The 72,089-nt window shown below is 41.1% G+C and overlaps 1 protein-coding gene across 1 annotated transcript; it reads right to left on the reverse strand.

Annotated features, from left to right (window-relative positions):
- Window positions 1-5,598: 5,598 nt before the first annotated feature.
- Window positions 5,599-35,322, reverse strand: LOC121002598 (phenolphthiocerol/phthiocerol polyketide synthase subunit C-like). The gene is made up of 6 exons (XM_040434042.1): window positions 35,259-35,322; window positions 25,537-25,690; window positions 17,855-18,015; window positions 16,759-16,962; window positions 14,921-15,102; window positions 5,599-11,097 (listed from the first exon to the last, which is right to left on the reverse strand). Exons 1-6 carry the CDS (start codon window positions 35,308-35,310, stop codon window positions 5,599-5,601), a joined length of 6,252 nt encoding a protein of 2,083 aa, XP_040289976.1. The 5' UTR covers window positions 35,311-35,322.
- Window positions 35,323-72,089: the final 36,767 nt, after the last annotated feature.

Raw genomic sequence — 72,089 nt, forward strand, 5'->3', positions numbered from 1 at the left:
ACTACAAAAAACTAAATACACCTCTGTACTGAGGCGAAAATCGGAAATATCACAGTCTCAGACCACACTCCGATTTTTTGCAACCTACGTTCTCCATCAGAACCAAGTAAACTTACAATTTGGAGACTGAATGAGTCCATACTCAGCAACGATGACCACAGGAAACACTGCTCATCTCTCCTAGATGAATATTTCATCACCAACAACACACCAGACATTTCTCCTCAAACCCTATGGGACGCCCATAAAGTGTTCATTAGGAGTCATTTTATTAGCAAATGCTCCTTTTTAAAGAAACAATCAGACAAACACCTTTCCTCCTTACTAGACAAAATCCACACTCTAGAATCCCTTCATAAAAGATCCCTAGCTACCCAACACTTGTCTAATCTGACAGCCCTTAGAACAGAACTCAAAAACCTTTTAAATGCAAAATAAGCAAAATATTATTTATCCTCCCAACAAAAATTCTTTGCCCATGGCAATAAAGCATCAAAATTCATGATGCAACGCATAAGGCGTAGAAAACTAGCAAGACATGTAACTTCCATTAAATCCCCTCAAGGTCATCAACTCTTTTTATCTGAGGCTATTGCCGAGCAGTTTAGACTCTTCTACGAAGCCCTGTACAACTTATCACAAAAGAAAAGAGATAGGGAGAACTTAGACAGAGACCCTGCTATTAATGCATTCCTAGACTCTTTAAATCTCCCTACCTTATCCAGAACCCAACAAGATGCTTTGGCTAAACCTTTTTCACTCACAGAACTCAAATACGCTCTCAATTCAACCCCCAAAGACATGTTCCCTAGCCCAGATGGCTTCCCAACTATATATTATTCCTCTTTCCAAGACTCCCTGCTCCCTCACTTTCTCTCTGTATGTAACCTTGCATTAAATAATCAGACCTTGTCATCTGATATAACCAACACACTATTTACAATAATCCCAAAAGATGGAAAAGATCTAACATCATGCGCAAACTACCGCCACATATCCTTATTAAATATAAACTTAAAAATTCTTGCTAAAATGCTCCCCATTAGACTTCAATCTTTGCTCCCCAATCTGATCTACTCTGACCAGGTAGGATTTCTGAAAGGTCGTGAAGGAAAAGATAATACCACCAAGATCCTAGATGCCCTCTTTTTTGCCTCATACAAAAAATACCTCTGGTATTACTTGGCACTAATGCTGAAAAAGCATTTGACCGTATAGATTGGTCCTTTATTAAGCATACCCTGCATAGGTTTCACTTTCCTCTTTCATATATTCAAGCAGTGTTTGCGATGTATGCGAACTCTTCCGCCTCTGTGTTAGTGAACAATCTCATTTCAGATCGATTTTCTATCAAAAGCATTTGACCGTATAGATTGGTCCTTTATTAAGCATACCCTGCATAGGTTTCACTTTCTTCTTTCATATATTCAAGCAGTGTTTGCGATGTACGCAAACTCTTCCGCCTCTGTGTTAGTGAACAATCTCATTTCAGATCCATTTTCTATCAAAAATGGAACACGTCAGGGTTGCCCCCTTTCCCCCTTAATATTTGTCCTTGTAATGAAATCTTTATTACAATCCTTGAGGCAAGAGGAGGGCATTACCGGACTTAAAATAGGGTCACAGGAACACAAGTTAGCAGCCTTTGCTGATGACCTTCTGATTCTTATCACCAACTCTACCAAATCTATGCCCATAATAATCTCCCTCCTACAAAAATTTGGTTCCCTTTCCAACTTCAAAATAAATCCACAAAAATCCCAGATTCTGCATTTAGCCCTCACCACCAACCTTATATCAGATCTCCAACGAGATTCCCCTTTTAATTGGCCATCTCGACATTTAACCTACCTGGGTAACAAATTAACCTCTCATCTACCGGATTTATTCCAACTCAATTACACTCCCCTCTTGGCAGCCATCGTTGCTCAGTTGGACTCCCTGGATCTTCCTTACCTTTCTTGGTTTGGTAGAAAGAACTTGGTGATGTCCCTAGTGATCCCCAGACTCACTTATCTTCTACAAGTCCTTCCAATCGCCATACCGAGATCTTTCTTTAGATCTTTAAACTCCCACATCCGCCAATTTATTTGGCAGAAAAAGAAACCTAGACTATCTTTCTCAACTTTAACTAAGCCCAGACATCTAGGTGGCATAGGCCTTCCGGATCCTGAATTATATATGAAAGCTATCCACTTAAGTAGGGTAGTAGATTGGTTAAGACCCTCTACCCACAAACAGTGGCTTTCAATGGAAACTGCCTTTCTTCCTACTACCTTGAGGGCCCTTTTGTTGGCGGACAGACCACCCCCCACTATCTCTTCTATCCCAAACCCTATTATTCGTACTACCTTAAAAGTGTGGGGGTGGTTCTCCTCCAATCATCGAGCCTTGACCCTACCCTCACCCCTCCTTCAAGTCAGGGACATCATATCCCTCGCCCCTAAGGAAATAAGAGATTCCTGCCCCCCAGGAGTCAAATCTTCTCCTCTCTTAATGACTGAATTACTGGATGCTGATGGGTGTGTTGTTCCAGAACTCTCATTGAGAGATTATCTTAATATCCTGAGCCCACATGCTCTATTTCTTAATTTTCTTCAAAAAGAGATTGCTTTTTGGGCTAAAACATTGTTTATTGGGTCTCCCCAACAGTGGTTTGAGAACCTTATATCTAATACTAAATACCCCCCCAAACTGATTTCCACCATGTATAAAAAACTAAACCTCTCCTCTGTGGATGCCAAACCAGCAATAATAGAATTATGGGAGAAAGACCTGAAAAGACAATTCTCTCAACAAGAAACTATTAAGCTTTTTACCATTCCTCATAAACTTTCACGCTGTGTCCGAGTGCAGGAAAACGGTTATAAAGTGCTGTTCAGATGGTATAGAACTCCAGACAAATTAGCACTTTTTTACCCCAACATTTCGGATCAGTGCTGGAGATGTGGAAAAAGTAGAGGCTCATTCTTCCATATATGGTGGAGTTGCCCTCTGATACTCTCCTGGTGGAAAGACATTTTTCGCATAAGCAATGATGTTTGTAGATCCAAGTTCCCCTGTACTCCTGAGATTGCTCTCTTATCCTTTGGCATCCGCGGAGAAGATTCCCATAAAATCTCCCTCTTCTCCTTCATGATATCTGCTGCTCAAATTCTGATACCCACTATGTTGCGCACACCCAAGATCCCTACTATAGACCCATGGATCAATAAAGTTCAATTCTATAGATTAGAGGAGCTTTCCCACTGGGAACTTAAAACTAGAAGCACCTTCATCTACATCTGGTGTCTCTGGAAAACTTACAGACAATTTAATTAACAATGTGTACACATGATTCACATTTTTGGGTTCTTATTCTATTCTTGCCAAACTTTTACTTGTTTTAATGTACAAGTTATCCATGCAATGTGTCAGTGATATGCCTGCTTCACGTTTATCCTTCTAACAATTTAACTGTAAAGATTTGCCTCTTTGGATAAGGTGTAATACCAACAAATATGGCATTGCTTTATTTTACTAAAACAATAAAAAATAAATATGACAAAAAAAAATAAAAAAAATAACTTAAATGTCCATGTTGCTGACAAATTTGAAATTGTGGCTGGGATCACTTGTATATAAAAGAAAACTGTGATATCAAATAGAAGAAAACATTCTGCATATTGCTTACATATCCAGGTTTTTCCCCTGGAACCATAGAAACAAATGTGTTCACGATGGAAAATTAGTATATCTAATATATAATCTAGCCTTAGAATCAACAGAAATTAAATAGAACAGTTTATAAGACAACTATATACAGTTGATCAAAAACAATAAATTATTTTTCATAGATAATTTATAAATTAACATTGGCTAAACATAAAAACCTGTGCTTTACTTAAAAATAATAAACTGTAAAATATACTTTCTCTGCTAATTTTGTTCTGGTTGCCTGGCACTAGTTTTGTGAGCCCCCCACTGTTACTATCGCTATACTGTGTCACATGAGCAGACAGCTGCAGCAAGAAAAATAACAACACTAGGGACAAAACATCACAGCAGCTGTGCCAGGAATCGGAATAAGGGCTCTTTCACACTTGCGTTCTTTTCTTCCGGCATAGAGTTCCGTCGTCGGGGCTCTATGCCGGAAGAATCCTGATCAGTTTTATCCTAATGCATTCTGAATGGAGAGAAATCCGTTCAGGATGCATCAGGATGTCTTCAGTTCCGGAACGGGACGTTTTTTGGCCGGAGAAAATACCGCAGCATGCTGCGCTTTTTGCTCCGGCCAAAAATCCTGAAGACTTGCCGCAAGGCCGGATCCGGGATTAATGCCCATTGAAAGGCATTGATCCGGATCCGGCCTTAAGCTAAACGTCGTTTCGGCGCATTGCCGGACCCGACATTTAGCTTTTTCAGAATGGTTATCATGGCTGCCGGGACGCTAAAGTCCTGGCAGCCATGGTAAAGTGTAGCGGGGAGTGGGGGAGCAGCATACTTACCGTCCGTGCGGCTCCCCGGGCGCTCCAGAGTGACGTCAGGGCGCCCCAAGCGCATGGATCACGTGATCACATGGACACGTCATCCATGCGCATGGGGCGCTCTGACGTCATTCTGGAGCGCCCCGGGAGCAGCACGGACTGTAAGTATACCGCTCCCCACTACTACTATGGCAACCAGGACTTTAATAGCGTCCTGGGTGCCATAGTAACACTGAACGCATTTTGAAGACGGCTCCGTCTTCAAATGCTTTCAGTACACTTGCGTTTTTCCGGATCCGGCGGGCACCTCCAGCAACAGAAGTGCACGCCGGATCCCAACAACGCAAGTGTGAAAGAGGCCTAGGGGTACTTTCACACTAGTGTTATTCTTTTCCGGCATAGAGTTCCGTCCTAGAGGCTCTATACCGGAAAAGAACTGATCAGGCATATCCCCATGCATTCTGAATGGAGAGTAATCCGTTCAGGATGCATCAGGATATCTTCAGTTCAGTCGTTTTGACTGATCAGGTAAAAGATAAAACCGTAGCATGTAATGGTTTTATCTCCGGCGAAAAAAAACGGAAGACTTGCCTGAATGCCGGATCCGGCATTTTTCCCCATAGGAATGTATTAGTGCCGGATCCGTCATTCAAAATGCCGGATCCGTCCTTCCGGCCTGCGCATGCGCAGACCGGTAAAAATGTGAAAAAGGGTACAAGATGGATCCGTCTGTCCGCATGACAAGCGGAGAGACGGATCCGTTCTTGCAATGCATTTGTGAGAAGGATCCGCATCTGGATCCGTCTCAGAAATGCTTTCAGTCACAGCCAGATCGGCGGATCCGGCGGGCAGTTCTGACGACGGAACTGCCCGCCGGATCACACTGCCGCAAGTGTGAAAGTAGCCTTAGGAAAACAAGTATATTGAGCAGTGTGATTTTCAAATTTGAGGTCATATGTACAGATTTTAGCTTATAACTTAAGGATATAAAATGAATTTACATTATAATATAATTTATTTCTAAAATCACAATGTAATGCTATATCACAATAAATGTGGACGAAGTGCTGAAATGCTGTTAAGCAAAAAACATTCCAGTAGTTTTGCTCATTGTTGGCAAATTGTATCCATCTTAAAAAATAGTTTCCTCTGTTATTTCGCTAGCAATCTCTTTTTTTATTACTAGTGGTTTCTTTAACAACTTATACCGGCAGGTTTCTTTAACCTCTGATACCAGCATTGAGATTGTTGTGTTGGGATCCAGTAGTTTGATCAGGGGTATACTTATGTTTTTGTCTTTAAGGATACGACTTTGTAATGTCATAGCCAACATTGAGTCAATCCCCAGAGAACTGAGAAGAGTACTTATAGTGATGTCACTTGGGCTGACTCCTGTGAGTTCAGTAACTACTAACAAAATGTAATCTTCACATGTTTCCTTGTTAATATTGGAAGATTGGTTTCCTTTGGATGCTTGCTCCCAACTACTCATCTCTTCCATTAGCACACTGTAGAACTTTTTTTTCAGTGCTGGGATTTGCACCAACTGGTGGTCATACATGGTTTTAAAGTTAAATTTGACAATTGCTTGAATTGAATTATTTATTTGAAGACATTTCTTCAGATCCTCATGAATTTCCACAGTATTCAAGAGAAGTATTCCTTTTGCTTCTAAGATTCTATGCACTTGAGACTGATTGAGTAACACTCCAAGATCAAGGCCACCCCAACTGATCGCTTGTCCACAAAGGCCCATATTCCTTCTGTATTGGCAGAACATTTCCAGAAAGGAGTTGGCAGCAGCATAATTTGCTTGTCCTGAATTTCCAACAAATGAAGCAATAGATGAATAGCAAACAAAATAGTCAAGTTTCATGTTTAATGTGGCAAGGTGAAGATTTACAACTCCATCAACTTTTGGGCCAAAAACTTTCTCAAACAGGGACAAGCTTAGATTCTGCAGAATCCTATCATGAAAAACAACAGCACTGTGGAAAACACCTCTCACCGGGATATTTGGAAGTATTGTTTTAATAAAATAAATAGCTTTTTTTACTTCTGAGTAACTGGAAATGTCACATTGTATACTGACTATATTGCAACTTTCTTTCTGATTCTGAACTTCAGCTAACTGTTGTTCCATTTCTGAGGTTGGTTTTCTTCTGGACAGTATCACTATGTGGGCCCCACCATTATTCCCAATAAATTTCACTGTTTCAAATCCAAGACCAGTTAGACCACCTGTGACAATGTAAACAGCTTTATCTTTGAAGAGCATTGGATTGGGTGCTGACATTGGAATCATTAAGACAGTACTATTGTCTAGCTCAATTACAGGTAAGGACTGGGTACTAAAGTAGCTGGTTTCTCCACTATAACAGCCAGATTCTCTCCATGATGGTTGTATCAGATGTTTTGGAATGATAATGGTGTTTTCTGAAGTAACGGAATAAAGCCACTTATGCAGCTTTTTTGCATGCTGTTGTAAATATGCCTTCTGGAAAATAGAAGAAATGTCAAGCAAGTGGACATGAAAGTCTTCATTGCTGTAAGGAATTACATTTTGACAGTTTTTACAATTTTTTTTATCAGATACAAAAACCACATCTTTGAGGAGTGGTAGTGCATTAAGAACTTCTCTAGAGACATCCCCTACTGTAGGAAGAATAACCATTGAAGTGCACTGCTTATCAACCACACTACTCCCAGCATATATTTCAGTTTCCCACCCACCTTGTTTTGCTGTCTTGGACAAAACTCTGCATAAGACTGAATTTACATCAGGCGTTAGAATAGCAAGTTTAGCCTTATTCTTTGCACGTGGTAGTTGATTGTGTAGAATTTCCCAGGCTAAGACAAAGAATGAGATGCAAGGAGCACTTTTTATCAGTGGAGCTTTTTTTACCACGTAGCAAATATTTTCTGGAAGAGTGACGTTAGAGGTTGCAGTTATTGGATAGCAAGCAGCGACTCGATCGCCAACCTGGATTTTTTTAACGCCTTTGCCAACGGCAGTCACAATACCAGCAAAATCCAAAGCAACAAGCTGATGCTTATCACTAGTCAAAGAGTTCCAGTACAAAGCATTCCCATATTTCCAGCTTGAAAGGCTAATAGGAAAATAATCATTTGTGTGGATGCAAATTTCATCAACACTAATCTCTAAATCTTTGCTTTTAAGCTCAGATAATTTGTGATTGGACTGTTCAGCAGAAATGTTAGTTACAGTATAAGGCTCTGAAATGTAAAGGGTGAAATTATCAGATTTCTGTAAAGAATCGATCTGCCTTGTTTTCATTTCAGTCTCAGTGAAAATTATTTCATTGTCATAAATAGAACCTTCATTAATCCAGATCTCTGGATGGTCCTCTGGATTATAATTACGAAGAACCTGGGCTAGTGCCTTAACATCTTGGGGACTTGTGGAGCTAATGTCAATCAGCTGAAATGTTATGTCAGGAATTTCAAAGAGAGAAGCTCTTGTCATTCCGACAAATGCAAATCCAGGGTTAATATTATCTACTGTACTGTCTACTGTTCTGAATGTCACTGTCCGGATAGAAGGCTTAGGGGATTTTTTACTCACTGCTAAAATCATCTGTCGATAAACTTCACAGCATTTTGCTAGATATTGTGTAAGGTTGTTTGGAATGTCTTCAGATACCCTTTGGATTCCCCACATAAACACAACATCAGTGCAGTCACTATTGAGAAGCTTGTGTGCTTGAAAATCTGAATCCCAGCTGTTGAACAAAATGTAGCTAAGTTCATTCGGCATATACTTTGATAATGTTTCACCTATTCCAAGAGGGTCAGAAAAAATCAACATTTTTGGCTCACTTTGTAGTGTCTGACTGGAATGTGAACATTGTGTCCATTTAACCTGGTAAAAAGTTTTCTGTTTGTTCTCTGTTTGTTTTAGAAATGACAACTTAGCACTTTTTATTTCTACTAAAATCAAACCAGTGTTATCTGAAAAGCATCCACATAACTCAATGTACTTTTCTGTTGTTTTTATTGTTTTCATGTAGATGATCATTTCTTCTTGAAGAGGCTGTAGAATCGATAAGTTTCCTATGGATGATGGGAAGATTGCTGAGTCTATTGCCCTTGTTCCCACACAGACTCCCATTTGAAGAAAGCAGTCTAAAATGACTGGATGGATGTGGTACTCATACATTGTTTCTCTGACTTCTTCACTCACTTTCAGTCTGGCAATCCCTTCTTTGAGATCATTTCCATAATGAACATCACCCAGCTGTTTGTAAGCCTGCCCGTATTCAAATCCAAGTTTAGAGAGCTGCTCATAAATATTTTCAATTTTGAAAATAGAGGAACATCTACTGAATATCTGTTCAACCGAGATTCTTTTGACTGTGTTTGCTATAGAGTTGTGTCTTTGGATTTTTCCACTAGCCAAAACATGTGATGTTAGAACATCAAAATCGGTTACTTTACCTTCTTGGTGTAGTTTGATTTTCAGGTCAACAGAGTCTTGAAGAACACAAGGGTTGGAAAATGTCACACTGATTTCTAAAGAACTTAAATGGGGTTTAGGTTTGAAGCTGATAGCTGCAGCAGCCAATCCAAGTTCTACATAGAATGCACCTGGAATGAGGACAGATCCCCAGTTTGTATGTTCATAGACATAGGGTGTAATGGTTTTAGATACTCTGCATTGGAAGTCGGTGAAATCTTCACTCAAGCTACAAATTAATGGGTGATTGGGACTGGATGATGTATGGTTCCCCTGCCTAATTTTTTCATATTTATTATCTTGCTTGATGAGATCAAATTGGTATCTTGGAATTGTTGATGGAGAAGATTTATATGCTTCAAATATATTACACCAGTCAGGATTGTATCCGTGTGTAAAAAGTTCAATCAGCATGGAAAAGATGGTCTCATACTCTTTATTGGGCTGTAAAGCAGGTAATACTGTTGTGTTGGGGCCTAAAGTTTCAATTATGTTCCTTTGTAGTGCTCTCCGAGGACCTATTTCAATAAAAAGAGTGTTTTCTCTATGTCTTGCTAAAGCTTCTAAAGCTTGTTGAAAGGCAACTGGCTCACGGATATTATTAACCCAGTAATCACCAGTGGTGAAATCTCCTATGGATGCAGGCTTTCCTGTCACTGTTGATATAATATCAGCATCAATATTTTGTCCCTGTAAATCCCTCAAAATCTCTTTTATCTCATTTAATATAGGATCCATCATGTGGCTGTGGTATGCAGCAGGGACATCAAGTACATGGAGAAAAATATTCTTTGAACTGTAATCTTTGGACAGTTTTTTATTGAGTTGGTCTATTGTCTCACCATCTCCAGAAACTGTACATGAGGTAGGACTGTTATAAGCAGCAATGCAAATTTTCCCCTTGTAGGATGCAACCAAGTTTGATATTTCAGTGACTGTTATATTTCCAACTACCAACATTTTCCCTCCAACAGCTTTGCATTGCAATGTGCTCCTGTAATAAATGACTTTGACAGCGTCTTCTAGCGAAAGAAGTCCAGAACAATGTGCTGCTGCAACCTCTCCAACTGAATGTCCTAGAATGCAGTTTGGCCTAACCCCCCAATGTTTCAGAAGAGCTACTAATGACACCTGAATTGTAAAGAGCAGCAATTGTGCCACATCTGGCTTCGAGAAGTCATCAAACTCTTTCTGTAACAACTGCAGCACAGAAATAGAGGTGTAAGATTGAATCAACCTATCAATTGCCATACATTTCGTCCTGAACACTGGCTCATGTTCAAGTAACATCTTACACATCCCTTTATAAAGGACTCCATTACCACAGAATACAAACACAATATGAGGGCTGGGGGTAGCTATAGGGGGATATCTGCTCAATGTTTGTAACTGTTGGTGTAACTGAGATAATGAAGAGACCAGAAATCCTATTCTGTGTTTATAATTTAGATGACTTCTCCTGCAAGCTGCTGTGTAGACCAGGTTCTCCAGCGTTAGGGATGTTGTGTTTCCTAATGCTATTTTTGTGTCCTCAATGCAGAATTGAAGGGATTTGCTTGAGGCTGCAGATAATATAAATATTTCAGCAGATCGTTTCGAGTCCTTTTTGGGATAATCTTGCTTATGTTGTTTGAGAACAACATGAACATTAGTTCCTCCAAACCCAAAACAATTTATTCCTGCCATTCTTCCAAATTTGATGTCCTCTTGCCATTTTTCAGGACTGGTTGGAATTTCTAGTTTTGATTCGTTGATCATTTTGATGCCATTTTCTTTAGAATAATGTAGAGATGGAGGGATTATTTCATGATGCATCATGAGAAGAACCTTTATCAAGCCAGCAACTCCAGCAGCAGATTCAGTGTGACCAATATTTCCTTTAACAGATCCAATCTTCAGGGGCTTCATTCCATTACGTTTTTTCCCAATTATATTTCCTAAGCTGGCAGCTTCTGTTGGGTCACCAATTGGTGTTCCAGTACCATGAGCCTCAATGTATTGAACAGAACATGGATCTATCTTGCTATAGATGGTTTGCAATAAATGTTCCTGCTGATTTTGAGATGGCCTTGTAATAGGTGATACGAAACGTCCATCTTGGTTTACTGCACTTGCACTTATAAGTCCCCAGACTTTACAGTATTCTTCTTTAGCCTGTGAAATGTTAGATAAAAGAGATAAATGTTAAACCACATATTCACAGCCAAATGGAAATGGGGACGAGGATAATAGCATGTACACCAAATCTTCAGTGATGGAAAGCAAATGTCACACCAAAGAATTAGTTTTATTTAAGAATTAAGGGAAAGAAAACATAGAAACATAGAATGTGTCGGCAGATAAGAACCATTTGGCCCATCTAGTCTGCCCAATATACTGAATACTATGAATAGCCCATGGCCCTATCTTATATGAGGGATGACCTTATGCCTATCCCATGCATGCTTAAACTCCTTCACTGTATTTGCAGCTACCACTTCTGCAGGAAGGCTATTCCATGCATCCACTACTCTCTCAGTAAAGTAATACTTCCTGATATTACTTTTAAACCTTTGCCCCTCTAATTTAAAACTATGTCCTCTTGTAGCAGTTTTTCTTCTTTTAAATATTCTCTCCTCTTTTACCTTGTTGATTCCCTTTATGTATTTAAAAGTTTCTATCATATCCCCTCTGTCTCGTCTTTCTTCCGAGCTATACATGTTAAGGTCCTTTAATCTTTCCTGGTAAGTTTTATCCTGCAATCCATGTACTAGTTTAGTAGCTCTTCTCTGAACTCTCTCCAAAGTATCAATATCCTTCAGGAGATATGGTCTCCAGTACTGCGCACAATACTCCAAATGAGGTCTCACTAGTGCTCTGTAGAGCGGCATGAGCACCTCCCTCTTTCTACTGGAAAGCAGTCATACTAAAACATTATTTAAAGTGTAGCTACACTTTCAGGTAATTTTTCAGAATAAACTGCCATGTTGGCATAAATGACGAATGACACTATTTCTGACTTGCATCTGACATTTTAGCATTTTTTTCTCTGCAACCTGCTTGTGATTTTTAGTTTTTGCGCAGAGACTAGCTTGTTTAATCTCTGCCCAGGCACATGACATGGAGAAACTAGATAATCTGCCTTCTTTCTTTCTGTAGCACAACCTCAGATTCTGCAGCAATGATGGAGGACATTATGTAGCAGAACTAGCAATAAAAACATGAATCCAGCAGTTAAGACAGTAAATCACTTACAAACCAGCAACAATCTTTGTTTCTGACTGCATCAGTCCCTCCCTTCTACTCCTCCTTCCCCCTGCTTTCTCCATAGATGTTTACGTTATTTGAACCTCCAGTGATCAGGCAGCCTATTTTTTATTGAGGATAGATCTGAACAGTTGAACAGTAAATTTACAGTGCCTTGCAAAAGTATTCACCACCTTCCCTTGACTTTTTTTGTATTTTGGTGCCTCACAACCTGGAATTGACATGGATTGTTTGAGGATTTGCATCATTTAATTTACAGAACATGCCCACAACTTTGAAGATGTTTTTTTTTTTTTTTTTATTATGAAGCAAACAGCAAATAGGACAAAATAACAGAAAAAGTCAATGTGCATAAGTATTCACCCTCCTAAAGTCAATACTTTTGCGGCAATCACAGCTCCAAGTCGCTTTGGATAAGTCTCTATGAGCTTGCCACATCTTACCACTGGGATTTTTACCCATTCCTCCTTGCAAAACTGCTCCCTTCAAGTTGGATGTTTTGCACTTGCGAACAGCAATCTTTAAGTTTGACCACAGATTTTCTATTGGATTGAGATATGGGCTTTGACTAGGCCATTCCAACATAATTACATGTTTCCCATTAAACCACTCAAGTGTTGCTTTAGCAGTGTGTTTGGGGTCATTGTCCTGCTGGAAGGTGAACCTCAGTCCTAGCCTCATCATCCATCTTTCCCTCAACTCTGACCAGTTTCCCAGTCCCATCCCCCCAGCATGATGCTGCCACCTTGTTTCACTGTGGGGATGGTGTTCTTTGGATGATGTGATGTGTTGGGTTTGCTCCAGACATAGCGTTTTCTTTGGCTGAAAAGTTCAATTTTAGTCTCATCAGACCAGAGCACCTTCCTCCATACATTTTGGGAGTCTCCCACATGCCTTTTTGCAAACTCAAAACGTGCCTTTTTGTTTTTAGCTGAAAGTAACATAGTAACATAGTAACATAGTACATAAGGCCGAAAAAAGACATTTGTCCATCCAGTTCGGCCTGTTATCCTGCAAGTTGATCCAGAGGAAGGCAAAAAACCCTGTGAGGTAGAAGCCAATTTTCTCCACTTTAGGGGAATTAAAAATTCCTTCCCGACTCCAATCAGGCAATCAGAATAACTCCCTGGATCAACGACCTCTCTCTAGTAGCTATAGCCTGTAATATTATTAAGCTCCAGAAATACGTCCAGGCCCCTCTTGAATTCCTTTATTGTACTCACCATCACCACCTCCTCAGGCAGAGAGTTCCATAGTCTCACTGCTCTTACCGTAAAGAATCCTCTTCTATGTTTGTGTACAAACCTTCTTTCCTCCAGACGCAGAGGATGTCCCCCCGTCACAGTCACAGTCCTGGGGATAAATAGCTGATGGGATAGATCTCTGTACTGACCCCTGATATATTTATACATATTAATTAGATCTCCCCTCAGTCGTCTTTTTTCTAAAGTGAATAACCCTAATTTTGATAATCTTTCAGGGTACTGTAGTTGCCCCATTCCAGTTATTACTTTAGTTGCCCTCCTCTGAACCCTCTCCAGCTCTGCTATGTCTGCCTTGTTTACAGGAGCCCAGAACTGTACACAGTACTCCATGTGTGGTCTGACTAGTGATTTGTAAAGTGGTAGGACTATGTTCATATCACGGGAATCTATGCCCCTTCTGATGCAACCCATTATCTTGTTGGCCTTGGCAGCAGCTGCCTGACACTGTTTTTTGGCTTTCTTCTGGCCACTCTGCCATAAATCCAAACTCTATGGAGCGAACGGCTTATTGTCGTTCTATGTACAGATACTCCAGTCTCTGCTGTGGAACTCTGCAGCTCCTCCAGGGTTACCTTAGGTCTCTGTGCTGCCTCTCTGATTAATGCCCTCCTTGCCCGGTCCGTGAGTTTTGGTGGGCGACTGTCTCTTGACAGTTTTGCTGTTGTGCCATGTACTTTCAATTTGGTTATGCTAGATTTGATGGTGCTCCTGGGGATCATCAAAGATTTGGATATTTTTTTATAACCTAACCATGACTTGTACCTCTCAACAGCATTGTCCCTTAATTGTTTGGAGAGTTCCTTGGTCTTCATGGCAGTGTTTGGTTAGTGATGCCTCTTGCTTAGGTGTTGCAGCCTCTGGGGCCTTTCAAAAAAGGTGGGTATATGTAATGACAGATCATGTGACACTTAGATCGCACACAGGTGACATCATTTCACTAATTATGTGACTTCTGAAGGTAATTGGTTGCACCAGAGCTTTTTATGGGCTTCCTAACAAAGGGGGTGAAATACATACGCACATGCCAATTTCCTGTTTTCTATTTATAAACAATAGTTTTATTATCTACTTTTCTCCTTTCACTTCACCGACTTAGGCTATTGTGTTCTGATCCATCACATAAAATTCAAATTAACAAAACATTGAATTTAAGGCTGTAATGTAACAAAAAACAAAAAAAGTCAAAGGGGGTGAATACTTTTACAAGGCACTGTAGAGAGGAGGGAAGCAGGATAGGAGCTTGATAAAAAAAAACTAACCCACAGAAACATCTTTCTCTGATATATTACAAAGTTTTTAATATTTGCATGTACTATTCATCTATGAAAAAATTAAATGAAAATTACTCTTTAAAGTGACCATTAGATGAAACATAAGCAAGAGGCAAGTGGTAGAGTTCAATAAAAGTGTGATATGAGACTTGCTGAAGACGTGTAGAAAATATTGAGTCAGCCAACATTTCATACCTTTTTTAAAGGTTTTAGAAGAATAATGCCACATCCTTCTCCTCTTCCGTATCCATCTGCTCTATTAGAGAAAGGTTTACTGGTACCATCTGGGGATAGCATTTTTGCCTTACAAAGAGCAATAAAGATGCGAGGTTCGATTATACAGCTGACACCACCACATATCGCCATCTCGCAATCACCTTGTACAGAAATAAATAGATTTATTAATTAAATCCTGTTGAAAAAGAAATTTACATATGTACTGTACAATACTGTTTTTTATTTGTCACAGTTAGGGTTTCTGATATTTAAAGTAAATGAACACTGACTTTAGGTGAGGCTAGTCAACACAAAAACCACCTCAGCAGCATATAGAGAAAAAGGGAAGTATAAATCAGAAAAATCCAGAGCACCCTCCCATAAATCTAAAATATACCTTTTAATAATCTATTAAAACATTAGCTCAGATCAAGCTCAGATCCCATGGATCAAGACAACATGTATACAAATTGAAATGCCTAATATCTCAGATGAAGATAAAATTCTCCAGAGTTACTCACGGTTTGCTAAAATAGCATGCGTTGCCCTGGAATTCCTACCAGTGATATCATCATCAAGTCCTTCCTCACCATGTACATCATGGGGCTACTTATATATTTTTTTTCCAGGGCCACTTTAAGCTCCCAATCCTCCCCTGCTCTATAAGGTATTTAAGCAATTTCCTGGTGTTCATCAACATATTTTGGGGGTCCCAGAAAACCTCTTTTAGCAGCCCTGATAGGCTTGACGAGATTAAACATAGTTCATAGTGTTCTCAATTTTGAGATACTGTGGCTGATTTAATATTCATGTTTAAAATGCTAACTAAAGATACAATTTATCACAGTGGTTAAGGCTGGATGAAAAACTTGGTGCATGGCTAGACACTTTTGTCTGACTGTATAACAACTATTGGTTACATCATAATCCACACCCGTTGTGAGTTGGAAAGTCTTAGTTGGGGTTATTTCCTCTTCTACTGGAGGTGAAAACTTAGTCAGCACTCTACCCTCTAAAGCAGGGGTGCACAACCTGCGGCCCGGGGGCCACATGCGGCACTTGATACCATTCTGTGCGGCCCCCAACCATCTGGTAACAGACATGTATGCCTATGTCTTGTGGCTGCTTACATGTAATTTTCATGTATTTCTCCCATTAGATGGGAGTCCTGGAAGTGTAACTAGACATTAATGGTATATAATGTGTGTTCAATATACCATAAGTACAAAATTTCAGTTGTTAATACACCTTTAAATTTTGATTTCGGCCCTAGTCATTGGTTCAGTCTGGCAATGTGGCCCCCAACCAGGAAACGTTGTGCACCCCTGAAACCAGCTTTGTCCAAAGGACGTAGCTGTGTAGTTCAGACTACTGCTACTCCGAAACAGCTGATTGGCTTGGGTGTGGGGTGTTGGACCCTTGGTGATCTGATATTGATGGCCTATGCTGAGGATAGGCCATCAATAGTAAAGGAGTGGACAACCTCTTTAGGCTGTTTACCCTCATAGAGAGACTGTCGAATTATAGTAACCTCCAAACTCTGTAAACACCAAGCTTTGAACCCATCTGTAACTGTAACCACCCACTGATGGGCCCATTGGTGACTGTGACCACTATGCACTGTGTCTCATGTTGGAGTAAGGTTAAATCTTGTTTACTGCTGTTACTCTACAGAATGCCTATAGCTCAACATTCAGTGGCTTTTCATATGTCAGAACATTATATTGAAAAGAAGCTGCAAGGCTAGGGTGATCTATACTTATCTCATAAAAGGCAAAGAAAGACATATCTGTCTATTTGACTTTAATTGTTTTTACCTTGTCTGATGGCGTGACAAGCATAGTGTAAAGCAACCAAGGATGAAGAGCAGGCAGTGTCAATTGAAAGGGAAGGCCCCGTCAGGTTAAAACAGTAGGATATCCTGTTGGCAGCTATGCTTGTTGCTGTCCCAGTGCCATTAAAATGATTGATGTTTTCTGGATAATTATTATGAATATTGTCGGCATCTCTGTTCATGAGACCTTTAAAAGAGGAATAATAATAATATATTGATCAGAACATTCATAAAGAAGACAGTAAAAAGTTACATGCCCTGAATTTACCAACTATAATCTTAGCAAGTATTAGTTATATAGGAGTGTGCAGATGATTTGGCATTTGCATTTTCCCAAGGGCCATTTGGTGATGATATTCATCTGGGGAGGAGATATGGCCACATCCCGTAAAAAAAGGTAGATGTGATAGAAGAATGAAGAGTAGCGCATATATTGTAAATATAGGCTTTGTGTAAATTCAGGCTTTGTGCATATATAGATAATACATGCAGGCAGGGCTTGAAGGGGTTAGGTCATTAATAGCTGATCGAAGTCTCAGTGCATGTTATTAAGAAGTTGGGCAGATGGCAGTCGGCTTCTTATGCACGATATATACCAAATGCGCAGTGTGAAATGCTTTTAGGAATCTGGTATTATTTTGTTAATAAATAACACTATTGCCCTGGGCTATGTTTGTTATTTTTGGCCCCTTTAGCCTACCCTCCGTACAGCAGTCTCAGCATACCCCTACCGCTTGGCATAGTAGGTAGGTAGGCGTACTTATCTTGAGCCGACCCGAATACAAGTTATAGGCAAATGGCTATTTGCCGCATTTGTGTGAGGGGAGGCGGGGCTATACTGCTTATAAGCCGCAGCCTCCTCCTCACCTTACCGGCGGCTCGTTTCTGCCACACCCTCCCAAGTCCCCTTTTATTCTAACTACTCAATGGGGTGGGCCCCTTTAGCCTACCCTCCGTACAGCAGTCTCGGCATACCCCTACTGCTTAGCATAGTAGGTAGGTAGGTAGGCGTACTTATCTTGAGCCGACCGGAATACAAATACATATTATAAGACAATTTGTCATATTTATTTTCTTACCTATAAACACACCAGTTTTACTTCCATTAACACTTTCAGTGGCATATCCTGCATCTTCCAAAGCTTTATATGTGCATTCAAGCAGTAATTTTTGTTGTGGATCCATATTGGCAGTCTCCGAATTATTCATTTCAAATACTTTATTGTCAAATTCATTAATCCTTAATTAATAAAATAAAAACGTTTTTTTTTTTTTTAGCTGAGAATTATCTTATAATTTGGAGATGTGCATGCATTGGACCAGCCTCAGTAATGCAACTTAAATGCTCTCCAAAAGACCTCCTTTTTGGGTAGAGCAGCCTCCTATATAGACCAGATTTCCTGTGACAGAATTTCAGTTCCCAATGTGTTAGGCATTCTGTGCATACTGTTAAACCCCTAAGGCCTCATGCACACAAGTGAATGTATTTTGTGGTCCCCAAAGCACATAATTTGTGTGCTTTCCACATCCGTCTGTCCGTTCTGGAGAAAGATAGAACATGTCCTATACTTGGTCACAAAATGCGTACTGAAGTCAATGGGATCTGAGTTTTGCGGACCACAAAATGGTCATGTGCATGAGTCCATAGGATTGGGTACATTTTTGTTTCTGCATTTTTCTTTTTCCCTCCCCAACTTCCAAGAGCCACAACATTTTTTGCGTTCCTTTCACATAGCCAAATATGGGCTTATATTTAGCAGGACAAGTTATATAATAGCAACTTTTTATTTACCAAATCTTGTAAAGGAAAACAGGAAAAATTCTTTGTGGGGTGAAATAAAACAAAAAGCAAAAAAACAATGCCACCATGGTTGTTGGGTTTTGTTTTACCAGCATTCACTGTGTGCTAAAAAGTGACACAATAGCCTTATTTTGCTGTCCAGTACAATTACGGTTATACCAAATTCATGTACTGTACTTTTTTATTATGTTTTACCACTTTTAAAAAATAAAAAATCTTTAAAATCATCACTATTATCTGACACCCATAACTTTGCCATCTACAAAGCTTTGTGAGGGCTTGTTTTTTGCAGGCGAACTGTATCTTTTGTACCATTTTGGCAAACATATGACGTTTTTATGACTTTTTATCTTTTTATTAATTTTTTGGGGGGGCGGGAGGTGACCAACATTTTGCGCATCTTGCATTTATACATTCTTTCTGTTACCATGTAGGAAAGATATTTTTATATTTTAATAGTTCAGACATTTTGGATGTAGCGATACCTATTCTGTTTATGTTTTATTGTTTATTTATTTTATATGTAAAATTGAGAAAGGTGGGTTTGAATTATTATTTTTTTTTATATTTTTACTGTATTTTTTTTAGACTTGTGCATGTGATCTTCGGTTTGCTTGTACCAAAGACTGCAATAGAATACTATTGCAGTCTATGGGATTTTTACAGGAAACCTCGCTGCAGAAAGAATATATATATATATATATTTTTTTCTTCTTCTTTTCCTCTCTCCTCGGATTAAAAGGGAAGAATCCGAGGAGAGAGGAAAAGAAGAAGAAAAAAAATATATATATATTCTTTCTGCAGCGCAGTCTCTTTTTTGTTTGAACCTTGGCTAAGTGACAAAAACCCACGTCACTATTTGCGGCTTGCAGTGCAGAGGAATTACCATAAGATAACCAGAGACATTTCTCCTTTGTATTTTTACAGGAAACCTGTCAAGCCCTGTCAGACACATCTTTGTAGGCAGCCAACTATGGCTGGCCTGGGAGTCTTCATAAGACCCCAGGCTTCCATGGCAACAAATCAGAGTCCAGCAATTTTACTGTGGGGGCTCTAATTGGACAAAGGGAGCCGATCTGTATTGACAGTGTCATCTGAAGGATTAACTGACCAGGTACAGAGTTATCTCTGATCCTAGTCATTGGGGCCAAGTGTCTGCTGTATTATACAGCCGGCTACTGCCACATAAGGAGCAGACTCAGCTTGTGCTCCTTCTCCAGACATCCCTTGCACACAAATGCCTTATATGTACAGTATGTGTGTTAAGGGGTTAAGATGACCACTCACCCACCTAGAAGACTACTTTTCAATGTTTGCACTGTAGTTCTGGCCAGAGTTTTTGAAATTAACATCATATTCCTGTGTGCCCGTTTCTATGGTGTTACTAACTGTCTGAGTATGAAAGCTACTCTTCTTAAGAATGAGTTCACTACACCACGCCACACTAAGGGCCAGTTCACACAACTAATTTTGAAAAACACGCTTAAAAAAATCAGCGTGGAATCCATGTGCCGTTTTTTCAATTGGAAAAAAGGTGTGTTTTTGTGTGTTTTTATGCATTTTTGATATTTTTTAATGCATCTTTTTTTATAACCAATGGGTTCAATACAAAGCTGCATTTTTAGCTTGAGGTTTTTGAAGCAGGTCTGCACCAAAAAACATGCAATGCAATGGAAAATGCACACAAAACGCATGGACTTACATGGAGCTGTTTATTTCTGCTTCCCATTCATTTCAATAGGAGATTCAGCGCTGATTCTGCTCCAAGATAGGGCAAGTGCTGCTTCCCATTTAAATGCATGGGAGGCTGTTTTGAAGCACATTTTGAGGCAAAAACACTCCAAAATCAGCAGCAAAAAACTCTGTAAACTGGCCCAAAGAGTAGTGTCACACAAAGCTTTTTGTGGCAGTTTTTTGAACCACAGTCAAAAGTGGGTAGGAAGAGAATGAGGAATATAAAGGATGGATTACTTTCAGCTGGATCCACTTCTACTGTTGGTATAAAACTGGCACAAAAAGCTGTGCATAACACTACCCTAAGGGCTCATGCAGATGGCTGCAAACAGTGGGTCAGCAATATACGGGCCCCAGCCATTTGTGCACCACATCATGGATGCGGACCCATTCACTTCAATGGGTCCGCAATCCGGAAGGTGCAGTGCGCAACGGAGGCACGGAACCCAACGGAAGCACTACGGAGTGCTTCCTTGGGGTTTCTCTCCGTGTCTCCGCACTGCAAAAAAATAGAACTTGTTCAGTTTTTTTTGCAGTGCGGACGGATCACGGACCCATTCAAGTTGAATGGGTCTGCATCCGTCTGTGGAAACCGCACAGATGTTGCCAATGCATTGTGGACTGCAAATTGCAGTTCCCAAAGCATGGAATGGCCGGGCAACAGCCGTGTGCATGAGCCCTAAAGGTGATGTCCACTTTAGTTCCCTGAGAATAAACTGATCACAGGGTGCTGCTATAAACCTAGAGATTGACTATAATCTGTGGGGGAGCCCAGCATAGCTATTCCCCTGCCAAAACAGTGGACATGAAGCATTACACTGATCTCAATGAAGTCAAAATATAGTCCATATAACACAAGAATATGTTGGGTCCTCCAGGATGAGACCTGTTTGTATCCACTCTCAACTCTAGATAATATGGATAATAGTTGAGAGATTTAAATGGAGAAACATCCTCTGCTAACTCTTGAATTTCCTAATAGTGTACGTGAAAATACACTGCGTGCAGAATTATTAGGCAAATGAGTATTTTGACCACATCATCCTCTTTATGCATGTTGTCTTACTCCAAGCTGTATAGGCTCGAAAGCCTACTACCAATTAAGCATATTAGGTGATGTGCATCTCTGTAATGAGAAGGGGTGTGGTCTAATGACATCAACACCCTATATTAGGTGTGCATAATTATTAGGCAACTTCCTTTCCTTTGGCAAAATGGGTCAAAAGAAGGACTTGACAGGCTCAGAAAAGTCAAAAATAGTGAGATATCTTGCAAAGGGATGCAGCACTCTTAAAATTGCAAAGCTTCTGAAGCGTGATCATCGAACAATCAAGCGTTTCATTCAAAATACTCAACAGGGTCGCAAGAAGCGTGTGGAAAAACCAAGGCGCAAAATAACTGCCCATGAACTGAGAAAAGTCAAGCGTGCAGCTGCCAAGATGCCACTTGCCACCAGTTTGGCCATATTTCAGAGCTGCAACATCACTGGAGTGCCCAAAAGCACAAGGTGTGCAATACTCAGAGACATGGCCAAGGTAAGAAAGGCTGAAAGACGACCACCACTGAACAAGACACACAAGCTGAAACGTCAAGACTGGGCCAAGAAATATCTCAAGACTGATTTTTCTAAGGTTTTATGGACTGATGAAATGAGAGTGAGTCTTGATGGGCCAGATGGATGGGCCCGTGGCTGTATTGGTAAAGGGCAGAGAGCTCCAGTCCGACTCAGACGCCAGCAAGGTGGAGGTGGAGTACTGGTTTGGGCTGGTATCATCAAAGATGAGCTTGTGGGGCCTTTTCGGGTTGAGGATGGAGTCAAGCTCAACTCCCAGTCCTACTGCCAGTTTCTGAAAGACACCTTCTTCAAGCAGTGGTACAGGAAGAAGTCTGCATCCTTCAAGAAAAACATGATTTTCATGCAGGACAATGCTCCATCACACGCGTCCAAGTACTCCACAGCGTGGCTGTCAAGAAAGGGTATAAAAGAAGAAAATCTAATGACATGGCCTCCTTGTTCACCTGATCTGAACCCCTCTGAGAACCTGTGGTCCATCATCAAGTGTGAGATTTACAAGGAGGGAAAACAGTACACCTCTCTGAACAGTGTCTGGGAGGCTGTGGTTGCTGCTGCACGCAATGTTGATGGTGAACAGATCAAAACACTGACAGAATCCATGGATGGCAGGCTTTTGAGTGTCCTTGCAAAGAAAGATGGCTATATTGGTCACTGATTTGTTTTTGTTTTGTTTTTGAATGTCAGAAATGTATATTTGTGAATGTTGAGATGTTATATTGGTTTCACTGGTAAAAATAAATAATTGAAATGGGTATATATTTGTTTTTTGTTAAGTTGCCTAATAATTATGCACAGTAATAGTCACCTGCACACACAGATATCCCCCTAAAATAGCTAAAACTAAAAACAAACTAAAAACTACTTCCAAAAATATTCAGCTTTGATATTAATGAGTTTTTTGGGTTCATTGAGAACATGGTTGTTGTTCAATAATAAAATTAATCCTCAAAAATACAACTTGCCTAATAATTCTGCACTCCCTGTAGTAGGAGGCTGGATTTTCAGCTCAGGCATTTATGGATATATGGGCATTCAAAGCTTGGTGTCAAGGTAGAAAACATGTTTAAGATTTTGACATTTTCCCACAATCTCGCAGGAGATTCAAGAGGAGTTCTTATCACCCATAACTGAAGAGATCAGGAAGGTGATGTTCACAGTCCCCTCCGTTAAAACCCCTGGTTTGGACGGCCTACCCATTGCATATTTCAAACAGTCTTTCCCTTATTTGGACCCCCACCTTGCCCTTTATTTTAATAGCCCTTTTAGCGGGTTAAATGATCCCACCACAGGCTTTAGAAGCCCATATCAGCATCATTCCGAAAGGGGGGAAAAGCCCGTCCCTATGCTCCAGTTACAGGCCCATTTCTTTACTGAACTCTGATGTGAAACTATTTGCCAAGGTCTTAGCCACCCTGATAGCGAACAGCAGTGATGGTCAGTTCGCAGTGTTCGCCAGCGAACACATGCGGGCTGCCATCTTTAGTAAGGTAGACTCACCCGTCCGGCGATGCACAGGTAAGCCCTTACCTGTTCCTGTGCCGCGAGCTGGTCTGAAATCAAATGCGGTCACCGGGAGCAGGCAGTTCCAAGAACAGCCGCCGGGGGCCTTCATTGGGCTGTTCTCGGAACTGCCTGCTCCCGGTGACCGCATTTGATTTCAGACCAGCTCGCGGCACAGGAACAGGTAAGGGCTTACCTGTGCATCGCTGGACGGGTGAGTACCTTACAGATGCTGTTCCTTCCCTTTTGAATGCTGCAGTGTCCCCAAACAGTTTACAACCATGTATGGGGTATTGCTGTACAATTTGCATAACAAATTGTAGGGTGCATTTTCTCCTTTTACGCCTTGTGAAAATGAAAAATGTGGGGCTAATGCAGCATTTTATTGGAAATAAAATATAATTTTTAATTTTCACAGCCATTTTTAATTTTCACAGTGTTTCTAAATTCTATGAAACGCTTGTTGGGTCAAAACACTCACTGCATCCCTTGATCAATTCCTTAAGGGGTGGAGCCTTCAAAATGGGTTTATTTTTTGGAGGTTTCCTTCTAGGGGTACCTCAGGGTCTTTTCAAATGTGACATGCACCCGAAAACTGGTGCTCTTTTCTTTCTGAGCCCTGCCATGTGTCCATGAAGAGATATGTAACCACATATGGGGTGTTTCTGCAAACCGCAGAATTGGGGTAATATATATTGAGGGGTTTTGCTGTTAAACCAGGAAAAATTGATTAAAGTGGAAAATCTGCAAAAAAAAAATGAAATTTTTTAATTTCACCTCCATTTTGCTTTAATTCCTGTGGAACACCTAAAGGGTTAAGAAAGGTTTCATAAATCACTTTTGAATAATTTGAGGGGTATAGTTTATAAAATGGGACCATTTATAGATTGTTTCTATTATGTAAGCTCCTTAAAGTGATTTCAGAACTGTATTGGTCCTTTAAAAAAGATGGGGTTTTTTTTGCATCCAAAATTCTAAGCCTTCTAACGTCTTAAAAAAATAAAATGACATTTACAAAATGATGCCAACCTAAAAGAGACGTGGTAGAAATGAATAACTATTTTGCAATAAATCACGATTTGTCTTCAAAGCAGAGAGATTCAAATCTAGAAAATTGCTAATTTAAAAAAAAAAAAATTCTATACATAAAGGTAAAACATATGGACTCATATTCACCACTAATATGAAGTACAATGTGTCACAAGAAAACACTCTCAGAATCGCTTAGATAAGTAAAAGTGTTCCAGAGTTATTACCTGATAAAGTGACATATGTCAGATAAAAGAAATGAGGCTTTGGCATTTTGTCCAAACTGACTTTTGCTGGAAGGGGTTAAAATAAAATATTTATCCCATGCAGCCAATAACAAAATAACAATAATAAAAAGTGATTGAAAAGTCATACACATCCTGAAATGGTATCATTGCAACGTAAAGGATCACCCTGCAAATAATGAGCCCTTCGTAGCTCCGTAGCCATAAAAATAAAAAAAGGTTATGGGGCTCAGAATATGGCAATGCAAAGAAAAAAATTGTTTTTTCAAAAGTTTTTATATAAGTATTAAAGCACAAGAAACAGTATTCAAATGTGGTTTCGCTGTAATCATACTGAACTGGAGAATGAAGGGCACAGGGAATACCGTGAAAACAAAACCCATAAAACTGTGGTGATATTGTGTTTTAAATGACTTATTAATTAATGGAATAAAAAATTCCACCCAATTGTATTTAAATTGTATGCAGCAGTAAATTAGCCATTAGAAAGAACGACTTGTCCCGCAAAAAAACAAGCCCTTATATGGCTATGTGAACGGAAAAATAAAAAAGTTATGGCTCTTGGAAGGCAGGAAATAGATGAAAAAATTTAAAATGGCCCGGTCCTGAATGGGTTAAGCTATGTGCACCATGTGTTGTGACGACATACAACATTTTGGCAGTTACATTTGTGAGAAAAGTGGTTGTGGTCATCAAAAAAGATATAGTTTAGGCCACATTTATTATTTGGACTAGGAGGAAATGGCTCAAATAGCTTTTTGATGCAAATCTACACTTGCTGACAACAAGCATAAAATCTATGTTTAAATATATTTTATAGTTGCTGTTTTAATGATTATTTTTCCTTATATAATAGAAAGAAACATAGTTACTTACCCATCCACAAAAGCTGCCTGACTAGTGTACATTTTGCCTGGTTTGGTTTGATCAGAATCGTACCATTTTTTCAGGTCAAATCTTTCTTCTGGTATTTCTCTTGTACAATTTTTTCCATCAAAAATAACTTTCCAAAAATGTTCAATTCCCTCACCTGTTGAATGATAATTTTGTATACATTACATCAAAACAAAATAGAACAAATACAATTCCTATAGTTATAGTTATATTTCTCTAAAGTAATTTTGTCAATAACACCCCCTCATTAGCAAGATAACAAAATAAAACAAGACAAAAAAAGATGAATGTGCAATAATCTAAAAAAGAATATAAAGCGTAGACATAGGGTGATACCCAACAGAGAATATGGGTGGTTGAAGACTATTGCTGCTCACCTGAATGCATAATATAATGTGTATACAGTATGACAAGGAGGGCCTGCCAGCCGGACTTTGCCATTACCGTTAATTTAGAAACCAGACGGAATCCAAATGTGAAGAGAACATTAAATACAGAACAAACAAAAACACTTCTGTTCTTCCCCAATAAAAGATTATTGTATAATCAGCAGTAACATACATATAATAAAATGTAATGTGTCCACAAGTGACACATTTCGGGGCAGCACCCCTTCCTCAAAAACACGAGAAGAATGTTGGCAACATATATCTGAGGAAGGGGAAGTGCCTCAAAACACGCCATATGTGGCCATAGTACATTTTATTTTACTACTGAATAAATAAGGATCTTTACTGGGAAAGAACTGGAACAGATATCTTTTTGTTTCTTCTGTATTAAATATATGAAAATTCTGCATTCTTTCAACTTTCAACCAAAGTCTAATTGTATATTCTTTAATACCTGATGTCTTTTTACAGTTGGCGGTTCAGGTTCCGAGTCTACCTTTACAAGACTATGATAATACATTATAAGGATAAATAAAGTTCTAAAATAATAATCCCTTAATGGAGTTTTAAAAAATATATTAAAACACTGCTCCAAAAAAATTATTTTGTATTAAAAATTTAATTTTGCACACATTATGCAAAAAATCTATAGAGATTAGATGAACAAGATATTCAGTATGAAACAGGAACAGAATGAAAATAAAGAATAAAGCATTATGGAAAATGTAAAAAATACCTGCTCATTAACCGCCTCCGGACCGCCTAACGCAGGATTGCGGTCCAGAGGCGGTCGACTCAGGCACACTCACGCGCCGGCGCGTCATCTCGCAAGAGGCGAGATTTCCTGTGAATGCGTGCACGCAGGCGCGCGCGTTCACAGGAACTACAGGTAATCAAGTGGGTCTGCAGCCTGCCAGCGGCGATCATTCGCTGACAGGCTGTAGATCCGATTTTTTTTAACCCCGTAAAGGTATATTAGACGCTGTTTTGATAACAGCGTCTAATATACCTGCTACCTGGTCCTCTGGTGGTCCCTTTTGCTTGGATCGACCAACAGAGGGCACAAGCAGCTCTTTAAAGTAGCACCAAACACCACTACACTACACCCCCCCTGTCACTTATTAACCCCTTATTAACCCTTGATCACCCCATATAGACTCCCTGATCACCCCCCAGACGTCCGTATGTGTTTTGCGGATCCGCAAAACACATACAGACGTCTGAATGCAGCCTTACAGGGGGGTGATCAATGACAGGGGGGTGATCACCCCATATAGACTCCCTGATCACCCCCTGTCATTGATCACCCCCCTGTAAGGCTCCATTCAGACGTCCGTATGTGTTTTGCGGATCCATGGATCCATAAAACACATACGGATGTCTGAATGGAGCCTTACAGGGGGGTGATCACCCCATATAGACTCCCTGATCACCCCCATGTCATTGATCACTCCCCTGTAAGGCTCTATTCAGACGTCAGTATGTGTTTTGCGGATCCGCGGACCCACGGATCCACGGATCTGCGGATCCGCAAAACACATACGGATCCGCAAAACACGGACACCGTGGATCTGCAAAACACGGACACCGGCAATGTGCTTTCCGCATTTTGCAGATCCGCACACTGCCAGAACTATATAGAAAATGCCTTTTCTTGTCCGCAATTGCGGACAAGAATAGGACATGTTCTATAGGCTCTACAAAAAACGCAGTGTTCGCCCGATCAGGCCTGATCTTGTGCGCACACTTGCGTTCAGTCCACCCCACCGCAGTAACAGAATTTTTTTTTTCTGATCACTGCAAAAACACCGTAAAATCGCTGCAGCGCTATAAAAAGATCACTTTTGAGGGGCATGGCGAGTTCATAGAAGATTTTTTTTTGTCACAAGTTAGCGGAAATTGATTTTTTTTTTTTTTTTCTTACAAAGTCTCATATTCCACTAACTTAAAAATAAAATCTCACATGAACTCACCATACCCCTCACGGAATCCAAATGCGTAAAAATTTTTAGACATTTATATTCCAGACTTCTTCTCACGCTTTAGGGCCCCTAAAATGCCAGGGCAGTATAAATAACCCACAAGTGACCCCATTTCGGAAAGACACCCCAAGGTATTCGCTGAGGGGTATATTGAGTCCATGAAAGATTGAACTTTTTGTCACAAGTTAGCGGAGACTTTGTGAGAAAAAACAAATGGGAAAAGTTGACTTTTAGAGAGATATTTCTCTCACCCAGCATGGGTATATGTAAAAATACACCCCAAAACATATTGCCCTACTTCTCCTCAGTATGGCGATACCACATGTGTGACACTTTTTTGCAGCCTAGGTGGGCAAAGGAGCCCACATTCTAAAGAGCACCTTTAGGATTTCACAGGACATTTTTTACACATTTGAATTTCAAACTACTTCTCACGCATTAGGGCCCCTAAAATGCCAGGGCAGTATAACTACCCCACAAGTGACCCCATTTTGGAAAGAAGACACCCCAAGGTATTTTGTGATGGGCATAGTGAGTTCATGGAAGTATTTATTTTTTGTCACAACTTAGTGGAATATGAGACTTTGTAAGGAAAAAAATAAATAAAAAATCATCATTGTGACAAAAAATAAAAAGTTCTATGAACTCACTATGCCCATCAGCGAATACCTTAGGGTGTCTACTTTCCGAAATGGGGTCATTTTCGTTTTTTTTCTTCTGTCTGGGCCTTGTAGAACCTCAGGAAACATGACAGGTGCTCAGAAAGTCAGAGCTGCTTCAAAATGCGGGAATTCACATTTTTGTACCATAGTTTGTAAACGCTATAACTTTTACCCAAACCAATAAATATACACTTATTGCATTTTTTTTTATCAAAGACATGTAGAACATTAAATTTAGAGAAAAATTTATATAGAAATGTAGTTTTTTTAAAAAAAAATTTACAACTGAAAGTGAAAAAAGTAATTTTTTTGCAAAAATTTCAGTAAATTTCGATTAACCACTTCCCATCTGGGCCATTTGCCCCCTTCCTGACCAGGCCAAATTTTGCAAAACTGACATATCTCACTTTATGTGGTAATAACTTTGGAACGCCTTTATTTATCCAAGTCATTCAGAGATTGTTTTCTCGTGACACATTGTACTTCATGATAATCATAAATTTGAGTCAAAATATTTCACCTTTATTTATGAAAAAATCCCAAATTTATCCAAAAATTTGAAAAATTCGCAATTTTCTAAATTTCAATTTCTCTGCTTTTAAAACAGAAAGTGATACCTCATAAAATATTTATTATTTAACATTCCCCATATGTCTACTTTATGTTGGCATCATTTTGGAAATGTCATTTTATTTTTTTAGGACGTTAGAAGGCTTAGAAGTTTAGAAGCAATTCTTCAAATTTATAAGAAAATTGCCAAAACCCACTTTATAAGGACCAGTTCAGGTCTGAAGTCACTTTGTGGGGCTTACATAGTGGATACCCCCATAAATGACCCCATTGTAGAAACTACACCCCTCAAGGTATTCAAAACCGATTTTACAAACTTTGTTAACCCTTTAGGCGTTCCACAAGAATTAAAGGAAAATGGAGATCAAATTTTCAAATTTCACTTTTTTGGCAGATTTTCCATTTTAATCAATTTTTTTCTTTAACACATCGATGGTTAACAGCCAAACAAAACTCAATATTTATTACCCAGATTCTGCGGTTTACAGAAACACCCCACATGTGGTCATAAACTGCTGTATGGGCACACGGCAGGGCGCAGAAGAAAAGGAACTCCACATGGTTTTTAGATGCCATGTCCCATTTGAAGCCCCCTGATGCACCCTTACAGTAGAAACTCCCAAGAAGTGACCCCATTTTGGAAACTAGGGGATAAGGTGCCAGTTTTATTAGTACTATTTTTGGGTACATATGATTTTTTGATCATTCATTATAACACTTTATGGGGCAAGGTGACCAAAAAATTGGTTGTTTTAGCACAGTTTCTATTTATTTATTTTTACAGCGTTCACCTGAGGGGTTCAGTCAAGTGACATTTTTATAGAGCAGATCGTTACGGACGTGGTGATACCTAATATGTATACTTTTTCTCATTTATTAAAGTTTTACACAATAATAGCATTTTTGAAACAAAAAAATTATGTTTTAATGTGTCCATGTTCTGAGAGCTATAGTTTTTTTATTTTTTTAAAAGAGATTTTCTTATGTAGGGGCTCATTTTTTGCAGGATGAGGTGACGGTTTTATTGGTACCATTTTGTGGCACACACGCATTTTTGATCACTTGGTGTTGCACCTTTTGTGATGCAAGGTGACAAAAATTTCTTGTTTTGACACAGTTTTTTTTTTTTTTTACGGTGTTCACCCGAGGGGTTGGGTCATATGATATTTTTATAGAGCTGGTTTTTACGGACGCGGCAATACCTAATATCTATACTTTTTTTTATTTGTTTCACTTTAACACAATAATAGCATTTTTGAAACCAAAAAAATGATGTTTTAGTGTCTCCATGTTCTAAGAGCTATAGTTTTTTTATTTTTTGAGAGATTTTCTTATGTAGGGGCTCATTTTTTGCGGGATGAGGTGACGGTTTTATTAGTACTATTTTGTGGGACATACGCGTTTTTGATCACTTGGTGTTGCACTTTTTGTGATGCAAGGTGACAAAAATTGCTTGTTTTGACAGTTTTTTTTTTTTTACGGTGTTCATCCGAGGGGTTAGGTCATGTGATATTTTTATAGAGCTGGTTTTTACGGACGCGGCAATACCTAATATGTATACTTTTTTTATTTTTTCTATTTTTAATTTTTTTTTATTCCTTACTTGGGGACTTTTTTTTTTTTACATGTGAAACTTTTTTTTATTTTTTTATTTTCAACCTTTTATTTTTATTTTTTTTATTTTACACTTTTCGTCCCCCATAAGGTCATACAAGACCTCTGGGGGACATTTACTTCACTTTTTTTTTTTTTTTCCACAGTTCATTTCTCCTGTAACTGGGGCTGACATAGTAGCCCCAGTTACAGGACAAATGCACCCCTATAGAGGCTGTACAGCAGCAATCCTGCGCTGTACAGCCTCTCAGCAGGGCTGATCGAGGTCTCTGAGAGACCTCACACAGCTCCTGCACACTCCGGTCACGGCGGTCACATGACCGCCGGGCCGGAACAGGAAGCGCACAGCGCTTCCTTCTCTGCAGACACAGCGCTCGGTGAGCGCTGTGTCTGCAGCGATCTAGAAGGCAGGGACACCTGGGCACTGTCCCTGCCTTGTCTTAGGGTTGCCCTGCTGTCACTGACAGCGGGCAACCCGATCAGCAGCTGCACGATTAGCGTGCAGCTGCGATTTCTGAAAGGACGTTTTAAAACGTCCGTTCAGAAATAGACGTCCACCCATAGGACGTTTATAGTCTATGGGCGGACGTGAAGCGGTTAATAACAAGAAAAGTTAAAATGTCAGCAGCAATGAAATAACACCAAATGAAAGCTCTATTAGGGAGAAGAAAAGGAGGTAAAATTAATTTGGGTGGTAAGTTGTATGACCGAGCAATAAACCGTGAAACTAGTGTAGTGCAGAATGGTAAAAAGTGGTCTGGTCATTAAGGGGGTTTAAGCTAGGGGAGCTGAGGTGGTTTAAGGGGTTGTGTCACAAAGCATATTCTACATTTTTCAAACCAGCACCTAGATATGAATACTTTCAGAATTGCATGTAATTTCAAAATGTAATATAGCCACTGATCTCTTCAATAAAATGTACTGTATCTGTATAGCGCCACCTGCTGTTTCTTTTCCTTCTTTTCAGATATCTAAAGATGGCAGCCGTTATCACAAGACTTTATTAGTCGCATGCATATGCCATAACTGTGAGTAGCGGCGCATGCATAAATTTATTTCACAATGAATCCGAACTTGGTTTCATGGAGCGTGTCACAATCATTAACAAATCCAAGTTTGGATTTGTTATGTACAGATGTAGCCGAGCTAAACTTGATGGTTAACACATTGACATTTTTCGCCTTAAAGGGGTTCTCCAGGAATTAAGAAAATGAAAATACTTAAATATTACTTTATCATAAATATATTCCCAAATACCTTACATTAGTTAAAATGGCTTGTTTTGTCTGGGGAGCAATCATTAGAAAAAACTAAATGGGCGCTGTCCTATTAGTACACACAAAACCTGTCCTAATCACGCAGGAGGACAAGTTACTTCACCTGAGCTGAGCTAAAGAGCTGCCTTATCCTCCTCTCTGCTCTGCTTGTCAGGGATTATCATCCTGAATACAGTTTAATATGGTCAATGGTCATCAGCTGAATCTCTGTAGGAATAAAGTTAATGAGCAGATGTAGCTAATGAGCAGCAGCTCTTGTATGCAGTCTCCATTACCACAGCCCCACATTGTCCTGTCCGTCTTCTCTGTACTTCATGTCTCCTCATGAACTCCATTCCTACAGAGATTCAGCTTCTTCTCATCTGTATTCAGGATCATAATCCCTGACAAGTAGGAGAGGAGGATGAGGCAGCTCTTTACCTCAGCGTTGTGAAGTAACTTGTCCTCCTGTGTGATTAAGACAGGCTTTGTGTGCACTAATAGGACAGCAGCCATTTTGTTTCTCCTAATCATTGTTCCCTAGACAAAACGAGCCATTACAACTAATGAAAGGTACTTGGGAATATATTTATAATAGAGTAATATTTATGTATTTTCATTTTCTTAATTCCCCGAGAACCCTTTTAAGGACCAAGCTGTTCTTTGGAAATTTTTGCGGTAATAACTTTGGAGCACTCTTACTTATCCAAGCCATTCTGAGAATGTTTTCTCGTGTCACATTGTAGTTCATGATAGTGTTAAGTTTGAGTTTTTGAGTTTAAATATTTCACCTTTATTTATTTTAAAAAATCTGAAATTTACAGAAAATGTGGAAAAATTAGCAATTTTTTGAAAATTTGAATTTCTCTGCTTTTAACTAGGATAATGATACCTCATAAAATAGTTATTACCGGTACTTAACATTCCCCAGATGTCTACTCTATCATTTTGCAAATGTCGTTTTATTTTTTTGGACAATGGAAGGCTTCGAATTTTAGAACCAATTTTTTTAATTTTCAAGAAAATTTCCAAAAACCAGAAAACAGCAGATTTTGATGGATTTAGGTTATAAATACCATGTTGATATTGAATAGCCTCTGGGGACCAGTACAGACATTTTCTGACAACAATACATTTATTTTTCTCTAAATGGTGCTGTCTCAGGACTTATTTTTTGCGGGATGAGTTTCCATCATCATTGGTTTTATTTTGGGGTACATACAACCAGTGGCATAGTGTGGGTTGCCAGCACCCGGGGCAAGCAAAGTATTGTGTACCCTAATTTGTGGACACACCTCTGTTTATAGAACCACACCCCAAATTAACACTAAACACTATAAAGCATGTTTTTTGAGCACATGTGTTACTTGTGGTTTTTATTGGAGATTTCATGCCAGTTTTTAACAGATCTCACCCTTCTATTGAAAAGGGTGAAATCCACACAAAAAATTGCAAACACAATGAGCACGCTGCAGATTTCAAAATCCGCACAGCAGATTAATTTGTCTAATCTCATACACTTTGCTGGTACTGTACTAAGCTACGGTTTTCCCCCACGTGATTCTGCAAGAAAAAAAACTGCACGTAATCGACAACATATGCATGTAGCCTAATAGACAAATAATACTGCCAAGACCATGAACACTTATTACCACCTCATAATATTCATGACTGAATATTAAACCAGACTGATACTGGGAGTCCCTTTCTCCAAATCTGATGAAGTGGTCAGTCTATTCATTCTCTTTGGGACTACTGGAGATAGCCTAGTGCAGCACTCAACTATTTCTGACAATCCCATAGAGAATGACTGGAGTGGCAGAGTGTATGCCTGACCTAGCACTCCATCAGATCGAGGGAACAGGATCCCCGTTCTTGGGATCAGTGGGGTCCCAGTAGTCAGACCCCCTCCTGATCAGTTAGTTAGCCCCTATCTTTGTGATGGCTAACCTCCGGCACTCCAGCTGTGGTAAAAATACGACTCCTAAGATGTATACTTGCTTGGCTGTTCTCAGAATCCCATAGAAAAGAAAGGAGAATGCGGGGATTCGTAGTTTCACCACATTGTTTTCGCATATTTTGTTGGTTCTGCTGCTTCAGGCGGCTCATCCCTCTTGCTCATCACCATATGAGACATTGTTATGTCAAACTGCTTTTAGCTTTGTTTTTTTCTGGCCATTTCAAATAGGGGAATTGATACCATCTTCTTGTGTAAAGCCAGGTGGTTTATTAGCTGCGGATGTCATTGGATTACAAGAGTGTATTTGCCTTCGGATTTGCTGCTCAAAAATTTATCATTTTGGCTGCGGAATGTGGATTATTTTGTGTAGTGTGGATAGCCCGGCCTGCCCATTCCGGGCTGTGGTTGATTTCTTATCAGTCTGGAGTGTAGTTATGTTTGGCTTAATTTGTTGCTCTGACGATGTTTGTTTCTTTTCAGAAGTTCACCTCCTAATGGTCTGCTACCTAGGACACTGCATGTCGGCCTGGAGGGAGGAGTTTGGGTTTCCGCAATGTTAAAGTATTGTAATGGGGTATACCGGGTCTTGCACGTGGGAGGTAACGATGTGTGTTTCCTCAAGATGGTGGAGTTGATGAACCTTATCTGTGCTGACTTGGAAAGTATCACCAGTTTGTTTTCTGAAATTGTGATTGTTTGGTCCAAGATGGTCCAAGAGGAAGGTGGACTTGCCCACCAGGAGTCCAGTGGTCGAAATACCATTTCGGATGCTGTGACACTTAACCCAACACTGCAAATGCAGAGGACACGTGCAGTGTATTTGAATAGAAGACACACATCGCATGGAGGTGATTTGATTGGTCACATGACCCTCCATCTGCAGCCATTTGATGGACAAGACCTCTGTGTGGACAGTGCAAAAGAATTGGCAAAGAGCCATACCTTATCAAATGTAGAAAATGGTTCAGAATTTCTGCCAAGGCTGTATTATTAAGTGCCATATAATCATTTTACAAACACAGTGGTCAACAGTAACCAGAAAGTGGCCCATCCCTTTAAGCATTGTGATTTTCTCATTATTTTAATAACGTATAATAAGTTCTGTCTTGTGTCCTTAAGCTAATTCATATCCTAAGCTTGGCACATAAAATGCTACCTGTCAAGGCAAATAATTCTGCAATTAATGAAAAATCGTGTATGTGTAGATACATGAGGAAGTAACTGAAGTTTGTTTTCCTTATTAATACGTGCACGATGGTTATAACACTCACCTCCAGGAAAATTACATCCAATGCCAACTATGGCTATATGATCTTCTTCCATCCTGACAATTCTTTACCTCTGAAAGATAAATAAGTAGTTGGTGGGCATGTGCTATGATGAAAAATTAAATTTAACATATTTTTAAGGTTGAACATTCTGTGCTGATTCATATCATTCAAGCTCAGGTTTTTTTTATACAAAGCTCCAGATCTAGTCACAAACATGCACTTTCTAGATAAAAAATTGATTGACATCTAAGTAGGGAGTAGTGACCTGTCTCTTGTCAAAAGATAAAACTTTCTAATATATCATGACGGATATTGGTCACAAACATTAACATTTTTGCTGATGAATATTTAGGTTGACCTTCCTTTGGCTTATTCAATATGGCATCAAAATGTTCTGCCTTTGGCTTTTACTCGTTGTGCAAATGTATACTGTTAAATGGTCAGTGCCCAGTCATATAATTAAATAAAAAAATTATGGCTTCCTTCATCAACCACTAGGAAGCATTTAGTTTATATTAGGCTCATAATGACTACCATCAACATTGCATCCTTACAGATGGGATGCCAGGGCTGAATATAAAGATTTGGCCCTGAAAGTATTCCCAGAGTGAGGTTTCTTTCACAGTGCTAGCAGGAGTTCCGGCAGGCTGTTACAGCAGAGAACAGCCTGCTGGAGCTCTCTGGATCTGCCATTGCCGGACGCTACCGCAATGCTCGCCGGCCCCATTGACTATAATTGGTCTGGTAGAGGTCCAACCACTACACTGCAAATATGCCAGGATTCAGGATTGTGCATTTCGGTAACGTTCGGCAATGCTGTATCCAGATAGCTGTTGTGTGCCAGGAAAACCTGCCGCAACTATAGTGGCAGTGTGAAACAGGACTGACTTTAACAGAATCACAAATCTGTGGATGTCAGCTCTATATTACAGATGAATATCTGCTGCACTGGCTGGGATTGATTACTCTGATCCCAGACATTTGCAGTACCCCAGACCTGGGGATATCTGCAATTGCTGTTTTATTGTATATAGTTATATTTTATCTATTGTGTGTTATCACACTGTACCTTTCATTAAGGAAATGGATGGCAAATGGTTTGCAGGAACAGGGCTAACCATCCTGTTCCTCCCCTCCTAATAGAAGTGGACTGGTCCTGTTTCCTGCCAGGAGGGGGGAGGGCTTCCAGAGCAGCCTCAGAGAGGAGAGGAAGCACACTGCAGAATCTCCTGCTCCCGTTAGAAATTCTCCAGAGAGAACAACTTTATTCAGCTTCCAGAAGATACTTGAGAAACTAGACAGCAGAATGAACAACATAAACCTGCTGTAAGATGAGGGACTACGGCTCAGATACCCATCATCCAGGACTACCTCTAGTAACTTTTCTAGTAATTAGAACAATTCTAAAAATAAAAGCTTCAAGTAAAGTGCCCATTTCCCCACACCAAGCCATTTACAATTGAAAAAAATAAAAATAGACATCTTAGTTATTGCCGCATATGTAATGACCCTATAAAAATATCACATGCTATACCCCGTCAGGTGAACACCATAAAAAAAGAAAAATTAAATTAAAACAGGGTCATCTCGTCTCACAAAAAGCATATTGAACAATCAAAAAGTTTTATGTACTCCAAAATAGTACCAATGAAAACATCACCTCATCCTACAAAAAACAAGCTCTCATATAAGACCATCATCAGGAAGAAAAATATATATATATAGCTCTTAGAAAATTGTGACACAAAGCATTTTGTTGTTCTTTTAAAAAATGCTTTTATGGTGTAAAACTAAACAAAAATATAAAGTAGAGATTTTAGTTATTGCCATTTTTTGGTCACCTTGCATTTCAAAAATCTAAATATCAAACAGTCAAATTTGTATTGTGTTGTAAGGGTATTTTACATCATTAAGTACTGATAGGTTTTGTTCCCTTTAATTATTAGATCACCTTCTATATTTGTAGTGAATTAGGGATAGTTAGAAATATACAACCCCCCTCCATAATTCTGAGGAGGCCACATTCCTGAGTGATTATCTCAGAGACAATTGTGCTGCACACTGGACTCCCTTAGGAGGAGGGCCTGAAAGGCATAAACATTTCCACAGACAGTTAAGGCAAACCCCATTTGTTTAAAAGTGGTTAAAGGTATAAAATACTATATAAAATTGGTATCTCTGTAATCGTACTGACCAGCAGAATAAAGCTAACATGTTATTTTATCTTCACAGTGTTTACCACAATAACAAAACCCAAGAAGCAATTTCAGAGTTGCTGCCTTTTATTTATCCTACTTCCCAAAAAGCTAAATAAAAAGTGATCAAAAGCCGTATGTACCCCAAAACAGAACCAATGATAATGGCCTCACACAGCTCCATTGAGAGAAAAATAAAAAAGCATATGGCTGTCAGAGAATGGCTGTACTGGAACCCCAGAGGCTGTTTAAAAGCAACATAGAGTCCATGAAATCCATCCAATCCATCAAAATATGCACTACAAAAGCCAAAAGGAGGTTTTTCCTGAACCCTGCAGCAGTTTACATCCCCATTTATGCCATTTAAGTACCCAGTAGAACCCACCTAACAATTTAAAGGGTGTGGCGTGTCTCAGATGGAACAAGCTGGGCACAACATATTGGAAAAGACATATCTGTGGAAAATTTGCAATTTTCACTTTGCATACTGTAGTCCAGTGTGCATTCAATTCTGCAAAATATCGGTGGTGTCAAAATGGTCATTCCACCCCTAAATACCTTAAAGGGTGGAGATTCCAAAATGGCATCACTTCTCTGGGGCTCCATTTATTATTTTGCCTCTACAAAAGTGGCGTGCTCTTTTACTCCTGAGCCCTCTCGTACTTTCAGGCACAAGATATTTGGCACTGAAATGGCAATTTTCAGTTTGTACCATCTGCTGTGCATTAATTTTTGCAAAACACTGGTGGGAGTCAAATCCTCACTCCATCCCTTAATAAATACCTAAAGGGGTGTAGTTTCCAAAATGGGGTAGCTTCTTGGGGGCTCTATTTATTTCACCCTAGAGCCTCTATAGCTGTCAGCACAAAATGCATAAATCGCCACATTGGGCCTCAAATGCACACGTTGCTCTTTTACTCCTGAGCTCTGTTGCATGTCCAAGCAAAATATTAGGGCCATATGTAGGGTGTTTCTAAAACCAGGAAACTCATAATAATGATGATAAGAAGAAGAAGGGGACATGCTTTTTATACTGACATATGCTGGGCACAATATATTAAGCACTGAATTGGCATATCTATAAAAATTGCACCATCTTTGCACCATAATTTTTGCAAAACACCTGTGGAGTCAATGTTCCCTCTACTGCTTGGTAAATTCTGTGAGAGTGTGGTTTCTAAAATGGGGTCATTTTTTAGGGTTTCTTTGTTTATCTAACCTGACAAATCCTCTGCAGTTGTCGGCCAGTGCTGTATAATATATCGCCAAACTAGGCTGGAAATTCACATTGTGCTCTTTCTCTTCTGAACACTGCAGCATGCCCTAACAGCAGTATACAGCAACATAGGGGTGTAGCCTTATTCAGGAGTAAATGTATAACAAATTGTGGGGTCTATTTTCTTCTTACTTCTTGTGAAATGAAAAAATCTGGATCTAAAGCAACATTTTTAGGAACAGATGTAATTTTTAATTTTCACAGCCAAGTTTTTCTAAATTCTATGACATGTCTGTGGGGTCAAAGCACTCACTTTCCAAATTGGAGGTCACTTTTTGGGGGTTTCACTGAAGGGATACCTCAGAGTCTCTTCAATGGTGACATTGTGCCTGAAAACCATTCCAGCTAAATCTGCCCTCCAAAAGCCATATGGTGTTTCTTCCCTTCTGAGCCCTGTGGTGTACCCATACAGCTGTATACAACCACATATGGGGTGTTGCCATGTTCAGAAGAAACTCCACAACAAATTGTGGGGAGCTTTTTCTCCTGTTAATGCTTGTGCAAAATAAAAAATCTGGGGCAAAAGCAACATTTACTGGAAAGAATGTAATGTTTAATGTTCATAGCCAAGTGTTTCTAAATTCTATGAAACATGTGGGATCAAAACATTCACTATACCTCACAATGAATTATTTGAAGGGTGCAGCTTATAGGCGTACCTCAGTGTCTCTTCAAATGTGATGTGGCACCTGCAAACCATTCCTGCAATATCTGCGCTAAAATCCATATGGCACGCTTTCCTTTCTGTGCCTTGCTGTTTGTCCATACAGCAGTTTATAACCACATATGGGATGTTTAAGTAAACTGCAGAATCAGGGTAATAGATAATGATGTTAGCTGTTAACCCCTGCTGTGTTACAGGAAAAATGGTTTCAAATGGAAAACGTACAAAAAAAGTAACATTTTGAAATTTCACCTCCATTTTCCTTCAATTCTTGTGGAACAAGGGTTAATGAAGTTTGTAAAATCAGTTTTGAATAATTTGAGGGATGTAGTTTCTAAAACAGGGTCATTTATGGCTGATAAGGCCCATAAAGTGACTTCATAATTGATTTGGTCCCACAATAGGCAGAAAAATTGCTTCTAAAATTCTAAGCCTTCAGCTCTAATGTCTTAAAAAATTAAAATTACGTTTACAAAATGATGCCAACCTAAAGTACACCAAATCACAGCACTGCACAAAAAAAAAATTTCAAGATAGGTTCCAAAAAATACTTAGTTCTTGACTGCAGTCATAGAGTTCAGCTGCTAAGCCCAATTTACAGTATGTGTAATGTAGGAAAACTGCAACACTCTTCTTGAAGTAACAAGAAGCAACCTTTGTTCATCAAAGCATCTGATCTCAAAAGCATAAAATGGCAATATCAAAATCAGTATATATACACTTAAGCATAAGTAATGATGTCAGCAAATAATAATGTCCGCATTTAACACCTTAGGGACCTTGCCATTTTTCACCTTAAGGACCTGGCCATTTTTTGGAAACTTGACATGTCACTTTATGTGGTAATAACTTCAGGATGCTTTTACTTATCCAAGCGATTCTGAAATTGTTTTCTCGCAACACATTGTAATTCATGATAGTGAAACATTTTAGTCAATGTAAATCACCTTTATTTATTAAAAAATCCCAAATTTACCCAAAATTTTGAAAAATTTGCAATTTTCAAAATTTTTATTTATTTGCTTTTAAGGCAGATAGTGATACATCATAAAAGAGTTATTATTTTACATTTCCCATATGTCCAATTTCATGTTTGCATAATTTTGTAAATGTAATTTTATTTTTTAGGATTATTTTTTATAATGCTTAGAATTTTTGAAGCAAATATAAAAATAAAAAAATAAAAATCCGAAACCTACTTTTTGAAGGACAACTTCAATACTAAAGTCACTTTGTGGGGCTTACATAGTGGAAACCACCCATAAATGAACCCAAGTTATTCAAAACTGATTTTACAAACTTTGTTAACCTTTTAGGTGTTCCACAAAAATTAAAGGAAAAAGGAGATGACATTTTAAATGTAACTTTTTTTGGCAGATTTTGCATTTTAATTAATTTTTTCCTGTAACACATCAAGGGTTAACAGTCAAATAAAACTCAATAATAATTATTAACCCGTTTCTGCAGTTTACAGAAACACCCCACATGTGGTCGTAAACTGCTGATCGGGCACACAGCAGGGCGCAGAAGGAAAGGAGCGCCATATGGATTTTGGACAGCAGATTTCTCCGGGATAATTTTAAGTTGCCATATGACATTTAAAGACCCCCTGATGCACCCCTAGAGTAGAAACTCCTAAAAAGTGATACCATTTTGGAAATTATAATATAAGGTGACACTTATTGGTACTATTTTGTGGTATATATGACTTTTGATTGCTCTATATTATGCTTTTTGGGAGGCAAGGTAACCAAAAAATGGCTGTTCTGGCAGTTTTTATTTTTTGTTTTTTTACGGTGTTCACCTGACAGGTTAGATCATTGTTATAGACACAACAATACCAAATATGTCTACTTTCATTTTTTCTTTGTTTCAGTTTTATCATAATAAATAATTTTTTTAATAAATCATGTTTTTGTGCCTCCTTTTTCTGAAATCCATATTATTTTTATTTTTTGGGTGATTATCTTATGTAGGTGCTCAGTTTTTGCAGCATGAGGTGACAATTTGATTGGTACTATTTTGGAGTACATACTACTTTTTGATCGTTTGGTATTACATTTTTTGTGATGTATGGTGACCAAAAATGTATTTTTTGGCACAGTTTTTATTTTTATTTTTTACAGTTTTCACCTGACAGGGTAAGGCTACTTTCACACTACCGTTCAGAGCGGGTCCGTCTGATGTCTGCACAGACGGATCCGCTCCTATAATGCAGACGTTTGTATACGTTCATAACGAATCCGTCTGCATTATAGTTTAAAAAAAATTCGAAGTCTGAAAGTAGCCTGAACGGATTCGTCCAGACTTTACATTGAAAGTCAATGGGGGACGGATCCGTTTGAAGATTGAGCCATATTGTGTAATCTTCAAACGGATCTGTCCCCATTGACTTACATTGTAAGTCTGGACGGATCCGCTTGCCTCCGCACGGCCAGGCGGACACCCGAACGCTGCAAGCAGCGTTCAGGTGTCCGCTTGCTGAGCGGAGCGGAGGCTGAACGCTGCCAGACTGATGCATTCTGAGCAGATCCGCGTCCACTCAGAATGCATTAGGGCAGTACGAATGCATTCGGGGCCGCTTGTGAGCCCCTTCAAACGGAGCTCACAAGCGGAGCCCCGAACGCTAGTGTGAAAGTAGCCTAAATCATGTGATATTTTTATAGAGCAGGTTGTTACGGACGCAGTAATACCTAATTTACCTATTTTTTTATATTTATTTTGGGTTTACACAATAAAAGCATTTTTGAAAGAAAAACAATCATGTTTTTATGTCTCCATTTTCTGAAAGCCATATCTTTTTTTATTTTTTTAGGCGATTGTCTTAGGTAGGGTCTGAGGTGCCTGTTTGATTGGTACCATTTTGGGGTACATACTACTTTTTGATCATTTGGTATTACACTTTTTTGTGATGTAAGGTGACAAAAAATAGATTTTTTTTTAAACGTTTTTTATTTTAATTTTTTTTATGGTGTTCACCAGAGGGGTTAGCTCATGCAATATTTGTATAGAGTAGGTTGTTACAAACACGGCGATTCCTAATATGTCTGTTTTTTAAAATATATTTTGGTTTTAAACAATAAAAGCATTTTGAAACAAAAAAATTATGTTTTAGTGTCTCAATTTTCTAAAATGCATATCTTTTTTATTTTTTGGGGCGATAGTCTTAGTTAGGGTATAATTTTTTGTGAGATGAGATGATGGTTTGATTGTTATTATTTTGGGTACATATTACTTTTTGATCACTTGATATTACACTTTTTGTGATGAAAGGTGGCAAAAAAATTGCTTTTTTTAAGCACTGTTTTTATTAATTTTTTTATTGTGTTCACCAGATGGGTTAGGTCATGTGGTATTTTTAAAGAGTAGGTTTTTACGGATACAGCAATACCTAATATGTCTGTTTTCTTAATATATTTTAGTTTTACACAATAAAACCATTTTTGAAACCAAAAAAAATTTTTTTTATGTTTCCTTTTTCTGAAAGACATTATTTTTTGGGCGATTGTCTAATTTTTTGCGGGAAGAGATAACGATTTGATTGGTATTATTTTGGGGCACATGGGACTTTTTGATCACTTGGTATCACACTTTTTGTGATGAAGTCATGGATGAAGTTGCAGATAGCTGGAAATTATGAATAAACGTCCGACTGGCTTGATCCCAAACTAAGGAGCATATAGGTGACCCCTATAAAACCCTAAGAGCTCACCCTGACTGCTAAGCACATACAAGGGTCTCAAAGGTAGGTGATTGTATGCCCCCGTACTTTGTGACACCTGAAAACCCTATAATAGTGAGGGGACACGACCACCGGCTCCCTGCACTTCATACGGAGGGAGTCAGGGTCACCTAGAATCAAGCCAGCAAGGAAACACAATACATCAAAGGACTTATCTGAACAAGCAGCAGCAGAAGACTCCAGCAGTAAAAACTTCAATCCAGGAAGTAGTATAAACCGCAAAGTGAGGCAGTATGGGAGGGAATATAAAGGAAAGAGGATTAGTCTAAATAGGTGACACCTGGGAGAAGAAAATGAGATGAGAAAGTGAAACCAAAACAAAGAACATCATGCAAGAGGTAGAGAAGGACGTCTGTCAGACCTTCTCACAGAAGTGGCGGTGACAGTACCCCTCCCTCTACTGGTGGACTCTGGACACTCAGAACCCACCTTCTCAGGATGAGACCTATGGAAAGCCTTGATGAGACGAGTGACCTTAATGTCCGCCACTGGGACCCACATCCTCTCCTCAGGACCATAACCCTCCCAATGAACACGGTACTGGAGAGAACCCACAATCCTAGAGACCTGGAATTCAAGATTACCATCAGCAAAAATTGGAGGAGGAGGCAAAGAGGAGGGTTGGACATAAGGTTTTAATAGGGACCTGTGAAAAACATTATGGATTTTCCAAGTCTGAGGAAGATCAAGACGGAAGGCAACGGGATTGATGACGGACAAGATCTTGTAAGGCCCAATAAACTTAGAACCCAACTTCCAGGAGGAAACCTTCAGTTTGATATTCTTTGTAGACAACCACACCAGATCACCCACATTCAGATCCGGACCAGGCACACGTCTCTTATCCGCCACACGCTTATATCTCTCACTCATCCTCTTCAGATTACCCTGAATCTTTTGCCAAATAATTGACAAAGACGTGGAAAATCTCTCCTCATCAGGTAAACCAGAAGACCCCTCTCCAGAGAATGTCCCAAACTGTGGATGAAACCCATATGCACCAAAAAATGGTGACTTATCAGAGGACTCCTGGCGATGGTTATTTAAAGCAAACTCAGCAAGGGACAAAAAAGAATACCAATCCTCCTGATTCTCCGCCACAAAACAGCGCAGATATGTCTCCAGATTCTGATTGACGCGTTCGGTCTGACCATTCGACTGCGGATGAAAAACAGAAGAAAATGACAACTGAATCCCCAAGCGAGAACAGAAGGCCTTCCAGAATCTGGAAACAAATTGCGTGCTCCTATTAGAAACAATGTCTGGAGGAATAACATGCAATTTAACAATGTGATCAACAAATGCTTGCGCCAACGTCTTAGCATTGGGTAACCCAGGAAAGGGAATGAAATGCGCCATTTTGCTAAAACGGTCTACTACCACCAGAATCACAGTCTTCCCCGAGGAACGAGGCAGGTCCGTAATGAAGTCCATGGACAGATGCGTCCAAGGACGGGAAGGAATGGGTAACGAGCCGAGAGAAATCGATGGCCGTGAATGAGGGACCTTGGCACGAGCGCAGGTCTCGCAGGCTGCCACAAAACCCTCAACCGTCTTACGAAGAGCCGGCCACCAGAATCTCGAAGCAATGAGATCTACTGTGGCCCTACTCCCCGGGTGCCCAGCAAGGACAGTATCGTGGTGCTCCTTAAAAACCTTGTGTCGTAAAGCGAGAGGCACAAACAACCTCCCAGGAGGACAAATATCAGGAGCCTCTGCCTGGGCTGCCTGAACCTCTGCCTCCAAATCAGGATAAAGAGCAGAGACAACCACCCCTTCAGCCAAAATGGGACCCGGGTCTTCAAAATTCCCCCCTCCCGGAAAACAACGTGACAGGGCATCCGCCTTCACATTTTTAACCCCAGGGCGGAACGTGACAACAAAATTAAACCTAGAAAAGAACAAAGACCATCTGGCCTGTCTCGGGTTCAGACTCTTGGCTGATTCCAAGTAGGCCAGATTCTTATAGTCGGTAAACACGGTAATAGGGTGTTTGGCTCCCTCTAACCAATGGCGCCATTCCTCAAAAGCTAATTTGATGGCCAACAACTCTCTATCTCTCACATCGTAATTTCTCTCTGCAGAGGACAGTTTCCTTGAGAAAAAGGCACACGGTCGCCATTTGGCCCTGAGATAAGACCGCACCCACACCCACCTCAGAAGCGTCCACCTCAACAATAAAAGGTAGAGAGACATCAGGTTGTACCAAAATGGGAGCGGAAGCAAAACTCTCTTTGATACTAGAAAGGCCTTAAGCGCATCTACCGACCAGGAGGAAAAATCTACCCCCTTTTTAGTCATATCAGTGAGTGGCTTAACAACAGAGGAATAATTCAAAATTAACTTTCTGTAATAATTGGCAAAACCCAAAAACCGCATCAGCGCCTTCTGATTCTCAGGAAGCTCCCAATCAAGCACAGTGCGGACCTTCTCAGGGTCCATGCGAATACCAGAAATCAAAATGTCATCTAGATACACCAGTACAAATTTCCCCATTAAATGATAAAAAATGCTGTTCACAAAATGTTGGAAGACGGCCGGAGCATTCATCAAACCAAAGGGCATAACCAAATTCTCGAAATGACCCTCAGGGGTATTGAAGGCCATCTTCCATTCGTCCCCTTCCCTGACCCTGACTAGGTTGTATGCCCCTCTTAAATCCAACTTAGTAAAAACTTTAGCCCCAACAATCTGGTTAAACAGGTCCGGGATCAGAGGAAGTGGATATGGGTCACGAATTGTGATATGGTTCAGCTCCCTGAAATCCAGACAAGGTCTTAAAGAACCATCTTTTTTCTTAACAAAAAAAAAACCCAGCGGCAACAGGTGACTTCGAGGGACGGATGTGTCCCTTTCTCAGGCTCTCAGAGATATAAGTACGCATAGCGACTCTTTCAGGTTGGGAGAGATTGTATAAATGTGATTTGGGCAGCTTGGCGCCTGGGATGAGATTAATAGGGCAATCTTACTCCCAGTGAGGGGGCGACTCCTGGACACCACTCTCGGAAAACACATCCAAAAATTCAGAGAGAAAAGATGGTACAGTATTGGTAGAAACCTCTGAACGAGACGCTGTGAGGCAATTCTCTCTGCAAAACTCACTCCAACCATTTATTTGCCTTGCTTGCCTATCAATAGTGGGGTTATGTTTAGTGAGCCAGGGTAGCCCCAACACTAGAGGAGTAGGTAATCCGCTTAGGACGAAACATGACATATCCTCAACATGAGCATCACCCACAGTCAAACGGATATTGTGAACTATGCCCTTTAACGATCTTTGAGAAAGTGGAGCGGAATCGATAGCAAAAACTGGTATATCCTTTTCCAAAGTGCATACCTGGAAACAATGCGTTATAGCAAATTGATTATCAATGAGATTGACAGCTGCTCCACTATCTACAAAAATCTCACAAACAATGTTCTTGCTGTCTAGCGCCACCCTGGCAGGTAGGAGAAAACGGGAACTACAAGCAAACGGCAAACCTTCAATTTCCGCATCAACCTTACCAATAGTAGCAAATGTAAAGTTTTTAGAGGGTTTTTTTATTTTTGTTTCTTTTTTATTACCCGCAGAATACTCCATGAATCTCCTAGAGGGGCAAACATTAGCCAAATGATTTATACCCCCACAACAGAAACAAACCCTCCTCTGAGAGCTGAATCCTCTACTATCAGAGGCAAGCAAACCCAGCTGCATGGCCTCCTGCTCAGAGGGGATTGAGAGAGGCTGAGACCCCTGCGTACTGAATGAGACAGCCCCACTGTCCTTGGGCTGAATATGACAGGAAGGAGTGGTCTCTCCTCTCTCTCTAAGACGCGTGTCAATACAAACAGCTAGAGACATGGCAGACTCCAACGAGGCAGGTCTCTCATGAAAAGCAAATGCATCTTTCAATCCCTCCGAAAGACCATGGCAAAATTGACTTCGGAGTGCAGCATCGTTCCAACCAGTATCAGCTGGCCATCTCCGAAAATCTGAACAATATATCTCTGCAGACTGTTTACTCTGGCATAAAAGATGCAGTTTAGATTCAGCCAGTGCAATACGATCCGGGTCATCATATATCTGCCCCAGGGCTACAAAAAATTCATCCACCGATCGGAGGGGCCGTGCCCCCACTGGCAGCGAAAGGGCCCAAGACTGAGCGTTATCCCTGAGCAGCGAGATGATGATCCCCACCCTCTGCTCCTCATCACCAGAGGAATGGGGAAGTAGGCGAAAATGGAGTTTGCAAGCCTCTTTAAAGCGAACAAAATTCTCACTACCCCCGGAGAACGTATCCGGAAGCGAGATCTTAGGCTCAGAACAAACTCCATGAACGCAAGCAGATCCGGTCACCTGAAACTGAGACACAGTTTTACGGAGATCTGCTACCTCCAGTGAAAGACCCTGCATGCGGTCAATCAAGGCTGAAACCGGATCCATGCTTAAGACGGTAATGGTGGTTTATAATGTCACGGATGAAGTTGTAGATAACTGGAAGTTATGAATAAACGTCCGACTGGCCTGATCCCAAACTAAGGAGCATATAGGTGACCCCTATAAAACCGTAAGAGCTCACCCTGACTGCTAAGCACATACAAGGGTCTCAAAGGTAGACGATTGTATGCCCCCGTACCTAAGACTTTGTGACAACTGAAAACCTTATAATAGTGAGGGGACACGACCACCGGCTCCCTGCACTTCATATGGAGGGGGTCGGGGTCACCTAGAATCAAGCCAGCAAGGAAACACAATACATCAAAGGACTTATCTGAACAAGCAGCAGCAGAAGTCTCCAGCAGTGAAAACTTCAATCCAGGAAGTAGTATAAACCGCAAAGTGAGGCAGTATGGGAGGGAATATAAAGGAAAGAGGATTAGTCTAAATAGGTGACACCTGGGAGAAGAAAATGAGATGAGAAAGTGAAACCAAAACAAAGAACATCATGCAAGAGGTAGAGAAGGACGTCTGTCAGACTTTCTCACAGAAGTGGCGGTGACAGATGAAAGGTAACAAAAAATGGCTTTTTTTAGCACAGTTTTTATGATTTATTTTTTACGGTGTTGACCAGATGGCGTTGATCATGTGATATTTTTATAAAGTAGGTTGTTACGCACGTGACAATACCTAATATAACTGTTTTTAATTATATTTTTTTTTTTTACAATTTTATACACTGCGTGCAGAATTATTAGGCAAATGAGTATTTTGACCACATCATCCTCTTTATGCATGTTGTCTTACTCCAAGCTGTATAGGCTCGAAAGCCTACCAATTAAGCATATTAGGTGATGTGCATCTCTGTAATGAGAAGGGGTGTGGTCTAATGACATCAACACCCTATATTAGGTGTGCATAATTATTAGGCAACTTCCTTTCCTTTGGCAAAATGGGTCAAAAGAAGGACTTGACAGGCTCAGAAAAGTCAAAAATAGTGAGATATCTTGCAGAGGGATGCAGCACTCTTAAAATGGCAAAGCTTCTGAAGCGTGATCATCGAACAATCAAGCGTTTCATTCAAAATAGTCAACAGGGTCGCAAGAAGCGTGTGGAAAAACCAAGGCGCAAAATAACTGCCCATGAACTGAGAAAAGTCAAGCGTGCAGCTGCCAAGATGCCACTTGCCACCAGTTTGGCCATATTTCAGAGCTGCAACATCACTGGAGTGCCCAAAAGCACAAGGTGTGCAATACTCAGAGACATGGCCAAGGTAAGAAAGGCTGAAAGACGACCACCACTGAACAAGACACACAAGCTGAAACGTCAAGACTGGGCCAAGAAATATCTCAAGACTGATTTTTCTAAGGTTTTATGGACTGATGAAATGAGAGTGAGTCTTGATGGGCCAGATGGATGGGCCCGTGGCTGGATTGGTAAAGGGCAGAGAGCTCCAGTCTGACTCAGACGCCAGCAAGGTGGAGGTGGAGTACTGGTTTGGGCTGGTATCATCAAAGATGAGCTTGTGGGGCCTTTTCGGGTTGAGGATGGAGTCAAGCTCAACTCCCAGTCCTACTGCCAGTTTCTGGAAGACACCTTCTTCAAGCAGTGGTACAGGAAGAAGTCTGCATCCTTCAAGAAAAACATGATTTTCATGCAGGACAATGCTCCATCACACGCGTCCAAATACTCCACAGCGTGGCTGGCAAGAAAGGGTATAAAAGAAGAAAATCTAATGACATGGCCTCCTTGTTCACCTGATCTGAACCCCATTGAGAACCTGTGGTCCATCATCAAATGTGAGATTTACAAGGAGGGAAAACAGTACACCTCTCTGAACAGTGTCTGGGAGGCTGTGGTTGCTGCTGCACGCAATATGGATGGTGAACAGATCAAAACACTGACAGAATCCATGGATGGCAGGCTTTTGAGTGTCCTTGCAAAGAAAGGTGGCTATATTGGTCATTGATTTGTTTTTGTTTTGTTTTTGAATGTCAGAAATGTATATTTGTGAATGTTGAGATGTTATATTGGTTTCACTGGTAAAAATAAATAATTGAAATGGGTATATATTTGTTTTTTTTTAAGTTGCCTAATAATTATGCACAGTAATAGTCACCTGCACACACAGATATCCCCCTAAAATAGCTAAAACTAAAAACAAACTAAAAACTACTTCCAAAAATATTCAGCTTTGATATTAATGAGTTTTTTGGGTTCATTGAGAACATGGTTGTTGTTCAATAATAAAATGAATCCTCAAAAATACAACTTGCCTAATAATTCTGCACTCCCTGTATGTCTCTTTTTATGAGTTTTATGAGTTATGAAAGTTTTTTTTTTACTGAATCTTTAAATTGTTTTATTGTTAAAAACACATTTTTTTTCATTTTTTATTTTTGTCCCACTATGGGACTTCAACATTACTGGGTCTGATCCCTGTTTAAATGCAGCACAATACACAGTGTAATACACTGATAGTTTACCTATGAGACCCAGCCTGGGGGCTAGGCCTCATAGGCCTCCATAGCTGCTGGGCCTCAAGGTCTTTGAATGTCTTGGGGTTGCCATGGAAACCATCGGGTCCCCACCACAGCGCTGACCGTGGCATATGAGAGGTTAATCCACCGACATTGGCGTTATCACCGATGCTGGTGGATGCAGCAGGGATAATATATATATTATCTGGTGGCTAAATTAATTTGATTCGTTGGTGATATAGTGGTCATAAATATAATTATTATTGGTAGAACGTTTTTTGTATAAAATATTTATTCTTCTAATGCCCCCTTGATCATTGGTATCAGTGGGAATAAAGCGCTGGCCAATCAGGCAAATACTTACCACATAGATGGATCCAGCGACGTCACAGCTCTCTCCTCCCTCTTTTCTACGATGCCTGCTGTCTGTGACGTATTTAGCGCAGGCGCAGTGAGGAAGCCGAGAGTCCTTCACTCACTGCGCCTGCGCTGAATACTGAACAGGACAGCGCAGGTGCGAGATTTCTCCGGCAGCAGGAGACCAACGCTGGCCTGGCCCTGTCAATTAAGTGTACATGGGCGTTGAAAGAGGTGGGCGAACGGAGCCTCTAGGAGCAGGTGCAATGCACCCCTTCTCCTAGAGGCTAATTAGCATATAATAAAAGTTATAATTGTGCAGTAAGGGGCGCATCTGTAAGCATAAGAATAGGCTAGTTAGGGTCTGCGGACATTAGCACATCGCTAATGTCAGCCAGTTTAATAGGGTTAATTCTGGTGACTGAAACCCTTTAGGGGTTAATCAATGATATAAACAGAACAAATATAGAAATCAACACAATGAAAATATCCTCAAACACATGTATATATGATCTAACATACTTAAGAAAAAAGTTACATTGAGGTGTACAAGAACACACAGGCCTCCTCTAAGAACCACTTTTCTTCTGCATCTGTTCCTCCATGATGTGCATGCACCAACCATCGGCACATATTTCCAACTTCCTGGTCCCCAAGTGAAGCTACTGTGGTCAACACAGTGCTTACATAGCCGTTTACGAGACCTTTATCAGCCATACCATACCAGCCATACAGTCCACAACAAACCCATTGCTGGGCAACCATCATAATAGAAAAAGTTGCCAAAACAAAAATGAATAAGTGTGAGCACTGATCAGGTGAGAGGCCAACATCCCTTACTCATCTCAAGACAAAAACAACTGGGGAATACAAGGCACATATGACAGACCACCTTGTTAATCAGAAATAACACCGTCCATCATTAAGAATAATCAAGAGATAACTTCACTTTTTAAATTAGGAACCTATCACATCTGATATGGCAGGTAACAGACGTGCGGCACAGAGGGGAGGGAAGGAGGGTACCCTTTCACTAGGGAGAGGGAGGAGTGGTGACCCCTAACTCACCTAGCACTGGCACCTGGCTGCCCTGATGTCCCTAGACGGGCTGCTAACCCGTACTCCGATCACGTGCCTCGTCCCTGGCTTACCCTGAAATAAGCCCTAAGTAATGAATGGGGTGGTGGGAGCACTAGTCCTCACCACTGACACCTAGGGTAATAACAGGGCAAGGACAAACAACACAAACAATCCCCAAAGGGAAACAAAAAGCAGGAGACAACAACAAGAGTGAACCGGAGATCCAACAGCTCCAGTTCCAACACCTCCACAGCAAGTCCAACTCCACCAGAGGTCAGAATAGAAGATCTGGAAAGAAGGTCTATATCTGGCAACAAGGGAAGCAGAAAGGGAGAATATATATTTGCTGGGAGTGGCTGACAGAGAACAGCTGAAAGGAAAAGCTACAGCTTCCTAAATGGGACAAAAAAGATCGCAAACCTAAGCAGGAAAACCTGGACCGCAATCGATTCCTACCACTAGGTCATGGAGCGATCTCTTGAAACCGAGTGAGTCGCCACCCGCTGCGACCTTCTGACCCCAGGCACAACAGGGTCAGTGATAGGTTGTGACACCCTCGTGACAGGACCAATCCCATATTCAGGGGGTCTCTCTTTGACTAAGCCCACATAAGTAGTCAATAGTTCTATTTGTGATAAAATTGATCAGTGATGAGTTTTTCATTCAACTGAGGGGAACGGCTATGGTGTCCAACATGGCCCCTACTTACGCCAATATTTTAATGTCTCAGTTTGAGCATGACATTGTATACTCATCCAGCTTCTTCAAGTTTGTGGGTGGCTGTATGAGATACATTGATAACATTTTTTGATTTAGACTGGGACTGAACAACATCTTATGGAATTACTGGATCTGATGAACAGTGTTTTTGAGGAATTGCAATTTATGGTGGTATACTCACATGAATCTCTGATGTTTTTGGATACATGGTATACGTTTGTGAATGTGTGTATATATACAGTCATGTGAAAAAATTAGGACACCCTTTGAAAGCATGTGGTTTTTTGTAACATTTTTAATAAATGGTTATTTCATCTCCGTTTCAACAATACAGAGAGATTAAAGTAATCCAACTAAACAAAGAAAACTGAAGAAAAGTCTTTTCAAGATCTTCTGTAAATGTCATTCTACAAAAATGCCTATTCTAACTGAGGAAAAAGATAGGACACCCTCACATGTATTCCCTCTTAAATTGGCTCAGATCTCACACCAGGTGCACATAATTAGTAGATCGTTACTCTGCATGTTGAATGAGGCTTGCCCTATTTAAACCTCAGACATTTAGTTTGGTGTGCTCCTGACTGTTGAAGTGAGAGTGAGCACCATGGTGAGAGCAAAAGAGCTGTCAGAGGACTTCAGAAAAAAGATTGTAGCAGCCTATGAGTCTGGGAAGGGATTTAAAAAGATCTCAAAAGATTTTGAAATCAGCCATTCCACTGTCCGGAAGATAGTCTACAAGTGGAGGGCTTTCAAAACAACTGCCAACATGCCCAGGACTGGTCGCCCCAGCAAGTTCACCCCAAGAGCAGACCGCAAGATGCTAAAAGAGGTCTCCAAAAACCCTAAAGTGTCATCTCGAGAACTACAGCAGGCTCTGGCTACTGTTGATGTAGAAGTACATGCCTCTACAATCAGAAAGAGACTGTACAAGTTTAACTTGCATGGGAGGTGTGCAAGGAGGAAACCTTTGCTTTCCAAGAGAAACATCGAGGCCAGACTGACATTTGCCAGAGATAAAGTTGACAAAGACCAGGACTTCTGGAATAATGTTCTTTGGACAGATGAGTCCAAAATTGAATTATTTGGACACAACAGCAGAGGACATGTTTGGCGTAAACCAAACACAGCATTCCAAGAAAAGAACCTCATACCAACTGTGAAGCATGGAGGTGGAAGTGTCATGGTTTGGGGCTGCTTTGCTGCAGCAGGACCTGGTCAGCTCACCATCATAGAATCCACGATGAATTCTACTGTGTATCAGAAGGTGCTTGAAGAACATGTGAGACCATCAGTTAGAAAATTAAAGCTGAAGCGGAACTGGACCATGCAACATGACAATGACCCAAAACATACTAGTAAATCAACCAAAGATTGGCTGAAAAAGAAGAAATGGAGAGTCCTGGAATGGCCAAGTCAAAGTCCAGATTTGAATCCCATTGAGATGCTGTGGGGTGACTTGAAAAGGGCTGTACGTGCAAGAAACCCCTCAAACATCTCACAGCTGAAAAAGTTCTGCATTGAGGAGTGGGGTAAAATTTCCTCAGACCGATGTCGAAGACTGGTAGATGGCTACAAGAACCGTCTCACTGCAGTTATTTCAGCCAAAGGAGGTAACACTCGCTATCAGGGGCAAGGGTGTCCTATCTTTTTCCTCAGTTAGAATAGGCATTTTTGTAGAATGACATTTACAGAAGATCTTGAAAAGACTTTTCTTCAGTTTTCTTTGTTTAGTCGGATTACTTTAATCTCTCTGTATTGTTGAAACGGAGATGAAATAACCATTTATTAAAAATGTTACAAAAAACCACATGCTTTCAAAGGGTGTCCGAATTTTTTCACATGACTGTATATATATATACACTGCTCAAAAAAATAAAGGGAACACAAAAATAACACATCTTAGATATGAGTTAATTAAATATTCTTCTGAAATACTTTGTTCTTTACATAGTTGAATGTGCTGACAACAAAATCACACAAAAATAAAAAAATGGAAATCAAATTTTTCAACCCATGGAGGTCTGGATTTGGAGTCACACTCAAAATTTAAGTGGAAAAACACACTACAGGCTGATCCAACTTTGATGTAATGTCCTTAAAACAAGTAAAAATGAGGCTCAGTAGTGTGTGTGGCCTCCACGTGCCTATATGTCCTCACTACAACGCCTGTGCATGCTCCTGATGAGGTGGCGGACGGTCTCCGGAGGGATCTCCTCCCAGACCTGGACTAAAGCATCTGCCAACTCCTGGACAGTCTGTGGTGCAACGTGACGCTGGTGGATAGAGCGAGACATGATGTCCCAGATGTGCTCAATTGGATTCAGGTCTGGGGAACGGGCGGGCCAGTCCATAGCATCAATGCCTTCGTCTTGCAGGAACTGCTGACACACTCCAGCCACATGAGGTCTAGCATTGTCTTGCATTAGGAGGAACCCAGGGCCAACCGCACCAGCATATGGTCTCACAAGGGGTCTGAGGATCTCATCTCGGTACCTAATGGCAGTCAGGCTACCTCTGGCGAGCACATGGAGGGCTGTGCGGCCCTCCAAAGAAATGCCACCCCACACCATTACTGACCCAATGCCAAACCGGTCATGCTGGAGGATGTTGCAGGCAGCAGAATGTTCTCCACGGCGTCTCAAGACTCTGTCACGTCTGTCACATGTGCTCAGTGTGAACCTGCTTTCATCTGTGAAGAGCACAGGGCGCCAGTGGCGAATTTGCAATCTTGGTGTTCTCTGGCAAATGCCAAACGTCCTGCACGGTGTTGGGCTGTAAGCACAACCCCCACCTGTGGACATCGGGCCCTCATATCACCCTCATGGAGTCTGTTTCTGACCGTTTGAGCAGACACATGCACATTTGTGGCCTGCAGGAGGTCATTTTGCAGGGCTCTGGCAGTGCTCCTCCTGTTCCTCCTTGCACAAAGGCGGAGGTAGCGGTCCTGCTGCTGGGTTGTTGCCCTCCTATGGCCTCCTCCACGTCTCCTGATGTACTGGCCTGTTTCCTGGTAGCGCCTCCATGCTCTGGACACTACGCTGACAGACACAGCAAACCTTCTTGCCACAGCTCACATTGATGTGCCATCCTGGATAAACTGCACTACCTGAGCCACTTGTGTGGGTTGTAGACTCCGTCTCATGCTACCACTAGAGTGAATGCACCGCCAGCATTCAAAAGTGACCAAAACATCAGCCAGGAAGCATAGGAACTGAGAAGTGGTCTGTGGTTACCACCTGCAGAACCACTCCTTTATTGGGGGTGTCTTGCTAATTGCCTATAATTTCCACCTGTTGTCTATCCCATTTGCACAACAGCATGTGAAATTGATTGTCACTCAGTGTTGCTTCCTAAGTGGACAGTTTGAGTTCACAGAAGTGTAATTGACTTGGAGTTACATTGTGTTGTTTAAGTGTTCCCTTTATTTTTTTGAGCAGTGTATATATATATATATATATATAGATATATAAAAAATTATTGGATTGTGGTTATTCTAGATAATTAGTGTATTGACATAGACAGCATGTGAGAATGAGCTATTAAGAAATAAAGAAAAGAAAGGTTTAGAATATTAGAGGGATTTTGAGATGTAATTAGTCTATTTTACAACAATCATTTCCAGGGTTAAGTGAATATAGGGTTCCCCCTTCATGTCATACAATAAGGCAAAAAATCTCAAGAATAGGTTAGTCTGGATGAATATCCACCAGAGTAGAACACTAGGAGGCTCATGGAAGGGTTGTTTTCCCTTCCTCAGGTGTAGCAATTGTAATAGCATGTTGAAAGGCAGTGAGTTTAGACATCCGACCACATTAAACAATTGTTCACGTCAGTCCAAGTATGTAATCTATGTCCTACAGTGCCCATGTGGGTGCTTATATGTGGGTGAGACTATGCAGGAATGTAGAAATAGGTCAAATCAACATAAATACTGTGTACATGAAAAGATGACAGAATTACCTGTACTAATAGTGCATTCTGAGGCTTGTGGCCGTGATGTGTAACATATAAGATTCAGGATTATTGATGGTATAGAAAGATCCAGGAGGAGGAGTGGGGGTGATAGAGAAGCTAAATAGAGGAAACTGAAATTGCGATGGATGAACTAAACTTTTTGTAGTTTTTCCAGTTATTTTGTGGACACTTTTTAATACAGAGTAGAATGTAGAGTCATTCATCAATATGTATGGAAGAAGGGAGGAAGAAGTATGCTCACATGACACTTCAAAAAAGTTGGAGAAGGTCTTGCCCTAATTGGCTTGCAGGCTGAAAAACAGCCTCATCAGCCAATAGGGGTTGGAAGCAGGCAGAAGCCTGTGCAGAATGAGCAGTTATCATTCTTTGTTTAGCTGCTAATGAGGGTGAATGGCTCTATGCAGTGTCTGACAAAAAATGATCTTAGACAGTATACAGAGTCACAAGAAAGCATCTCTTCTAGTGTAACAGGAACAGAGTAGGAAAAGAATAGAAATAAATAATTGAGGGACTTTGATCAGGGAACACAGTTTGAAGGATTTAGGGGCTAGGGCACTGTGCTTAATGATACAGCTGCTGCAGAGCCTCTGTGCTGCACTACAAAATCAGCCACTTGCAAGAAAAAATATTCTCATTTGAACAGAGAGACAGCTTTGTCCACCCCCCCCCCCCAAATCTCAAGCTTCTACATGTTATTGCTAGCACAGCTCCCCAATAGCATTCTGTTGCTGAGCAATTGCACTTTTTTTTTAATGCATTATATCTGTCTGGTGTTATTAAACACAATTCATTATGGCAAAAGCATTTTACGGCAATAACGCCATTTGTAGACCAGTACATTTAAATGCTAATGCCTTTCCTGCATCGATATATTGTTAGTGTTTGTGTGTGTGTGTGTGTGGGGGTGTGTGGGCGTGTGTGTGTGTGGGGGGGTGGGGGGGTAGAATATTTGCATTTCAAGTTTGCAGCCTGTGTTTTACAATAGAGAGGTCTTTTTTTTTAACTGCTTTCTTAATAGCAAATAGCACAGTAGTCAAGTCTTACACCAGCCTTTGCTGCATCTTTATATTGGTGTTGTGGGGGGAGAATAACCCCATTACAATTTTACAACGTGTTTTATAATAGAGAAAGGTCTGTTCTGAAACTGCATGAAACATAAATAACACAGTATTATAGCAGTATTCACTGTGTTTGAAGAAGACATTTAATTGTATCTCTGTCTTTGTTACAGAAAATACACTTGCAATTTTTATTATAACTGTTCCATAACTTTGTGTACCAAATTTGTGACTTTGTATTTAGGAAAACTGTGAGTTTACATAAGCCCTTGTAATAAAATGTCTGAAATACGGAAGGGTTCAAAACGAAAGACCCAGGCCTTGTCCTCCCAGACCCAGAATGTGGGTAGTAGCAGCACCAGCTCTCCAGCCGAAATTGTAGTAGTAGTAGGCCACAGTTCTCCCTGGCTTCAGAAAAGCAGAACTGCAACATTTTTATTGAGGAGAAAGAGGATGACATTCCTCCTGCTTTTCTTCCTTGCAGCCCCAGAGAAGCCTTTCAGTGATGTTCTCTCTGTCTTCACTGCCTTCTTTTTTTTTTCTAAGAGGAGGCAACAAAACCGTACTACACCCTCCTGCAGATAGTCTCACTGTTGATGACTTGTGTCAGAGCAGTCAACATTTGGACTGTCATGAGCGGCAGTTTCTGGGGAAGGTTGGGAACCCAATGCATAGCTGTGTTTGTGGTAGTCCTGATGGCACTTGTTGCCATGGTTGTGGCTGTGGGGGCAGTAGTAGAGACTGTGGAACTCTTGGCAAATACAGAGCAAGGAAACGAGACAGTGACCATGAAATATCACAGTCTGATAAAAGTGGCTAGGAGGGTGAGGGCTATGATGATGATGATTGTGTGTTGGATAGGACTTGGGAGCTGAATCAATGCTGAGGAGGAGAAAACATCAGAGAACGGTGGTGGCCGCCAAGGCAATAAAGAGTGGAGGCAATGTAAGGCCAAAACCTCAAAAGAACCGTCAGGGCAAGATCTGCTTCTATTGTGCTCAGCTTGGTAATGCCACTGATACTGTGGACTCAGGCTCAAAATATGCCAGACCTAGGCCAAGTTCGGCTGCCTGTAGTACTGTGCATTTTTTCTCCACAAGACCAGTACACAAAACCACAGCCGTGTCTCCATGTCTTTTTTATGGCATCCCCAAGCACTACAGTGTCCCTGTAATCATCAGCTACTTCTTCCCCTGCTCAGACTCCTTCTCCACCTTGTCCTCTGCTCCATCGTGAGACATCCATAATGCATTGTGTGGCCATGAAAAAACTATTCTCAACTAGAAATTAGCTTATGTGCAAGCTGAACTCCCACCTGGCCAAGTTTCTGGCGGTTCAGTTTCTGACGTACTACTTAGTTGCGGTAAATATGGTGCACTTCTGCACCTTCGGCTCATTTTTTGGGGGTGTGGCCCGGTAGGTGGACTGGGACTCTTGGCCAGGCAAGCAAGAGTCCTGCTGATATATGGAAAATTTGATATATTGGTCTGCAGATATGGCGCACGTCTGCATCTTTGCCTAAATGTATTTTTTCTGGGGTGTGGCCCCGATAGTGGGCTGGGTCTCTTAGCCAGGCAAGCGAGGTACTGCTTCTATATAGAAAATTTTACTTATTCCCACAATTGCTTCAAGATTTCTCCTGTGCAGCCACCATACTCTGTAACTCTCAACCGCAACCAATCAGACGCTCAACTAACATGGAAACCTTCAAAAGAAACCTGAAAACCTACCTCTTCAGACAAGCCTACAACCTACAGTACCCCTGTTTCCACTATTCCGCCATGACCAGCTTTACCCTCACCTACTGTATCCATCTCGCATCCCTTGTATATTGTAAGCCCTTGTAAGCAAGGCCTTCTCTCCTTCTGTACCAGTTTTTAACTTATCTCGTTCATGTTTATGTACTTGTTTTTTTATTATGTATGTATACCCCTAATCATACAGCGCAATGGAATGAATGTTGCTTTAATAATAACAATAATAATAAAATGCAGAGCACTTTCACGCCTTCGTCTAAATTGTATTTTTCTGGACTGTGTCCCAGGCAGTGTGGAGGGACTCTTGGCATGTGCATGTCATATGGGCAGGCATTCTAACCCCGTTAAAGCAACAAGCCACAGTTTTTTCCCATAACTGTGTGTGTTTGTAAACAATCTGCCCACAAAAAGGGACAATTTTTGGAAGCTTTGGAATATGAAAAAGCATAACATATGCGACGGCACAGTGTGGTTTTTAATACACTGTTCATTAACATCGTCAATGTCACTCTGACATTATTTGTTATGGAGATCTTAGGGAAGGAGGTGGCTGGAGAGAAAAATCAAAAAAGAGATAACATCTTTTCCTAAAATTCTAGTCTTAGGAGACTGGGATGATTGCCCAGAGGACTGTCATGTGTGCCTTGTATTCCCCGGCTGTTTAATTTTCAGATGAGTGAGGAATGCTGGCCCCCCTCACACTTATTAATTTTTGTTTTGGTAACTTTTTCTATTATGATGCTTGCCCAGCAATGGGTATTATGTGGATTCTGCATGATGTGGTTCATGTTTGCCTGATTAAGTTCTTGTGACCAGCTATGTGAGTACTGTACTGATATTACTTGGGAACCAGGAAGATGGAAATATGTGCCCCTGGGGTCACTGGTAGTCATTATACTACATGTGGTAGGCACTGGGAGACATATAATATATGAGGGGGGCTCTGGGGATCATTATACTGTATGAGGAGGCACGGGGGTCATTATACTAATTGGGGGACACTCTGGGACATTATACTCCGAGGGCGTCATTATACTGTATGGGGGGACGCAGGGGGTCATTATACTGTGTGTAGGTCCTCATACAATGTAATGACCCCCAGTGGCCCCCTCAGACAGTATAATGATCCACCGTGGCACTCTCACATACCTGTCATTGCTGAAGCTGTAGAGAGCAGGTGAAAATTTCAGTACAGACCTCCAGCTTCCATTCATTGACAGCCTTTATTCTTAAAGTTGCAGTAAAAACGACAGTGTATTCACATCTATGCATTTCGGATCGATTATTTATGATCCTTCCTCATGACAAAAGTGAACAGCTACACTCTGGTTTAAGTAGGCCGAGCTACTAATTACCAGGTGGATACAATTTACATAACACACGCCCACCTTTCATTCAATGACATGTTTCACATTGTGAAAAAAGACTAAAAGACAATACAAAATGCATATATAAACTCCATAATACACATGAAAACAAGGAATCAGTAATGTAGAATTAAATCTGGTTTCCGATTTAACCCTTAAGGGACAGAAGTGCCCATGGAAAAGATCCAAAAAACGTCTCTGTTTAATAGCTTACGCTTATGATCCCCTCCCCTGGTGGGGGGTTAACCCTTTCCAGGCCTTGTACCTGGAAGCCTGTTGTGTTGCCCTGATGAATTACAGCATAATGGAGACAAACTGCTGATACATTCCTAGTTTTAATAAAGGGTATGTCTGACAGGTGTCTGCGAATACTGACTTTTAGGCTGTTGGTTGTACAGCCCACATATTGTAAATGGCAAACGGAGCACATGATGCAATATACTACATGGCTGGTATTGCAATTAATATATTGTTTTAGCTCAAAAGAGCTTTGCATAGAAAAAGAGAAGATGGAATAAGCAGTAGAGAGCAGATAGTCCTTTCACTTTCTGAGGGCTCCCATCTCCCCAGGTTCCTTCTCTTTTCAGGCCTGGAGGAGAGAAGGAAAGCAGAGAGATGAGCTGCGGTCAGTGAGTGAAAGGACTGCCGGTTCCCCTACGCTCTAGCAATGAGCACTTCTATCTGTATTAAAGGAAGCCCTCATAGCAGCTGGCACCCCCCTGACACCTCACACCCCTGCCCTTTCCTTGTCATAGCACTGTCTACATTACATGTTGACATAAAGTGGACATATTTTGTGAGGTATCACTATCTGTAATAAAAGCAGAGAAATTCAAATTTTGAAAAATGTTTCTGAATTTTTTTCCAAATTTCCTGTAACTTTAAGTCCTTTTTTTTATGAATAAAGGTAAAACATAACACTCAAATTTACCACAGACATGAAGTATGATGTGTCACATGAAACAACACTCTCAGAATTGGTTGGATAATTAACCCCTTCCCAACATGTGACGTACTATTACGTCACATGTCAGGTCTTTAAAGATGGTGCCCGCTGTTTCCTACAGCAGACACGGGCGGCTAATGTCTGCGACCGGCGGTAAGGCTGATAGCAGACATTTAACCCCTCAGATGCCATGGTCAAACCTGACCACGGCATCTGAGCGTGCTAAGAACGGCTCCGGCTCCTCCGATCATAAATGACAGGAGACTGCTGCATAATATTTCCTAAGGAGCCCTTGCCTTTGCCTGCTCCATAGGAAATTAGTAAATGCCCATACTATCAAAATATAAATGTATTAATCCCAAACGGAAAAACGCAAAATGAAAAAAATTGTCACAATGGCCAATTTTCCATTTTTTGGTTGCTTCACCTCCCACAAAAAATTAAATAAAAAGTGATCAAAAATCCATACACAAACCAGAATGGTATTAATGAAAAGTACACACATCCCCCCCAAAAATGAGTCTTCATACAGCTCCGCACACATAACTACAAAAAAAGTTATAGGGGTCTGAATATGACAGCAGACCAAAAAAAATAATTCAAGTTTTTTTTTTTGTTTTTTTTCAGCTCTCAAAACGCAAAGTAAAGTATACATGTGGTATCGCCAAATTTGTACTGACCTGGAGAATGAATATCACAAGTCAGTTTTACCGCATGATGAACAAAAAACCCCCGATAAAACTGTGGAAAAATATAATTTTTTTCCAATTCCCACTACATTCTATGCAATATTAAATGGTGGAGTTGGAAAATACAACTTGTCCTGCAAAAAAATAAGCCTTCATACGACTATGTGAACGGAAAAATAAAAAAGTTATGGCTATGGGATGGCAGTGAGTGAAAAACGAAATTGCAAATAAAAAAAAAACTCTGGGGTAGAAATGGTTAAAAGCGTACCAACGTTATTAGCACATAAAGTGACACTTGTCACACTTGCAAAGTTTGGCTCTGTACATAAGGTGAAAACTGGCTTGGTCCTGAAGGGGTTAATAAAACTAGAAAACATATTTATGCAGTACCCCAGACCTAGGGGTATCTGAAAATGTTTTATTATGTAATATTATGTTCTATGTTTTATCTGCTGTATGCTTCAGCAATGATAAGATATGGTTTGCATAAGAATGGAACTTACCATCCCATTCCGCCCCTCTTGGTGGGAGTGGGCTGGTCCTACTTCCTGCTAGGAGGGGGAGTTCTAGAGAGGTCCTGTGTTAGGTTATCAAGCCTGGATTGAGGAAGCACGTCCATCTGCTCCCACTCCAAGGGCCTTTAGGACTAGAGATCCAGCTCATTTGTGAGAATCACTACTATAGGGAGACTGCAAGTTCCAGACCACAGAAGTTCTGCAAGCTACAGTGTTTACAGTCAGCAAAGTGATCAGCACTACAGCTATACAAACTCCACTGCAAGGTGAGGGGATTGCAAGTGAAGACACCCATCACCACAGTTCAGGACAGGCACACTCATAAAAGGCTGCATTTAACAAGTGGACACCTATAGCCGCAAGTGCCAGCTTATTGCTGTTAGCAAGAGATTCAGAAGAGAGAGAGAAAAGGACTACTCTATTGTCTGCCATCAACATACCATCTGGGGATAGAGACATTGTACCTTGTACAGACGACTGCTAGACAACTCATCTTTTGCACTCAGGAAAGAAAAACATTTGTTGTTTCTTCTACATATGCCTGATCCTTTCACATCACCTTTACACTGCACTGAACCCCAGGGAATAAAGGCCTGAGGGATTGCACTATGACACAAAATCTCATCAGAGCCACTACCACTACTATCCTCTGCTCTGGCTCCTCATGGCTTGCTGTATTCATTTTTGTAGAAACAAATAATTATGAGATTAAAAAGATGAAAGCAAACATAGCACAATTTCCAAATATTAAATTAAAAATAAATTTAGTTTCCGTGCTACCGTTCTTTAAAATGACCTGGCCTTATCTAGAAATAGATGAGAAGAGCGAAGCTTTACGGCAGCAGGTAAACATTTCGAAATTAAAATATCATTCGCAATAAAAATACATTTTGTCATATGCTACGGTAAATCCTTTACTGAATTTAACTTATACAAAGAGACTTTAGTACCAAATCCAGTACCTCAAGTACTTACATGTCTGGAGTATGGAATGAGTGGGAAGAATGCCTTCAGATTCACTCAATTTGTACTTGTTAGTCTGCCTGCCCATCCCTATTTTTGTAGAAGACAATCTGCAATAGAAGTATTCATTATAAGAATTCCAACATGATGAAATAGAGCTTAATTTGCTTAAATGGAAATGCAAATGATATTCAAATTCAAATGTTGTCATTTCCTTGTTGTAACATAAATTACGTTCCCTAAAGTCACCTTGATTGTCCTCCATATTTTTTTTACACTTTTTTACTTTTTACTTTCAAGTATTGACAAATCCCTCTTCCTCATAGAATGCAATTAGGGGTTTATTTATGAAGATGAAATACGCCTATATTAGGCATATATCAGGCACAGCCTTTGCGCCGCAATCTGCGACTTTTCCCTGCTCACGCCAGGTCTAAATAAGTGGGCCTGTCTCGTTTACCATTTTCTACTCTGTTTCAGGCATAGAAAAAGGTCTAAATGTAAGACAGCTCGGAAGCTGACTTACATTTAGAAGTGGCAGTGGATCCGCCAAAGTTACGAAGAGGCTAGATTCACCGCCAGCTAAGGGGTTTACTAAGACCGACGTCTAAAACGCCGGTGTTAATAAATGTGCCTCTTAATTTTTACATTTTTGAGCATAGTCTTTACCAAAAGAATTTTTTTTCTCCTTTTGTTAATCCTTTTGACACGCACAGGAAAACTTCTATACTGTATTCACATCAATTTCTAGTGATGTTAAAAAATACGCTAATAACTTTCTTGATTAAAGCTTACAAATTATCCCTGGCAAACACACAAATTATCTTAAATGTACAAACCATAACAATATAGATGACATAGGCCCTGATTTATCATACCTTTACTCTTGAATTTTGGCATCGAAAGGTCTCAAAAATAAGGTTTATCATTGAAACTTTTTTTTAAATGTAGCAAAAAAGTCGTAATCTCACTCCAGGAGGAGAATGGAGTAGGAAAACTGGAGTAGCTTCTTTTGACAAAAGTGTTGTCATTTGTTAAATGTGGCATAAAGTACTCCAGCGCAACTCCAGCAAAACTGACTTAAAATTTTTCCCTCATGATAAATTCCCCCCAAAGTGTAGTGTTAAGAAAACACAAAGTATTATTGCATAGTAATCCTAGTTATGAAATAAATGTCTTGTTTAGGCCTGATTCAGACTGCAGTAATTTCTATGTGCTATATGCACCCGTAGAGCATAGGGAAACATTAATGCAAATGGTGCAATTCCAAGGTCAATTTTTTGGAACAGACCAAAAATCCTGCATCATGTGCCATTTGTGTCCATTTTCTGTTCATTTTCAAATGAATGGATTCAGAGAAAAAAAGATGCACCCAGATGCCATATAGAGGTCCAGGTATGTCTGTGTTTTGCTGATGGAAATTTGAATGGAAATATAGATCAAGCCTTACAGTTAAAATCGCACCTCCTTGGCGTAATCTCTATAGCGCCGGAAGCAAAGACTGCTGGAAGCACTGAATCAGTGGCACTGGAACAGCAGGGGAATGGGAAGGTGAGTATTTTTTTTCTTATTCTTGGTCTTTAGTTTTGTTGGTTCTGGGAAAACCCCTTAAACCTGTCAGCTAGTTTTTGGAAATATAAACTTGCAGTGCCCCAGACCTGGGGTTATCTGCAATTATTGGGTTTCTTTATTTTTGTATGATATGTAATGTACACCAGCAGAAGGGGTATGGGTGGCTAGGGACAGGATTAGCCACCCTGTTCCTCTCCTCTTTGTAGGAGTGGGCTGGTCTTGAGTAAGGAGTGAGGAATAATGTCCAATTGCTCCTTATGAAAGGGTCTTGGTAGGGATGAGCAGACCCGTGGATGTTCGGGTTCACTGGGTTCGGACAAACTTGGGGTCAGAGTTCGGATTCGGGACCAGAACTTAACCCGAACCCCATTAAAGTCAATGGGGACCCGAACTTTGGTGCACTAAAATGGATATAAAATAGTCATAGTAATGGCTAGAGGGCTGCAAAAGGAAGCAAAATAGGAGTAAGAGGAATATAGCCCTGCAAACAAATGTAGATAGGTAAATTACTTAAAATAGCATAGAATAAAAAAAAATAATAATAATCTCGAACTAGGAGGTATAGGTCAAAGTGGAGTAGGAGGTTGAAGAGGCGATAGACGTGCTGGTGTAGGTGGAAGAGGAGAAGATAGCCAAGACTTTTTTTGTTTTGTTTTTTCCATTATTTATTTATTTTTTATGAATTTGGGAAGGCCCCAAAACATTGGGAAATGGAAAAGAGAATGCAAAGAGAAAGTGCGCTGGAGTCTAACAATGGCTGGGTGCGGCCGGTATACTTATCTATTCAGCATAAGGTACGGACAAGTCCTGTAGGATCCATGACTGGTTCATTTTAATGAACGTGAGGTTGTCCACATTGGCTGTGGACAGGCAGCTGCACTTGTCTGTGATCACCCCCTCTGCCGTGCTAAACACATGTTTGGACAATACACTGGCCGCAGGGCAGGCCAGCCCCTGAAAGTCATAAAGGGCAAGCTCAATCCATGTGCCCAATTTGGAGACCCAGAAGTAAAATGTGGTAGACCCATCAGTCAGTACGTGTAGGTGTGTGCACGCGTACTGTTTCACCATGTTGCTGAAATGCTGCTGAAATGCTAAGACATTCCTTATCAGCTGGTGGTGCTAGTTGCTGTGGCGTGCTGATAAAGCTTTTCCACATTTCGGCCATGCTAACCCTCCCTTCTGAGGTGCTGGCGGTGCCCCAGCTGCGTTTGTCAACTTCTTCCTCCTCCTCTGCCATCGCCTTGTGCTTCCACTGAGCCTCCGCTGTCAGGTGGGAATACCATCAGCAGCGCGTCTACAAGCGTGCACTTGTACTCATGCATCTTCCTATCACGCTCCAGTGACGGAATTAAGGACGGCACGTTGTCCTTGTTGCGGGGATCCAGCAGGGTGGCCATCTATTAATCAGCACTGGTTAGAATGTGGGCAACTTGGTGGTCGTTGAGCAGGCACTGCAGCATGTAATCGCTCATGTGTGCCAGGCTGCCAAGAGGCAACGACAAGCTGTCCTCTGTGGGAGGTGTATCGTCTGTGTCCTCATTATCCCCCCAGCCACACTCCAGTGATGCCCATGAGCTGCCTTGGGTGCCACCCAGCTGTTAACACGGTTCCTCCTCCTCATCATCCTCCTGATCCTCCAGAACTGTGTCCTGGCTGGACAGTTGTGTACCTGGCCTCGGTTGGTGCAGGAACCCACCCTTCGAGCCACTTGTGAATGACTTGCCTGATAACCATGGAAATGATATCTCTTCCTCCTCCTCTTCCTCCTGTGCCACATCCTCTTCCATCATCGCCCGAAGCGTATATTCAAAGAGACGAAGAAGTGGGATAGTAACGATGAGGACAGCATCATCGGCACTGGCCATGTTGGTGGAATACTCAAAACAGCGCAAGGCGGCACACACGTCCCGCATGGAGGCCCACTCAGTGGTGAAGTGGTGCTGTTCCGCAGAGTGACTCACATGTGTGTGCTGCAGGTGAAACTCCACTATCACCTGCTTCTGCTCGCACAGTCTCTCCTGCATGTGCAAGGTGGAGTTCCACCTTGTGGGTACTTCACATATGAGGCGGTGAGCGGGAAGGCAGAAGTTACGCTGCAGTGCAGAAAGGTGAGCAGCAGCAGGGTGAGAACGACGAAAGCGCGCACAGACGGCCCGCACTTTCTGCAGCAGCTGTGACATATCGGGGTAATTTTTCAGGATCCTCTGGCCCACCAAATTCAGCACATGCCAGGCAAGGGATGTGTGTTAAACCGGCTAGGCCCAGAGCTGCTATGATATTTTGCCTGATATCACACACCACCAGGCTGTGCTTGAGGCTCAGTGGCACCAACCACTCATCGGTCTGTTGTTCCATGCACATCCACAGCTCCTGCGCGGTGTGGGTTTTTTCCCACAAACAGATGAGTTTCAAAACAGCCTGCTGTCGTTTCCCCCTGGCTGTGCTGAAGTTGCCGGTGCAGGTGTTACGCTGACCGGATGAGGAGGCGGTAGAGGAGGAAGCGGAGTAGGAGTAGGAGGCAACGAGAAACGTCCTGCAATCCTCGGTGGCTGAAGGACATGCACCAAACTACTATCCTCCTCAGACCCAGCCTCCACTGCAATTACCCAGTGTGCAGTTAGGGAGATATAACGTCCCTGCCCGTGCTTACTGGTCCACGTATCGGTGGTTATGTGGACCTTGCCAGTGCACACCTAATTTTGTCTGCTCCTTGGTTTTGCAGGGCAGGGATGGCTCGCCTGGAAAAGTTGTGTCGGCTGGGAACCACATACTGTGGGACAGCCACCGCCATAAGGTTTTTAAGTCTCTGTCTCCACCACATGGAATGACAGCATTTCAAAGGCCAGGAATTTTGAAATGCTGGCATTCAGTGCCAGGGATCGCTGGTGGGTAGGGGGGTACTTCCTCTTTCTCTCTAGTGTTTGGGGGATGGACAGCTGAACTGTTCCCGTGGCAGGTACCAGGAGATCGGAGAGACTGGCAACTCGTGTGTTAAATTGACAAGTTCACTGTGGATCTTATTGTGTCTGTGTTTTGGTTAATGCCACACCCCTTGCTTTAGGTGTTGCTTGTTGGTAATTTACTTTTTCCATAAGTAGCCGCTTCTCACTCTTGGAGATGCGGTTTATAGATTTTCTTCCTGCCTTCTAACTAGCTGGTCGGTTGAATTCTGTGGTGCTTCTGGAGTTGTCAGTTTTCTACTTTCAGATAAGTCTTGTCTTTTCTTATTGTTTTGTGTTTGTTATATTGACTGTTGTTTGTATCTGGGCCTGAGACAGAGACTTCCATTCATACATCTGGGGAGGAATGGGTTGTCTCTGGTCCTAACCTCATTCCTACCTTTAAGGTCTATTCATATTGATAGGTAGTTAGGGCCCGGATTAGGGTTGTTTAGGAGGTGACCTGTTCCTTCCCTAGTTTCCAGGCCCAGTTACTGTTCCCCTTCCCTGTGTTTAGTGTGGAGTTTTTTCCCACACTGATCGTGACATGAACGCTTCCATGGGACAGTGTGGAGATGCTTGGTGACGGTGGGTGGTGTTGCTGTCACATCCTCTGTTTGCGGGGTGGCAGGTGCCACTGTCACTCCAGAGGGGGAGGAAGAGGCCGAGACTGCAGCAGAAGAAGGAGCAGGAGAAGCCTGAGATCTTTCGTGATTTTTGAGGTGTGCACTCCACTGCAGCTCGTGCTTTGCATTTAGATGCCTGGTCATGCAGGTGGTGCTCAGGTTTTGAACATTTATGCCTCGCTTAAGGCTCCGATTGGACAGCAAGCAAACCATTTGCGTCTTGTCGTCAGCATATTGTCTGAAGAACTGCCACACCAGGGAACTCCTTGAAGCTGGCTTTGGTGTGCTCAGTCCCTGGGTGCAGTGGGCAGTAGCAGGCGTACTAGCTAGGGGACGGCCACTCTTCTTTTGCACCCTGCTCCCTCTTTTGCTTTGCGGCTGGCGCTGTGTGAGCACCACCTCATCCTCCGAACTGCACACGTCACTCGCATGACCTTGATTCCATGTGGGGTCGAGGACCTCATCATCCTCCACATCATCTTCCACCCACTCCTCACCCCTGCCCTCCTTGCCGGTCTGCACACTGCAGAAAGCCGCAGCAGTTGGCACCTGTGTTTCATCACCATCAGAGATGTGCTGCGGTGGACCTCCCCATGTCCACATCCTGAAACATAAGTGGTTGGGCATCAGTGCACTCAATCTCTTCCACTTATGGGGCAGGGCTAGGTGGATGGCCCACGGAAACCCTGCCAGCAGAGTCATCAAAAAAAGCATAAGAGACTGCTGCATGACTTGGGTCTCAGACTGCTTGCCTGATTTACAAGGGGGTGAGGTAAAAGACAGATGCCAATGGGCTGCAGGTGCCAACTCTGCACTTTCAGAAGGGGACCGGGTGGGAGACAATGTGAAGGAACTGGAGGCACTGTCAGCCACCCAATCTACTACCGCCTCTACTTGTTCTGGCCTCACCATTCGTACACCGGTATTCGGGCCTACAAAATAACGCTGAACGTTCTGTCACCTACGTGCATCTGAGGAAGGTGTTTTATTTGGGCGTGTAGCTGGCACAGATCGACCACATCCTCTCCCTGCAACAGGAGCTCCATCAACACCAGCAGAACCACGACTAGGGCCTCGTCCCTTATTTGATGCTCTCCTCATTCTTTGAGGTCACCCACTGAACTAGCAGACAGATTAACTATATTACTTTCCCTGTCATGTATGCAGTGCAGGTGTACCTCACACCAAAAATGTGTATGTGTCACCCACCAATCTAACAGACGGATTAACTATATTAATTTCCCTGTCACGGATGCAGGGCAGGTGTACCTCACACAAAAAATGGGTATATGTCCCTCACCGAACTAACAGATGGATTAACTATTATATTTCTGCGTCAGGGGTACCAAGATGGTACAATGTACCTACAAAAGATCGCTATAGGTCACCCATAGAATTAACAGCCAGATTATTTATTATATTTCTGTGTCAGGGGTGCAAAGCTGGTATTTTGCACCCGCAAAAAAATCACTGTAGGTCACCCACAATATAAATATGTGGCATGGCTGTGATGGCTTATAAGTGCCCACAGCTTAAAAGCTTGTTGATTGGCTGCCCTGCAAGTAGGCAGGGATAGTGGGTCTGAGGTATTTTAGGGCTACACTATCCCTCTGTGTGCGTGCTACATTGCCGTCATATCCTGTCAGTAATATGGACAGGGTTCTTATCATGAGGCAACCCCTTTAAAGATAAATTTTAAGAAGATTTATGCCTACCAAATGACTCCCAGCACTTGGCAGGGTCCCTTTGTGACTATTTATCACTTTTTAATTGAATAGAAAAGAGCCTTGAAGGATCTGATTTAAATACTTTTGTAATTTAATGTAATAAAAATGTTGTATAACTACTGAGCAATTAAATTAAATGTATTTGTATATCACCACCTGCTGTTTGTTCTTTTCCTTATTGCTCTGTCCACCTTAATGACATCACTGAGGTGGACAGACATGCTCAGTTCCTTCCTTCAGTTGTCATCAGCTTTAATTACTGTTAGAAGCTGTGATAGTTACATGAATATAGCTGCAGCAGAAAGGACACACCATCAGAGAAAGGACACCCCCACCAGAAAGAACACTGCCCATGATCTGTGATAGGTAGAGAGCTCAAGCAGAATGGACATACCCCTGAGAAAAGACACTCCCCCTGATCTGTGATAGGGAGAGAGCTGCAGCAAAAAGGATACACCGCCTGAGAAAGGGCACACTCCCTGAGCTCCTAGACTGAAGAAAATCTAGCAAAGCAATGCATTGGGAAAGTCTCTGGATTAATGTGAGGTGCAGGACTGGTTTTTGCTTTTTTAGAAAGAGATTGCCATGTCCAGTAATATTTGTCATTTTAATGTTTTACATTAATCATGGGATAACCTCTTTAAGCTGGTGTTCAAATTGCCGTAAGTGGCAAATGGATCAAGGACCATTACATTCTGAGTCCCCTGAGCAAACTCTGCCCATCTCCCTTTTTGCCTTTATTGACAGCCCCAGCTCGGCGTCCATATCGCTGGTTTCCACATAGAAATCTTGCGTGTGCACCCTTTGTTGATGGCCCGGTGCATACCCAGTATATGTGAGAGGTTGTTGCACACCGCTGGAAGCATGCTGCGGATGTGCTATGCCTGAACAGCATCTTTGGGAGATTAATCAGTGGATACCAGTGACGTATTGTAGATACCAGGCTGGAGTTGTCAATATGGTCAAAGGGGGACAAGATGGGCAGGGTTTGTAAGTAAGACCTAGAGCATTTGTCTTGGCTGGGATAGCCCTCAGGGTAATTTTCAATAAATTTTCACACTAAAGTAAAGCAGTTTTTCTCTGTAATAAAAAAGTGAATAATAGTCAAAAAGGTAGGTGTGGACATACTGTATATCTAAGTTTTGTGCCAAGCAATGGGAGTCAATTAGTAGGCATAAATCTTTTGACAGACTTATTTTAGTTTTGCTGACCAGTCATCTACTTCTCGAACTGGAGACACAACAAACAGGCAATAACCTCTGAGTTATGGATGAGCCATCAATGCAGAACTTTCTTTTCTTTAAGAAATCAACTTTATTAAGGATAAAGATTATTATCTTACCCCTCAGTTATCTTGAGTTTAAAATCTCATCCACTACAATACAGATTGTCTCTTAGGCCCCTTTTACACAAGCAAGTCCCACGCATTGGACTTGCAGGGTGTGTCAGGGAGAGCACCCATCTTGAACTCCCAGCACTGACTGGGTCTCATAGCATTATATTGATTTATGATGCTACGTAACACTTAGAGGTCTGGAATGTACTGGATAACACTGACAGCATTATGTCAGTGTTATCCAATACATTCCAGAACTGTGAGGGTTACATAGCATCATAAATCAATATAATGCTATGTGACCCTGTCAATGCTGGAAGGTCAGATCGGGTGCAGTGATGGGCAGTTCGCCATATTCGTCCGCAAACACATGCGGGCTGCCATCTTAACTCACAAGTCCGGCGATGCACAGGTAAGTCCTTAC

The sequence above is a fragment of the Bufo bufo genome, chromosome 5 (genome assembly GCF_905171765.1).
Source record: "Bufo bufo chromosome 5, aBufBuf1.1, whole genome shotgun sequence".
In the NCBI taxonomy this organism is placed as follows: Eukaryota; Metazoa; Chordata; class Amphibia; order Anura; family Bufonidae; genus Bufo; species Bufo bufo.

What these genes read in the sequence shown, in the direction of transcription:
- LOC121002598 (XM_040434042.1), bottom strand. Translation starts at nt 35,310, where the DNA reads ATGGAAGAAGATCATATAGCCATAGTTGGCATTGGATGTAATTTTCCT. An exon ending in CAGGCAGCTTTTGTGGATGG is followed by an intron (nt 18,016 to 25,536) that starts GTAAGTAACTAT and finishes TTATTAATTAAG; the next exon opens with GATTAATGAATTTGACAATA. An exon ending in TAAAACTGGTGTGTTTATAG is followed by an intron (nt 16,963 to 17,854) that starts GTAAGAAAATAA and finishes CCTCTTTTAAAG; the next exon opens with GTCTCATGAACAGAGATGCC.